General features: G+C 49.5%; 3 protein-coding genes and 3 pseudogenes across 7 annotated transcripts; 4 read left to right on the top strand and 2 right to left on the bottom strand.

The window, feature by feature from the left end:
* Positions 1–1,950: 1,950 nt before the first annotated feature.
* LOC308260560 lies at positions 1,951–8,452 on the top strand (annotated as a pseudogene). The gene is made up of 2 exons: positions 1,951–2,104; positions 8,200–8,452. The product of its transcript is annotated as an uncharacterized misc_RNA (transcript).
* An 8,177-nt stretch (positions 8,453–16,629) lies between these two features.
* Positions 16,630–23,018, bottom strand: LOC308260561 (annotated as a pseudogene). The gene is made up of 2 exons: positions 22,865–23,018; positions 16,630–16,882 (listed from the first exon to the last, which is right to left on the bottom strand). The product of its transcript is annotated as an uncharacterized misc_RNA (transcript).
* A 3,959-nt stretch (positions 23,019–26,977) lies between these two features.
* On the bottom strand, positions 26,978–33,222 carry LOC308260558 (annotated as a pseudogene). The gene is made up of 2 exons: positions 33,057–33,222; positions 26,978–27,230 (listed from the first exon to the last, which is right to left on the bottom strand). The product of its transcript is annotated as an uncharacterized misc_RNA (transcript).
* A 3,296-nt stretch (positions 33,223–36,518) lies between these two features.
* LOC308260566 (uncharacterized protein) lies at positions 36,519–36,896 on the top strand (the record flags this gene model as incomplete). Its single annotated transcript, XM_080691953.1, has 1 exon — positions 36,519–36,896. The coding sequence occupies one exon, from the start codon at positions 36,519–36,521 to the stop codon at positions 36,894–36,896; it is 378 nt and encodes a 125-aa protein (XP_080548079.1).
* A 7,294-nt stretch (positions 36,897–44,190) lies between these two features.
* Positions 44,191–50,009, top strand: LOC308260556 (uncharacterized protein; the record flags this gene model as incomplete). 2 transcript variants are annotated; one of them, XM_080691947.1, is made up of 2 exons in its annotated part: positions 44,191–44,356; positions 49,741–50,009. In XM_080691947.1, 2 exons carry the CDS (start codon positions 44,191–44,193, stop codon positions 50,007–50,009), a joined length of 435 nt encoding a protein of 144 aa, XP_080548073.1. The 2 variants fall into 2 exon arrangements, with proteins under 2 accessions (XP_080548073.1, XP_080548072.1); XM_080691946.1 differs by having other exon boundaries at positions 44,191–44,399; positions 49,757–50,009.
* A 12,992-nt stretch (positions 50,010–63,001) lies between these two features.
* On the top strand, positions 63,002–68,844 carry KPRP (keratinocyte proline rich protein; the record flags this gene model as incomplete). The annotated part of the gene is made up of 3 exons (XM_080691594.1): positions 63,002–64,967; positions 67,273–67,353; positions 68,690–68,844. The coding sequence occupies 3 exons, from the start codon at positions 63,002–63,004 to the stop codon at positions 68,842–68,844; spliced, it is 2,202 nt and encodes a 733-aa protein (XP_080547720.1).
* Between the last annotated feature and the right edge of the window lie 1,756 nt (positions 68,845–70,600).

The raw sequence follows: 70,600 nt of genomic DNA, 5'->3' as shown, positions 1-70,600 counted from the left end.
TTTCTTTTCCTTTCTTTTATTTCCTTTCCCTTTCTTTCCCTCCTCCTCCTCCTCCTCCTCCTCCTCCTCCTCCTCCCCTCCTCCTCCTCCTCCTCCTCCTCCTCCTCCTCCTCCTCCTCCTCCTCCTCCTCCTTCTTCTTCTTCTTCTTCTTCTTCTTCTTCTTCTTCTCCTCCTTCTTCATACTGGAGATGGATCCAGAGGCATTCTACCTCTAAGAAACATCCCCAGCCCTGTTTTTTTTATTTGAAACAGGGTCTCACTGAGTTGAAAAGGGCCTCACTAAGTAGCTGAGGCTGGCCACGAACCGTGATCCTTTTGTCTCAACCTCCCAAATGCCAGGATTACAAGCATGGCTAGTAGTTTTCTATTGACACCACCGATATGTTGGTTTTACACATTGATTTTGTACTTCTCCAACACTCCCTGAGTGTCTGACAATTCAATGAGACACTGACTCTCAGAGTGATCGTGGGCCTTCAGGTTAGGGCTCAGTCTCCCAAGAGTCCCTGTCACTTGAGCTGCCGGCTGTACCTGGGGCTCCCACAGCACCCATATTTCCACCTTGATGACAACAAATTCAGAAGTTCTCATGAGCCCAAACATAGTTCAGATTGATTAGGATGATTCACAGGACTCAGTCGAGTGCTTTACCTATGATGACAGGTCTGTTAGAAAGATAGTGCAGTCACAGCCAAATGGACACACAGTATGCAGGGCAGAATCCCATCCCTGCAAAAATCCTGGGGAAGAATGCCAACCTCTAAGGAGGAAGGTTCACTGGCTCACCATTGGGAAGCTCCCTGCTGTTCAGGGCAGGGGGCAGGAGGCCTCTGAGAAGGCACAGACTGCTCAGCTCTCTGCTGCCCAGACCTGCTGCCAGCCAGACATTCCACCTCCATGCCTTCACTCACACATTAATTCACTAACTATGCAGCTTCTGATATGGTCCCGGGCTTTGGAGGATGCTTTCGTCATCAGGATGAGCCACAGTGACGGCAGATCCTGCAGCACGAGGCTCGAGGTGTGAGCAGTGGCCACACGAGTGGGCGTGAGGACAGCTGTTGTTCACACACAGGCCCGCCTCACTTCCAAGGACTGCAGCTGGATAAAAGGGCTCCTGCGCTGGGCCCTTCAGTGCTCAGCCTTGCCAGTGGCACCCTGACTCCTGACCAGGTGAGTGATCATGGGGCTGAGGGCTGCTGGGCTGCGGGAGGGAGGCAGAGGGAGGCTGGACAGAGGACAGAAGCCCCTGGAGGGAGCCAGTGCGAGGGGCCTTCAACCCGCCCTAAATGGAGGCCTGGCTTGTCTTTGGGAGTCCTGCTAGTAGCATCCTCTCCTGACCTGGTGTGCTAAGTGTCTGGAGAGAAGCAGGACCAGGGCTGGATGTGCTGATTGGAAGGGGGAGTGCACTGTGAGCAGCGGGCAGAGGAGCCAATGGAGGCCAAGCTCACAGCGGGAAGAGGAGCCAATGGAGGCCAAGCTCACAGCGGGAAGAGGAGCCAATGGAGGCCAAGCTCACAGCAGGGCCTGCGATGCGCTTCTTTCTCATCTGCTTCCATTAAAGAACTTCCCACCTGATATATATGTTTAAGAATTTGGAGCTATCGAAGGAAGTTTCCCGAGCTTGGGGCTAGCCATATTCCCAGATCCTGGGAAGTTGAATATTAGACTGATACTAGAGCCCGTGTAGCAAGATGGTCAGCATCGTTCACTGGAGAAGGGAGGAGAAATGTAAGAGGTAGATAGATAGTTGATAGATAGAGACAGCGCACTATGATTGCACTTAATCTTATTTCATATCAGTTCAAAATTCCAGACAGAGATCTTGTTCCCCAAGCAGCTTTCTTTGGAGTAAGGATGCAGGGGGTCCAGAGGAGAGGGCGCACTGCCTGACCCTTCGCTCATGGCTGTTCAATTCTCTCCTTAGGTCTGCTGACGTCCTCTCCAAAATGTCCTGCCAGCAGAGCCAGCAGCAGTGCCAGCCCCCTCCCAAGTGCACCCCCAAGTGCCCTCCCAAGTGCCCCGCCCCCAAGTGTCCCCCCAAGTGTCCCCCGGTCTCCTCCTGCTGTGGCTCCAGCTCCGGGGGCTGCTGCAGCTCTGGGGGTGGAGGTGGCGGCTGCTGCCTGAGCCACCACCGGCCCCGCAGGTCCCTTCGCCGCAGACACCAGAGCTCGGGCTGCTGCAGCAGCGGTGGTGGCGGTGGCTGCTGTGGGAGCAGCGGTGGCAGTGGTGGATGCTGTGGCAGCAGTGGAGGAAGCAGTGGCTGCTGTGGTGGCAGCGGTGGCGGCAGCAGCTGTGGCGGGGGCCAGCAGTCTGGGGGCTGCTGCTGAGCTGGGCCCTGAATACCTTGGATGCTCAGTGCTGCAGGGACCCAGTGCTCAAGCCCTGCCCAGCCTCAGGGCTCCTCCTTCCCGCCCTGCTCTCCTCTCCTGGGCTCTGAGAGGCTGACATCCCCCTGGGGAAGATTCTTAGCCCGATGTCCAGGCCCCTCGTCTTCTGTTTCACAATCAATAAAGTGCAGTTTTCAAGCCTTTACTAAATTCCATTGGTTTTTTTCCTCCCTCCTCCCTATCAGCCAGTATGGGCACCTGGGCTCAGCACTGCCCTGGCTGGACATGGTCAGACGCTGGAATGTGGGGCAGGAAGCACCTGCTCAGATGTGGACAGGAGCCAGCACTGGTTCTTTCCTGCACACAGGCTGTCCTGCCAGTTGGCAGAGGGGACGAGGTCCTCTTGTTTGTGTGTATGATTTTTTTCTGATTTCAGACCTATAACTTTTCTTATTATAGAATTATACTATACTTTCCTCATTATAGAATGACTATCGCATTTCTAACAGCCAATAACATGTGAAAACGCAGAATAGCTGGGGCCTCTCACAACAGTACTGACCGTAGTGGAATCTGGGGACAAATCACATGCCCAGAACATGGAAGGTGGTGATTCCTTACCCCACTGTCCACTCATGAACTATGAATCCACGTACAACATGAAAGAGCTACATCAGACAGAGTCATTATGTAGAAACAGGAAAAAGTGATTTCCAAAAGATTATGTGACCCATAATCATTCACACACTTAAAATAGCAAATATATCCTTTTCCTATGGCTATACATACATTAAAAACAAACTTCCTGGAAAGCAAACAAGGCATGAATGAAAGCTTGTGTTAGAATACACGTTTTATGGCAGGACACTCTAAAAATAAAGTGTGTAACAACAAAAACAAAATCAAGATAAGAATGGCCAGTTTTACAGTGAGTCCTTTTGGTGGCAGGCGCGTGTGTGTCCGGTGGGCTGGCCCCGTGGTTGTGGTGAGTGTTCTCAGTATCTTAGACCTGCAGTTTAGTGGGTTTCCATTCTTTTCAGCTAAAACAATGAATGAACGAAGGGAGGGATGGACTAGCTAAACATTAGGGGGCAGGTGAGCACGAGCGCTGGGGACGGCGGGCATGACCAACGAGTCCAGGTCTCTAACTCTAAAGGCTTTAAAAGTGGGCTCTGCGCATCCTCAAAAGGTATGTTCCAGCCAGGCGTGGCGGCGCACCTTTGTAATCCCAGCATTGGGAGACTGAGACAGGAGGATCACTGCTCGAGGACAGCCTCAGCTAATACTTAGTGAGACCCTCTGCAACTCAGTGAGACCCAGTTTCGAAATAGAGAATAATAAAAATATAGGGCTGGGGTGTATCTTGGAGATAGAATGGCCAAGGGTTCCATAACCAGACCCGCAACAAAAAAAAAAAAACAAAAAACCACCTGTGTCTGTGCTTTATATATTTAATACTCTTTACTAGTGCCGACAACACTTAAATCCAGTATACACTTAATTAGTATTAGTTTTATGCATGAGTAACCTGAGGTTCACTGTTCTATAACTGTCCCTCGCTCCCCCAGGAAGATCCAGGTCGTCCCTCCTGGGCACCAGGCCGTCCTGCTGCTTCTCCAGCCCTCAGCCCTCCTCACCCTCATGGACATTCTCTTCTGCTCTGTGGCATCACTGAATCTCCTCTTGCTGATGGCTACGGAGCTGCTTCCTGGAGAGGCCTGGAGACCCTGGACTCTAAGACAAGCCTTCACTCCCAGTCACGTCACTGTTTATAGTTTTTCATTTTTATTGCAGACATTTCCTTTGTCCATCTCCCCCCTGGTACTGTGCACTTCACGGCAGCAGGGCCCTGCTGTCTTGCCCGCACCATCTGTCCAGTACCCAGAAAGGGCCGCTCTGAGCTGGCAAAGCCGCGTTAGACAGGATGGCCTCCAAGGCCACAGAGTAAATGCTGTCTGGTTCCTGGACTCCTGATTGACGGTCTGGCTGCCCATTGGCCCTCAGCGGCCAGTGGTTTCACTGAACGTATCCAAGTTTACAAAGTGAACCTCTGCATCATGCTCCTCCTTGAGCAATCGCTCTTCTGTTGAGGGCCAGCTCAGTAAACAACCTTGTCTTGGACAGCTGAGCAGTTTTCTTTTCAAAATGCAGACGTGGTAGTTTTTAAAGTTGATTTTGTAATTCTCCAACACTCATTGAGCGTCCAACAATTAAAATAGAACCAAATTTCAGAGTGAGTATAGACCTTCCAGATTAGGGCTGTGTCCCTCAGTAAAGCCTACCACTTAAGCTGCCAGCTGCGCATGGAATTCCCACACCACCCTTATGTCCACCATGATGACGTCACACGCAGAAGTCCCGATGAGCACAAACATATTTTAAATTCATCAGAGTGACTCACAGGACTCAGGAAAGTGCTTTACCCATGATTACAGGTCTGTTATAAAGACACAGCATGTCACAGCCACATAGAAGACACACTATTTGGGCAGCTTCCCATCAAAAACACTTGGGAAAAATACCAATTTCAAAGGAGGAAGGTTCACTGTGGCTCACCATTGGGAATCTCCAGTGAGGCCCTTTGCAACTCAGTGAGACCCTGTTTCAAAATAAGGAATAAAAAATCGGGGTGGAGGTTAAGCTAGGACGTAGAATGCCCCCGGGTTTAATCCCCAGTACTATAAAAATAAATAAATAAAAATAAGCTATATGAATTGGGCATGGTGGAACACCCATGTAATCCCAGCTTCCAAGAGGTGGAGACCAGAGGATCACAGTTCGCAGACTGCCTCAGCTACCTAGCGAGGCCCTCTGCAACTTGGTGAGACCCTGCATAGAAAATAAAAAAGACTAAAAAATAGGGCTGGGGGTGTAGCTTGGAGGTACAATGCCCCTGGGTTCCATCTCTGGTACTACAAAATAAATAAACACATACATACACACATGCATGCATACATGCATACGTGCATACATACACTACGTGAACAACAACAACAACAAATCCAGGGCATGAATGAAAAGTTTTAGGATACATCCTTTTGGCGGGAGGCTCAGGGTGTGGCTGGTGCCTGGGCCCCGTGGTTATGGTGTGTCGGTCATTCTCAAAGGTTAGATTTTTTATTTGAGTGTTTCCCGTCATTTTCAGTGGGAAGAATGAATGAACCAATGGAAGGGCTGACTTGCTCAAAATCAGGAGACAGTGGGTGAAGAGTGCTGAGGGCTGGTGGGCAGGACCCAAGGAATCCAGCCCCTCTAATTCCACGTCCAAGGTCCTATGTTTGCAGACACTGCGTTCTCTGCATTAAATATATCGTACTCTCCACTAACTCCTGAAAATTCAAAGATAGTAATTGGATCATTTATTAGTTTTATACATAAGGAAATTGAGATTCAGCAGTTGTACAGGGGGCCAGGTTCCCACAGACAGGTTGAGTTCTGTCCCACATGGTTCCAGCCCTTCAGTGGTGGCTCTCCTGATCTGAGCCTGCCTCTTGTCTCCTGAACACTGTCTCCTACTCCATGGCATCAGTGAGGCGAGCCGGGGGCTAGGACAGCGCCTCGTCACTCCAATCTCGGCACTCTTCTTTATCTTCTTTCTTTATTATCACAGATAAATGGTTCATTATTCATTTATTTTCTTGTGTCCATACCCAACGCTGTATCATGAACTTCATGAGAGGAGGGACCCTGCTCTCTTGCCCTCCGGTACACAGAACGGCCTCTCTGGGATGGCAAACCCCTTAGACTGGACGCTTCCAAGTCCACAGATGAAGTCCCACCTGTGTCCCACCTGCGTGAGGCGTTTGGCTGCCTGCTGGGCCTCAGCTGTCTGTGGTTTCATTTTAAACCCCAAATCCAAGTTTAGAAATGGAACCTTTACACCAGGTTCTCTCCCTAGAAAAAGCCCTCCTCTGTTGACGGCCAGCTTAGCGGACAGCATCATCTTTGGGAGAGATGAGTAGTTGTCTTTTCACACCACAGACATGTTAGTTTTCTACATTGATGCTACGATTTCCACCACTCCCTTGGTGTCCAACAATTCAGTATGAGAAGCCTTCCAGATTAGTGCTCAGTCCCTTAAGACTGCCTTTCCCTTGAGCTGCCAGCTACACTCGGGGCTCCCACTCCACCCATATTTCCACACTGATGGCAACAAATTCAGAAGATGAGCCTCAAAATAGGAATGACTCACAGGACTCAGGAGAATGATTTATTTATGAATACAGGTCCGTTATCATGATGATGATGATTGTTATTTTGCAGTACTGGGGATGGAACCCAGGGGCATTATACCTCCAAGCTATACTCCTAGTCCAATTTTTTATTCTTTATTTTGAAACAGGATCTCACTGAGTCCCAAGGTACTCACTAAGTTACTGAGGCTTTTCACGAACGACGGTCCTCCTGTCTCAGTCTCCCAAATGCTGGGATTGCAAGTGTGCGCCACCACACCCAGCTCACAGGTCTGTTATAAAGACACAGGGAAGTCATAGCCAAATAGAAGACACAATGTGTAAGGCAGCTTCCCATCCCTGAGAAAAATACCAAGTTCAAAGGAGGGAGGTTCACTGGCTCACCATTGGGAAGCTCCCTGCTGTTCAGGGCAGGGGACAGGAGGCCTCTGAGAAGGCACAGACCGCTCAGCTCTCTGCTGCCCAGACCTGCTGCCGGCCACACATTCCCCCTTCACGCCTTCACTCACTCACTAATACACTAACTATGCAGCGTCTGATCTGGTCCTGGGCTTTGGAAGATGCTTTCGTCATCAGGATGAGCCACAGTGACGGCAGATCCTGCAGCACGAGGCTCGAGGTGTGAGCAGTGGCCACACGAGTGGGCGTGAGGACAGCTGTTGCTCACACACAGGCCCGCCTCACTTCCAAGGACTGCAGCTGGATAAAAGGGCTCCTGCGCTGGGCCCTTCAGTGCTCAGCCTCGCCAGTGGCACCCTGACTCCTGACCAGGTGAGTGATCATGGGGCTGAGGGCTGCTGGGCTGCGGGAGGGAGGCAGAGGGAGGCTGGACAGAGGACAGAAGCCCCTGGAGGGAGCCAGTGCGAGGGGCCTTCAACCCGCCCTAAATGGAGGCCTGGCTTGTCTTTGGGAGTCCTGCTAGTAGCATCCTCTCCTGACCTGGTGTGCTAAGTGTCTGGAGAGAAGCAGGACCAGGGCTGGATGTGCTGTTTGGAAGGGGGAGTGCACTGTGAGCAGCGGGCAGAGGAGCCAATGGAGGCCAAGCTCACAGCGGGAAGAGGAGCCAATGGAGGCCAAGCTCACAGCGGGAAGAGGAGCCAATGGAGGCCAAGCTCACAGCAGGGCCTGCGATGCGCTTCTTTCTCATCTGCTTCCATTAAAGAACTTCCCACCTGATATATATGTTTAAGAATTTGGAGCTATTGAAGGAAGTTTCCCGAGCTTGGGGCTAGCCATATTCCCAGATCCTGGGAAGTTGAATATTAGACTGATACTAGAGCCCATGTAGCAAGATGGTCAGCATCGTTCACTGGAGAAGGGAGGAGAAATGTAAGAGGTAGATAGATAGTTGATAGATAGAGACAGCGCACTATGATTGCACTTAATCTTATTTCATATCAGTTCAAAATTCCAGACAGAGATCTTGTTCCCCAAGCAGCTTTCTTTGGAGTAAGGATGCAGGGGGTCCAGAGGAGAGGGCGCACTGCCTGACCCTTCGCTCATGGCTGTTCAATTCTCTCCTTAGGTCTGCTGACGTCCTCTCCAAAATGTCCTGCCAGCAGAGCCAGCAGCAGTGCCAGCCCCCTCCCAAGTGCACCCCCAAGTGCCCTCCCAAGTGCCCCGCCCCCAAGTGTCCCCCCAAGTGTCCCCAGGTCTCCTCCTGCTGCGGCTCCAGCTCCGGGGGCTGCTGCAGCTCTGGGGGTGGAGGTGGCGGCTGCTGCCTGAGCCACCACCGGCCCCGCAGGTCCCTTCGCCGCAGACACCAGAGCTCGGGCTGCTGCAGCAGTGGTGGTGGTGGCGGCTGCTGTGGGAGCAGCGGTGGTGGTGGCGGATGCTGCGGCAGCAGTGGAGGAAGCAGTGGCTGCTGTGGGGGCAGCGGTGGCGGCAGCAGCTGTGGCGGGGGCCAGCAGTCTGGGGGCTGCTGCTGAGCTGGGACCTGAAGACCTTGGATGCTCAGTGCTGCAGGGACCAGTGCACAAGCCCCGCTCAGCATCAGTGTCTCCTCCTCCTTCCCTGTTCTCCTGTTCTGGGCTCTGAGAGGCTGACATCCTCCTGGGGAAGCTTCTGAGCCCAGAATCCCAGGCCCCTAGTCTCCTGTGTCACAAGGAATAAATTCTCTTGCACTCCTCACTAGCCTCTGGCTGATTTTTCCTACCTCCTCCCACAGGCCAGTGTTGAAGTCCATGCTCAGGGCTGTTTAGACAGAAACCAGGTGCTTGAGTGTGGGGTGGGCGCCAGCCCCAGAAGGTGTGGTCATCAGGCTCGGCTCTGCTCTTTTCTGCAGACATTTAGGCCAGTTGGCAATTGGAGGCCATGTCCTCTTCTCCATGCACAGAAATTTTGTCTCATTTTCAGACTTAACTTTTGTTTTCTTAGTATTATGATGACCGTTGTGTTTGTAACAATCAAGGGGAGGTGAAAATGTAGAAACTGCTGGCGCTCCCCTGACATTAATATTGTAGGATAAACCAAAGGTCCAGTATATGGGAGGCACGTGCTTCCTTACAGCTATGCACCCAATGAGCCATGAGTCCACATTCAAAATGATGGAACTGGCCTGGCGTGGTGGCACACGCTTGTCATCCCCGCGATTGGGAGGCGGAGACAGGAGGATTGTGCAGGTTCGAAGCCAGCCACGCTGGCGTAAGAGACCCTGTTTCAAAAATATAAAATAGGTCTGGGAGTGTAGCCTGGAGGTAGAAGGGCTTCCAGGAACCCCAGTACCACCAAAAAAAAAAAAAAACTAAAACAAAATGATGGAACTGAATCAAGACAGAGCCATCATGTGAGAATGTGAAAAGCGAAAAATGTAAATTTCAAAGATTATATGAATCATAATGGCATATTCACACATCTAAAACCAGAGAAGTATATCCTTTTCCTGTGGGTCTACATACATTTATGATAAACTGCATGAAAGGCAAACAACACACACACACACACACAAAAAAAAAAAACACGTGTTTTAGAATCTATGCTTTAGAGCCGGGCATGGTGGTGCACACTTGTAATCCCAGCATTTGGGAGGCTGAGACAAGAGGATCGCAGTTTGCAGACAGTCTCAGCTACTTAGTGAGGCCCTTTGCAACTCAGTGAGACCCTGTTTTTTTTAAAAAAAAAAAAAGAATAAGCCAGGCCTGGTGGCACACGCATAATCCCAGCATTTAGGAGGCTGATACAGGAAAATTTCAGATTGCGGCCAGCCTCAGCTATTTTGTGAGGGTCTATGCAACTTAGTGAGACCCTGTTTCAAAATAAAGAATAAAAAATAGGGCTGCAGATATAGCTTGGAAGTACAGTGCCCCTAGGTTCCATCCCTAGTACCACACACAAGAAAAGAATAATAAAAAATAGGGCTGGAGGTATAACTCAGAGGTACAATGCCTCTGGGTTCCATCATCCTCAGTACTACACACACACACACACACACAAAAAAAAAATAGGGCTGGGGGTATAGATCAGAGGTAGAATGCCCTAGGTTCAATCCCCAGTAACACACACACACACACACACACACACACACACACACACACACAGAATCTATGCTTTAGGACAGAGGCCGGTAGTATCCAATGAACCTCAGGCCCCAGGGAGACCATAGTCCAGGCAGGTGGATCACCGTACCAGGCACCAGCACCTGGTTGGACCTCAGTCCCCCATAGTGGGTGCAGGGGCAGCGAACAGTAGTGTGTGCAGATCCACACTCTTGGCCAGCTCCTTCCCTGTCTCTTGGGCTTGTGCTCCCAGGTAAGGAGCACAGCAGGAGGCAGTCCAGAAGGACCCCAACGTGCTCCAGTGAACAGGGAGGACAGAGCTGGGAGGACCAGCTGCTCTGAAGATGTAAAGTGTGGGTACTGGCCCTGCCCCTCAGGGACAGCAGTCCCGGAGCCTGCAGGCAGCTGCGACGCTGGTCCTCTACTGCCAGGAGGGAGGCCTCGGGTGGCACCATCGCCTTCAGGGAGCGATGGGTACCCAGCTGTGTGGTAGTCCCTCCTAAGGGCAGAGCCGGGCTTCATGTCCTCAGCACTATATCCCAGAATGCCCAGCCACACGTGCTGGGGTGAGCGGGATTCTTGGACCAGGACTTAGAAGCCTGCCCTCTTCCTAGGGGTGTCAGGTAGGAGGGGGCACCTAATTCTGGTCAAGTCAGAATCTTACCATAAGAAACATGCTAGGTCTGCTTGTCAGAGGCAAAGGCCCTGAAGTGTTATTGAGGGTCAGGGCACCAGAGGACATAGCAGGATTTGACCTGGTCACAAGGAAGAGTATTAGCTGGTGAGGGCCTCAAGGCACACAGGGTCTGGACTGAATGATATGAAAATACTTATGGAAAGCCTTTGTTGGAACAAAGATATGAACACCGATGTTCTTTTTTATTTTTGTGGTTCTGGGGATGGAATCCAGGGGCTTTTCTACCTCCGGGCTATACTCCCAGACCTATTTTATACTTTATTTGGAAACAGGGTCTCACTAAGTTGCTGAGAGCCACACTCAGTAGCTGAGGCTGGCTTCGAACCTGTGGGATCCTCCTGTCTCAGCCTCCCAAGCGCGGGGATTACAAGCATGCGCCACCACCTCCGGCTCCCCGATGTTCTGTTTCTGTGGGTTGAAAGACTGTGCCTGTTTAGACTGACCTATATGCAATTCTGATAAATAACACATCAAAAATGAATCTATGCTTTAGGCGGGAAGGAGGAGGGTGGGGTGCTGAGGGGCCCATGTGGTTAGGGTGGGTTATGCTCAAGGTCTTCCATCTTCTTTTTAATTATTGCCTATTTTTTTCAACTGAAAGAATGAATGAACAAATGAAGGACTGACTAGCCAGAAAGCCAAGGAGACTGTAGAAGAATAAAGGAGAACGATGGGGCACATCTTAGAAATAGAGCTTAGATGTCTGTAATTCTGAAGGTCTTGTGTTCTCAAAAAGCCTGTTCTATCAACTTATACAACACTCACCACTAATTCTCATGACATGTATATGTGTGTGTGTGTGTGTGTGTAACATATATTATATATAGACTTCACATATATTATATGTATATTACATATATAGTATATATATGTCACATGTATACTAAGTATATTATATATATTACATATATAATATATATTACACATGATATATATGGTATATGATATATTATGTAATTTTAATCTTCCATTAATTTAAAAAAAATGTTGGGGGTGGTACTGGAGTTCCTGGAAACTCTTCTACCTCTGGGCTACAATCCCAGACCTATTTTTAATATTTTTTGTATTTGGAAACAGGGTCTCTTAAGCCAGCAAGGCTGGCTTCGAACCTGCGCGATCCTCCTGTCTCCGCCTCCCGAGTTCAGGGATTACAAGCGTGCGCCACCACGCCCAGCTAATCTTCCATTAATTTTATAGATAAGGAAATTGGGATTCAAAAGCTACATAATTTTCCCAAGTTCAAGGCTTGATTCCCATGGGCACCAGCCTGTCACTGCCTGCTCCCTGGTACCCCGCTGCTCTCCTGGACCTTCTCCTCTACTCCTGGGCATCTATGAACCTCACCTTGCTGATTAAGAGCTGTCTCAAGGGTCCAGGTGACCCTGCACTCCAAGGTAGACCCTTCCTACTCTCTTGATATCATATCCTTATTTTTATCACAGATGAATGATTTCTCATTCCTTAATTTTCCTTTCTTCATCTTCATCCTCTGTATTGGGAACTTCATGAGAGCAGGATCTCTGCCATCTGCCCCATGGTGTCTCCACCATACAAAATGGGCTTCTCTAGAATGGCAAAGCCACTTGAGACTGATCGGCTTCCAAGTCCACAGGTAAAGTCCTACCTGTATCCTGAGCTCCTGGTGGAGGGATTTGGCTGCCTGTTAGACCTTAGCATCAGTGGTTTCATGGAAAGCTCAAAATTCAAGTTGAATGATGAACCTCACAAAATGAAAAATGGACCTCAAAAATGAAGCCGGGCGTGGTGGCGCACGCTTGTAATCCCAGCATTTGGGAGGCTGAGACTGGAGGATCATGGATCAAGGGCAGCCTCAGGTACTTAGTGAGGCCCTCTGCAACTCAGTGAGACCCTGTTTCAAAATAATTTAAAAAACAGGGCTGGAGGTAGAATGCCCCTGGGTTCCATCCCTAGTGCCTCAAAAAAAAAATGAACCTTAAATTCCAGGCTCTCCCTTCAAAGGTACCCCTCTGTTGATGGCCAGCTCAGTGAATAACCTCATTACTTTGGACAGATGAGTAGTTTTTATTCACACCGCTGATGTGTTCATTTTACACATTGATTTTGTAATTCTCCAACACTCCCAGGGTATCCAACAATTCAATCCGACACTGACTTAGAGTATGCGTGGACCTTCCAGGTTAGGGCTCAGTCCCTCAGGAGTGCCCGCCACTTGAGCACCCGGGGATCCCACAGCACCCATATATCCACCCTGAAGACAACAAATTCAGAAGTTCCTGAGAGCACAAACATAGTCCAGATTCATTAGGATGACTCACAGGACTCAGGCGAGTGCTTTACCTATGATGACAGGTCTGTTATAAAGATAGAGCAGTCATGGCCAAATAGAAGACATGCTCTGGATGGTGGCTTCCCATCCCTGCAAAAATACCAGGGGAAAATACCAACATCTCTGGCGGAAGGTTCACTGCGGCTCAGTTTTAGGAAGCTTTAGGATGCTCCCGGGCAGGGCACAAGAGCATCTCAGAAGGCAGAGCTGCTCAGCTTTCTGCTGCCCAGGCCTGCTGCAGGCCAGACATTCCAGGTGTCCACACGGTCATTAGTTCACTAAATATGAAGCATCTGATCTGGTTCTGGGTTTTGAAAGATGCTTTTGTGATTAAGATGAGCCCAGTTTCCTTGAGGATATACCTGTAAACAATGTACAGTAAGACATTCTACCCCGTGGCATAAGCAGGCACCCTGACTCAGCTGTGAACACCTCATCAGCTCTTACATCAGGACAATGGCAGTCCCATTTGTAGGTCTGTCCGCTGCTCCAGGTGAAAGACCTAGCGAGGACAGAATTTACACCAATCCCTACTCATTGTCGTACCCCCAGGGAACATTGAGGAATGAACGGGTAGATGATGGATCCATTGGAAAATGGAATAAACAATTTGTGGCTTGAGATACCAGCCTCAGTAACATGGGCTGAGGCTGATATCTCAGGGGCCATTCTTTGGGCTTCAGAAGTTCCTGAGGGAAGCACACACTAGGTCAAATTTGACACGCTCCTTGGATGTCACCATGTAGCAATACCGCATAATATGAAATCACCTCAGCAAATGCCTGAGGACCTAACATTCCCATGGAGGGCGGAGAACATAGCCGGCCAGGAATAGGGATGAAGCTCAGGTCCGCGACACACAAGATCCAAGGAGGGCCAGGAGAGGCCGAGGATGGTAGGGCTGAACCAGAGTCAGTGCTCCGTGGGGTTGTAGGAGCTCAGAAGGGAGGCGACGGTGACAAAGGTCACTTGGTCACGAGAGTTTCTGTTGGGCTTGTTTTAAGGCAAGTTGCAAAGATACAGATAGGGAAGGAAGAAACAACCCCAATTCTTGCCTGAATGATGCATCTGAAATTAGAGAAAGGGGGATGGGGTTGATGAATCCCATAAACAATTTGTACTACTTTAGAATAAACATTCTACTAAGTACTCAAAATACAAGAAAAAGTCTTTGTTGTAGGGACAAAGGGGCAGTGTGGAAGACAAATGAATATGTGTGGAAATTCTGAGTTAGAGAAACCCCAGTCATCCGGTGTGGGCTCGAGGGGAGCGGGCACACGGCTCAGAGGGCAGGGGAACACGGGACCTCGCTGACGCTGTGAGCACGGAGGAGGCCATCCTGGTCACCAGGATCAAAGACACCTGGGGACGCCAGGCCCCTGTGTGGGCAGCAGATGAGGAAGGACAGCTTGCATGGAGGGGTCAGCATCAGCCCGAGAGAAGGCGAAAGAGCAAGAAAAAATAATCAAGAAAAAGAAAATTTGCATTAGCATTGAAAGATAAAATTATAAAGAAAATAATTCTAAGAGAATAAGTATTTTAAGAGAAAAATCTAAAGAAAATAAATCCAGCAGCCTCTGGATCACTGAACAATCCTTGCAGAATGTTCAGTGAGCACTCTGCCTCTGGCTATTGGGACATTAACTGTGACCTCAGAGGGTCCAAATTCAGAGGAGAAACAAAAGCAGGAGTCATTAATTAATCCCTGTCCACACATGATCTTAATGAAGTGATAAAAAGGTGAAAGAAAACTTTGTAAAAAAAAGGAATAAAAAACAGTAGATGAGAGGCACCATCACTTGAGAGTCACAAAAAGAATCTTTATCAAAATCCAAATCAGTCTCCAACTGAGTATCAAAAATGCTGGTCAGCAGGTGGTCACCAGGTCTAGAGGGATTAAAATTTTCATCCTTATCAGTGATTCTATAAAATTTGTTTTAAGAACTGACTGCAGAAATTGAGATAAACTGGGCACTGAGGGTGGTGAGCTAAGGGAAGTTTGCTCAGAGTTCAAGGTCATGGGTGGGAGTTCAAGGTCATGGCCATGACCTTGGTGATGATGCTCTGATGAGAGAGAAGGAGCTTTGGCTGTGGTGAGGAGGGCAGAACAACCGGACTCTGTGGAAGGAATATTCCCGAGGGCTTTGCGTTCCAGGGATGGAGAGAAGCCACCCTGTTGTGGTATCACAGTGAATGTGTGCTTGGCAGTTATCCCTGGCCCCTGGCACAGAGCTCCAAAGACTGATGGGAGTATCTTTGATCATTCATGGCAAGTCTCTGTAGAGCACGATTGATTTTATGCCAACAACTGGCTCAGAATGGGAGCCGAGGTAACTTCAAGATTGGGGTGGTCATCGGGTCTAGAGGACTTGGAAGGTTCATCCTTACCAGTGCTTAGATTTAATCCATCACACCTACTGAGAGAAAGCTCCTTAAACATCCTAAAGCCTAGTGTTCAGCAGCCTCTGGGCTGGTGAGCATTTAAGTTGCCGTGAGATTGGAGAGCTGGAAGAGGCTTGGAAGTTCTAAGCATCGTCTCTCCCCAAATTCCGGGCCTTGTCCATCTGCTGTGTTTTGAAAAAAAGTGACCGCCAGGAGCTCATGTATGGAAGTCTTTGGTCCCAGCACTGGGTGCTGTGGGACTTGGTGAAGCTGTTGGGAGATGGGGTCCAGTGGTGGGAGGTGATTGGTGGTGGGCTCTTGGTGGGAATATTGAGCCCATCCCATCCTCTTCGTCTCTTTCTTCACTCTGGTAATGGTGAGGGCTTCCTGTGCCAGGCGCCCCACCCTGCTGTGCTGACTGCCACAGACCCAAATGCAGTGTCCCAGTGGGCACGGGCTGGGAGCTTCCTAGAGGCGAGCCCCAACAATCCTTTCTCCTTAGGAGTGGAAGATCTTGTGCATTTCTGCTCGGGTGGAGACCTGACCAGCTCAGCATCTCTTGTGTTTGGCAGTGACTGAATTGCGTCTTTCAAGTTGTAAGTTGACTCATGGTCCATGCAGTGGAAGCTGCTAGAAATTGCCTTCCTTTCATGTGCGGGGCATTGGGTGTATCCTCAGATTTTACTGTGTATGGACTTCCAGCAGTTTCTGCTTTTAGACATCATTTTGACTGTTAGAAATATAGTTAGTGTTATAATAAGAAAAGTATAGCAGAGTTATAGATCTGAAATTAGAGAAAACACATACGCACACACAAGAGGATCTTAACCTCAGCTGCCAACTGGCAGGACAGCCTGGCTCTGTGTGCAGGAAAGAGCCAGTGCGGGCTTCTGCCCACAGCTGAGCAGGTGCCACCCACCCCAAACTCCAGTGTTGGATCCTGTCCAGCCAGGGCAGCACTGAGCCCAGGTGCCCACACTGACTAATGGGGAGGAGGGAGGAAAAAAAATCAGTGGAGTTTAGTAAAGGCTTAAAAACTGAACTTTATTGATTGTGACAGAGAAGATGAGGAGCCAGACATCTGGCCTCAGAACCTTCCCCAGGGGGATGTCAGCCTCTCAGAGCCCAGGAGAGCAGGGCAGGAGGAAGGAGCCCCTGAGTCTGGGCAGGGCTTGTTCACCAGGTGCCTGCAGCGCTGAGCATCCAAGGTATTCAGGGCCCAGCTCAGCAGCAGCCCCCAGACTGCTGGCCCCCGCCACAGCTGCTGCCGCCACCGCTGCCCCCACAGCAGCCGCTGCTTCCTCCACTGCTGCTGCAGCATCCACCACCGCCACTGCTGCTCCCACAGCAGCCACCGCCACCACCACTGCTGCAGCAGCCCGAGCTCTGGTGTCTGCGGCGAAGGGACCTGCGGGGCCGGTGGTGGCTCAGGCAGCAGCCGCCACCTCCACCCCCAGAGCTGCAGCAGCCCCCGGAGCTGGAGCCGCAGCAGGAGGAGACCTGGGGACACTTGGGGGGACACTTGGGGGCGGGGCACTTGGGAGGGCACTTGGGGGTGCACTTGGGAGGGGGCTGGCACTGCTGCTGGCTCTGCTGGCAGGACATTTTGGAGAGGACGTCAGCAGACCTAAGGAGAGATTCGAGAAGCCGTGAGCAAAAGAATCAATTTTGGAAAGCCATCAGCACAGAGTAAACCATGGAGCAGATGCATCATTTACTGTGGGTTTTATTGCATTTTTTTCTAAACAAGCTGCTTTGTGTGCAAGATCTAGGCCTCACATTTGAAAAGGGATATGAAATAGTGTTCTGTGCAATTACAGCGCTCCATTCCATTTCTCCTGCACCACTGAATGATACTGTTTTCCTACACGGGCTCTAATCTCAGGCCCCTCTTAGACTTCCCAGTGTCTGGGAACACGGCTAGTCCTTTGATGAATCGAACCTCCTTATACCTCTCTAGTGGGAAGGTGTCATGTTCTAGAATACTGATTGGAAGAAGATTAGCTGGAAAGATACTGAAGGCCCAGATGTAAGCAGTTGAATTCCTATCCGTTTCTTCCTTTCCCAGGACTCACAACGCGTTTCTTGAACTTACTGTCCCATCCTGAGCAGAGAAATTACCTGCCCAAGATCCTGCTTCTCTCCAGACACTTATGAGACCAAGAGAGGCAAGAGAGGATGCTACTCACAGGACTCCTAAAGATAACCCGAGCCTCCATCAAGGGCGGGTTGAAGAATCCCCCATGCTGGCTCCCTCCCAGGGGCCTCTGTCCTCTGTCCAGCCTCCCTCCCGCAGCCCATTGCCTTCAGCCCCAGGATCACTCACCTGGTCGGGAGGAGTCAGGGCGCCACTGGCGAGGCTGAGCACTGAAGGGCCCAGCGCGGGAGCCCTTTTATCCAGCCACAGTCCCTGGGAGTGAGGCGGGCCTGTGTGCATGACAGCTGTCCTCACGCCCACTCGTGTGGCCACTGCTCACACCTCGAGCCTCGTGCTGCAGGATCTGCCGTCACCGTGGCTCATCCTGACGACGAAAGTATCCTCCAAAGCCCAGGACCAGATCAGACGCTGCATAGTTAGTGTATTAGTGAGTGAGTGAAGGCGTGAGGTGGAATGTCTGGGTGGCAGCGGGTCTGGGCAGCAGAGAGCTGAGCGGTCTGTGCCTTCTCAGAGGCCTCCTGTCCCCTGAACAGCGGGAGCTCGCCAATGGTGAGCCAGTGAACCTACCTCCTTTGAAGTTGGTATTTTCCTAGGTGTTTTTCAAAGGGATTGGAAGCTGTCCTACATAACATGTCTTCTATTTGGCTTCAACTACACTGTGTCTTTATAAAAGACCTGTAATCTTAGATAACGTACTCTCCTGAGTCCCACAAGATTTCTATTTTGGGGTTTCCAATTTGTTGCCATTAATATGGACATATGAGTGGGGTGGGAGCTCCGGGGGCAGCTGGCAGCACAAGGGACAGGCAGTCTTAAGGGACTGAGCCCCAACCTGGAAGGTCCTGCTTCTCTCTGAGATGTGGTGTCACACTGAATTGTTGGACACCCAGGGAGTGGTGGAAATCGTAGCATCAATGAAGAAAACTAACATGTCTGTGGTGTGAAAAGACAACTGCTCATCTCTCCCAAAGATGATGCTGTCCGCTAAGCTGGCTGTCAGAGGAGGGCTTTTTCTAGGGAGAGAACCTGGTGTAAAGGTTCCATTTCTAAACTTGGATTTGGGGTTTAAAATGAAACCACAGACAGCTGAGGCCCAGCAGGCAGCCAAACGCCTCACCAGGGACGCAGGTGGGACTTCATCTGTGGACTTGGAAGCGTCCAGTCTAAGGGGTTTGCCATCCCAGAGAGGCCATTCTGGGTACCGGAGGGCAAGAGAGCAGGGTCCCTCCTCTCATGAAGTTCATGATACAGCGTTGGGTATGGACACAAGAAAATAAATGAATAATGAACCATTTATCTGTGATAATAAAGGAAGAAGATAAAGCAGAGTCCCGAGATTGGAGTGACGAGGCGCTGTCCTAGCACCTGGCTCACCTCGCTGATGCCATGGAGTAGGAGACAGTGTTCAGGAGACAAAAGGCAGGCTCAGATCAGGAGAGCCGCCACTGAAGGGCTGGGACCACGGGGGACAGAACTCAACCTGTCTGTGGGAACCTGGCCACCTATACAACTGCTGAATCTCAATTTCCTTATGTATAAAACTAATAAATGATCCAATTACTATCTTTGAATTTTCAGGAGTTAGTGGAGAGTACGATATATTTAATGCAGAGAACGCAGTGTCTGCAAACATAGGACCTTGGACGTGGAATTAGAGGGGCTGGATTCCTTGGGTCCTGCCCACCAGCCCTCAGCACTCTTCACCCACTGTCTCCTGATTTTGAGCAAGTCAGCCCTTCCATTGGTTCATTCATTCTTCCCACTGAAAATGACGGGAAACACTCAAATAAAAAATCTAACCTTTGAGAATGACCGACACACCATAACCACGGGGCCCAGGCACCAGCCACACCCTGAGCCTCCTGCCAAAAGGATGTATTCTTAAAATTCTGATTCATTTCTTGGATTTGTTGTTGTTGTTCTGTACTTTATTTATTTATTATTTTTGTGGTACTAGGGATTAACCCAGCGGCATTAAACCTTTAAGCTATACTCCCAGACTTATTTTTATTCTTTATTTCGAAACAGTGTCTCACTAAATTGCAGAGGGCCTCCCTAAGTAGCTGAGGCTGGCAATGAACCTGTGATCCTCCTATCTCAGCCTCACAAGTACTGGGATTACAAGTGTGTGCTGCCACGCCCGGCTTCATGTAGTTTTCTTTTAATGCATGTCAATCCACAGAGAAAGGTTATATTTACCTGGTTTTATATGTGTGAATAAATTATTATGCATCACATAATCTTTTGCAATTGACTTTTTTCACTTTCTTACATATTGGCTTTGTTTTGACTTAGCTCTTTATTTTTTTATGTTGACTTGCAATGCAATGACTGGACATCCAGGAAGTAATCATGAGTCTTCTGTTTACAGGGCATTTGGTTTGTCTTGAGATTACACTGTTGTGAGGAGTGCCCACATGTTCTGAGGTTTCCCTTCACCTGGGCTTTTAGAAATACTACAATCATCATTATGTCAGAAAAATAGAGTCGAGTAATAGGTCTGAAATCAGAGAAGAGGCATATGCACCCAGAAAAGAAGAATATCCCCACCTGCCAACCAGAAGGACGGATTGGGCTCTGTCTACAGGAAGGAGTAATCCAGGGCTTCAGCCCACACCCTGCGCAGGTGCCAGCCCGCCCCAGGGCCTGCACAGTCCCACCTTGTGCTCTAGAATCTCCCTGTCAAACGTGGCTCTCTTAATCACAAAAGCGAAACCCAGGATCAGATCACACGCTGCATATTTAATAAATTAATGAGTGCCTGAATGTGTGGACTGGCATGCCTGGCCTGCAGCAGGTCTGGGCAGCAGATATCCCAGCGGTCTCTGTCTTCTGAGACGCCTCCTGTCCCTGCCCAGGAAGATCCTGGAGCTTCCTAACAGCGATCTGTAGTAGACCTTCCTCTGTGAGCCCCAGTGGACCTTCCTCTTTGGGAAGTTGCCCTATGGCACGTCTTCTATTCGGCTATGACCATGCTGTGTCTTTATAACAGGCCTAGAATCATAGGTAAAGCACTCTCCTGAGTCCTGTGGGTCATCCCAATGAATCTGAGCTATGGTTGGCTCACAGGAACTTCTGCGTGTGTCGTCATCAGGGTGGACATTTGTTGTGTGGGAAGGAATCCCAGGTAGAGGTGGCAGATCAAGTCTCTTGAGGGACTGAGCCCTTAACCTGGAGCGCCCAGGCTCACTCTGAGAGCCAGTGTGAGATTGAGTTGTTTGACATCCAAGGAGTGTTGGAGAACTGCAGAATCCAGGTAGAAAAGCAATACATCTGCGATGTGAATAGAAAGGACTCATCTGTCCACAATACTGAGGTTATTCACTGAGCTGGGACTGGACAGAGGTATCCTGTGGAAGAGAGACCCTGATGTTGAGGTTCACGTAGTCAACTGGGATTTTGAATTTCCAACAAAACCAGCGATGGTTGAGGTCCAACAGGCAGCCACGTCTCTAACCAGGAGCTCAGGAAACAGGTGGGCCTTCATCTGTGGGCGTGGAAGCCGTCCTGTCTAAAGTGGTTTTGTCATCCCAGAGAAGCCCATTCTGTGCGATGGAGACCATGGAAGGCAACATAGCCAGGTCCCTATTCTCCTGAAGCTCACAAGGCAGTCCAGAGAGATGGACAAAATAAAATACATGCATCAATTACCATTTATCTGTAATTTTAAAACAAAGAAAGAATACAGGGCCGAGTGCCTGGATTGGGAGTGACGAGGCGCTGTCCTAAGTCCAGGGTCAGCAGCCCCTCTAGGCAGGGCTCCTTGGCCATCAGCAAGGTGAGAATCATGGGTGTTGTGGAGCAGAAGAGAATGTCCAGGAGAGGTGAGGGGTGAATAGGGAGGGAGAGTCGGCAGCAAAAGGCTGGTACCCGGGGGGAACACACCTTGATCTTCCTGCGTGGACCTGGGCAAATTAGAGAACTTCTGAATCTGTTTCCTCATATATAAAATTGAGAATGATCAAAATACCATATTCCTATGTTGTCAGAACTTTGGAGGACATCGTATAGTCAATGCAGAGAACATAGCTTTGAAAGCCTAGGACCCTGGTCCTTTAGAATGAGAGAACTTAGATTTCTTACATCTTGCCCCTTGTCCTTCATCGCTTTTCCCCAACATGGTCCCCTAGAATTTTAGCTAATCCAACCATCCAATTATTCATTCATTCTTTCTACTGTAAGAGAAAGGAAACCAGTAAAATGAACAAGTAAACTGGGGAAGAATACACCGTAATCACGAAAACAGCCCACTGCCCACACTCCAGACTTCCCATTAGAAGGACCTGCTCAAAAACTTTTTGTTCACATCTTGCTTTTGGTAGTTGTTGAACATGAGGTTTATTGTTAATGTTTGTAGACACATAGAGAAAAAGAAGTATTTTTCTCGTTGTAGGTGTGTGATTAAGTTGTCATGTTTCACAGAATCTTTTAGAAATCACTCTGACCCAGGTTTGGCTTTGTCTTGATTCAGGTTATACCTTCTGTATGTTGACTCACGGTCCACCTGCCTTCTATTAAGGGGACATTTGGTTTGTCTTCAGATTTTACTGTTGAGAGGAGGGCCAGCTGCTCTGTGTTTTCACTTCATCATGACTTTTATAAATATAATGGCCATTGTTATAATAAGAAAAGTTATAGTAGAGCAATAAGTCTAAAATTAGAGGAAATTTATAAGAACCCAGAAGAGGACAATATGCCCCTGGCCAACTGGCAGGACAGCCTGACCTCTGTCTGCAGGACTGACTGGCTTCCTGTCCACACCTTGACCAAGCGCTGGCCCCAGGCCCAACTCCGGGGCCCTGCTATAGTCCCAGGCAGGGCAGGCCAGAGCCCTGGTGCCAACACTGGCCTGAGGGGAGAGGTGAAAAAATCAGTGAGAGCCTAGTAGGGCTTGAAAATGAGATTTTATTCATCTTGACACAAAAGACTAGGTGCTCAGAACCTTCCCCAGGAGGATGTCAGCCTCTCAGAGCCTAGGAGAGCAGGGCAGGAGGGAGGAGCCCTGAGTCTGGGCAGGGCTTGTGCACTGAGTCCCTGCAGCGCTGCACATCCGAGGTCCTCAGGTCCCAGCTCAGCAGCAGCCCCCAGACTGCTGGCCCCCGCCACAGCTGCTGCCACCACCGCTGCCGCCACAGCAGCCGCTGCTTCCTCCACTGCTGCCGCAGCATCCACCACCGCCACCGCTGCTGCTCCCACAGCAGCCGCCGCCACCACCGCTGCTGCAGCAGCCCGAGCTCTGGTGTCTGCGGCGAAGGGACCTGCGGGGCCGGTGGTGGCTCAGGCAGCAGCCGCCACCTCCACCCCCAGAGCTGCAGCAGCCCCCGGAGCTGGAGCCGCAGCAGGAGGAGACCGGGGGACACTTGGGGGGGCACTTGGGGGCGGGGCACTTGGGAGGGCACTTGGGGGTGCACTTGGGAGGGGGCTGGCACTGCTGCTGGCTCTGCTGGCAGGACATTTTGGAGAGGACGTCAGGAGACCTAAGGAGAGGATTGAACAGCCATGAGCGAAGGGTCAGGCAGGTGCGCCCTCTCCTCTGGACCCCCCGCATCCTTACTCCAAAGCAAGCTGCTTGGGGAACAAGATCTATGCCTGGAATTTTGATACTGATATGAAATAAGATTTAGTGCAATCATAGTGCCCTCTCTCTATCATCTGTCTATCTCTACATTTCTCCTCCCTTCTCCAGTGAACGATGCTGACCGTCTTGCTACACGGGCTCTAATATCAGTCTAATATTCAACTTCCCAGGATCTGGGAATATGACTAGCCCCAAGCTCGGGAAACTTCCTTCAATAGCTCCAAACTCTTAAACATATATATCAGGTAGGAAGTTCTTAATGGAAGCAGATGAGAAAGAAGCACATCGCAGACCCCGCTGTGAGCTTGGCCTCCATTGGCTCCTCTGTCCACTGCTCACAGTGCACTCCCTCTACCTGTTGGCACATCCAGCCCTGGTCCTGCTTCTCTCCAGACACTTAGCACACCAGGTCAGGAGAGGATGCTACTAGCAGGACTCCCAAAGACAAGCCAGGCCTCCATCAAGGGCGGGTTGAAGGCCCCTCGCGCTGGCTCCCTCCAGGGGCCTCTGTCCTCTGTCCAGCCTCCCTCTGCCTCCCTCCTGCAGCCCAGCCGCCCTCAGCCCCAGGATCACTCACCTGGTCAGGAGGAGTCAGGGCGCCACTGGCAAGGCTGGGGACTGAAGGGCCCAGCGCAGGAGCCCTTTTATCCAGCTGCCGTACTCAGGATGAGGCCCAGGATGTGTGCATGACAGCTGTCCTCACGCCCACACGGGAGGGAGGCCACTGCTCACACCTCGAGCCTCGTGCTGCAGGATCTGCCGTCACTGTGGCTCATCCTGATGACGAAAGCATCCTCCAAAGCCCAGGACTAGATCACACGCTGCATAGTTAGTGAATTAATAGTGAGTGAAGGGGTGAGGTGGAATGTCTGGCTGGCAGCAGGTCTGGGCAGCAGATAGCGCAGCGGTCTCTGCCTTCTGAGAGGCCTCCTGTCTCCTGCCCTGAACAGTGGGAGCTTCCCAATGGTGAGCCAGTGAACCTTCCTTAGAAGTTATCATTTTTCCCAGGTGTTTATTTTGCAGGAATGGGAAGCTGCCCTACATAGCGCGTCTTCTATTCTGCTGTGACATGCTGTGTCTTTATAACAGACCTATAATCATGGGTAAAGCACTTTCCCAAGTCCTGTGAGTCATTCTGATGAATTTGAACTATGTTTGGGCTCATCAGGACTACATGTGACATCATCATTGTTGACATAAGGGGACCTGTAGGAATTCCATGAGCAGGTGGCAGCTTAAATGACAGGCTTTATTGAGGAACAAAGCCCTAACCTGCAAGCTCCATGCTCACTCTGAAATTAGATTCGTTTTTTTCCTTTTCTTTCTCTGTTTCTTTCTTTCTTTCTTTCTCTGTTTCTTTCTTTCTTTCTTTCTTTCTTTCTTTCTTTCTTTCTTTCTTTCTTTCTTTCTTTCTTTCTTTCTTTCTTTCTTTCTTTTTCTTCAGTACTGGGGATGGAACCCAGGGGCATTCTACTCCTGAGCTTCACCTCCAGCCCTACATTTTATTCTTTATTTTTAAACAGGGTCTCACTGAGTTGCAAAGGACATCACTAAGTAGCTGAGGCTGTCTGCGAATCACACATTTTCTGTCTCAGCCTCCCAAATTCTGGGATTTCAAGTGTGTGATACCATACCTGGCTGGTTCAGTATTGACTGCTGGACACCCAGTGATTGTTAGGTAATTACAGAATCATTGTAGAAAATTACCATGTCTGGGGTATGAAAATAAAAGTGCTCAGCTGTCCAAGACAAGGTTGTTTAATAAGCTGGCCCTCAACAGAAGAGGGATTGCTCAAGGAGGAGCATGATGCAGAGGTTCACTGTGTAAACTTGGGTTTTGAACGTTCAGTGAAACCACTGGCCGCTGAGGGCCAATGGGCAGCCAGACCATCAATCAGGGGTCCAGGAACCAGACAGCATTTACTCTGTGGCTTTGGCGGCCATCCTGTCTAACGTGGCTTTGCCAGCTCAGAGTGGCCCTTTCTGGGTACTGGACAGACGGTGCGGGCAAGACAGCAGGGCCCTGCTGCCGTGAAGTGCACAGTACCAGGGAGGGAGATGGACAAAGGAAATGTCTGCAATAAAAATGAAAAGCTATAAACAGCGACGCGACTGGGAGTGAAGGCTTGTCTTAGAGTCCAGGGTCTCCAGGCTTCTCCAGGAAGCAGCTCCGTAGCCATCAGCAAGAGGAGATTCAGTGATGCCACAGAGCAGAAGAGAATGTCATGAGGGTGAGGAGGGCTGAGGGCTGGAGAAGCAGCAGGACGGCCTGGTGCCCAGGAGGGACGACCCGGATCTTCCTGGGGGAGCGAGGGACAGTTATAGAACAGTGAACCTCAGGATACTCATGCATAAAACTAATACTGATCAAAATACTAGACTTAAATATTGTCAGCACCAGGGGAGAGTATTAAATATTTAATGCATAGAACACACTTTTTTGTGTGTGATACTGGGTACAGAACCCAGGGGCTTCTACCTCTGAGATACACCCCACCCCTATTTTTTTATTCTCTATTTTGAAACTGGGTCTCACTGAGTTGCAGAGGGCCTCACTAAGTATTAGCTGAGGCTGTCCTCGAACGGCGGTCCTCCTGTCTCAGTCTCCCAATGCTGGGATTACAAAGGTGCACCGCCACGCCTGGCTGGAACACACCTTTTGAGGATGCACAGAGCCCACTTTTGAGCCTTTAGAGTTAGAGACCTGGACTCGTTGGTCATGCCCGCCGTCCCCAGCGCTCGCGCTCACCTGCCCCCTAATGTTTAGCTAGTCCATCCTTCCCTTTGTTCATTCATTGTTTTAGCTGAAAAGAATGGGAACCCACTAAACTGTAGGTCTAAGATACTGAGAACACTCACCACAACCACGGGGCCAGCCCACCGGACACACACGCGCCTGCCACCAAAAGGACTCACTGTAAAACTGGCCATTCTTATCTTGATTTTGTTTTTGTTGTTACACACTTTATTTTTAGAGTGCCCTGCCATAAAACGTGTATTCTAACACAAGCTTTCATTAATGCCTTGTTTGCTTTCCAGGAAGTTTGTTTTTAATGTATGTATAGCCATAGGAAAAGGATATATTTGCTATTTTAAGTGTGTGAATGATTATGGGTCACATAATCTTTTGGAAATCACTTTTTCCTGTTTCTACATAATGACTGTCTGATGTAGCTCTTTCATGTTGTACGTGGATTCATAGTTCATGAGTGGACAGTGGGGTAAGGAATCGCCGCCTTCCACGTTCTGGGCATGTGATTTGTCCCCAGATTCCACTACGGTCAGTACTGTTGTGAGAGGCACCAGCCATTCTGCGTTTTCACATGTAATTGGTTGTTAGAAATGGGATAGTTGTTCTATAATAAGAAAAGTATAGTATAATTCTATAATAAAAAAGTTATAGGTCTGAAATCAGAAAAAATTCTTACGCACACATAAGAGGACCTCGTCCCCTCTGCCAACTGGCCAGACAGCCTGGCTCTGTGTGCAGGAAAGAGCTAGCTTGGGATCCTGTCCATACCTGAGCAGGTGCCGCCCGCCCCACACTCACGTCCAGCCAGGGCAGCGCTGAGCCCAGGTACCCACACTGGCTGATGGGGAGGAGGGAGGAAAAAAACCAATGGAGTTTAGTAAAGGCTTGAAAACTGCACTTTATTGATTGCGAAACAGAAGACGAGGGGCCTGGACATCGGGCTCAGAAACTTCCCCAGGAGGATGTCAACCTCTCAGAGCCCAGGACAGGAGAGCAGGGCGGTAGGGAGGAGCCCCTGAGTCTGGGCAGGGCTTGAGCACTGGGTCCCTGCAGCGCTGAGCATCCAAGGTCCTCAGGGCCCAGCTCAGCAGCAGCCCCCAGACTGCTGGCCCCCGCCACAGCTGCTGCCGCCACCACTGCTGCCACAGCAGCCGCTGCTTCCTCCACTGCTGCCGCAGCATCCACCACCGCCACCGCTGCTCCCACAGCAGCCGCCGCCACCACCGCTGCTGCAGCAGCCCGAGCTCTGGTGTCTGCGGCGAAGGGACCTGCGGGGCCGGTGGTGGCTCAGGCAGCAGCCGCCACCTCCACCCCCAGAGCTGCAGCAGCCCCCGGAGCTGGAGCCGCAGCAGGAGGAGGCCGGGGGACACTTAGGGGGACACTTGGGGGCGGGGCACTTGGGGGGACACTTGGGGGTGCACTTGGGAGGGGGCTGGCACTGCTGCTGGCTCTGCTGGCAGGACATTTTGGAGAGGATGTCAGGAGACCTAAGGAGAGAATTGAACAGCCATGAGCACAAGGGTCAGGCAGGTGCACCCTCTCCTCTGGATGTCCTCCGGTCCTTATTCCATGTCTGAAATTTGGATATTCATATAAAATAAGATTCAGTTTAATCATCCATCTCTCTCTCTCTCTCTCTCTCTCTCTCTCTCTCTCTCTCTCTCTCTCTCTCTCTCTCTCTCTCTCTGTTTCTCTCTGTCTCTGTTACATTTCTCCCCCTGCTCCAGTTAACAATGCTATCCATCTTCCTACATGAGTCTAAAATCAGCTCCATTTTCCCTTCCCAGGATGTGGGAACATGGCTAGATCTCGGCTCTGAAACTTTTGATGGCTCTAACATTCTTGCTCTCCTCAGTTGGGAAGTTGTTGATCAGAGAGCATTTATTGGAAGAAATCTAGAAGAAAAGAGAATGTGGGTCCAATTGTGAGCCTTTGAATTCCTCTTGGTTTCCATGCTGTTCACAATACACTTCTTTACGTCCTGGGACTCAAGCCCGGGTCCTGCTTCTCTGCACACCACGAGAGTCAGGGCAGGATGCTACTCGCAGGATTCCTAAAGTCAACCTGGGCCTCCACCAAGGGCAGCTTGAAGGCCCCTCACGCTGGCTCCCTCCAGGGGTCCTCTGTCCTCTGTCCAGCCTCCCTCTGCCTCCCTCCTGCAGCCCAGCTCTCCTCAGCCCCAGGATCACTCACCTGGTCAGGAGGAGTCAGGGCGCCACTGGCGAGGTGAAGACTGAAGGGCCCAGCGCGGGAGCACTTTTATCCAGCCGCCGTCCTCGGGATGAGGCCCAGGATGTGTGTGAGCACAGCGGTCCTCATGCCCACACGGGAGGGAGGCCACTGCTCACACCTCGAGCCTCGTGCTGCAGGATCCTCCTGGGCAGGGAACAGGAAGCCAGAGTGCTCAGCTGTCTGCTCCTCAGGCCGCTGCAGGCCAGCCATTCCACCCTCATTCATTCACTCATTCATTCATTCATTCAATGAATATGTAGCGCCTGAGTAGGTCTGGGTGTGGCCAGGGATTCTGTCCTCCAGTTGAGCTGAGTTTCCTTGAGGACATACTTGTGCACGATGCACACTGAACAGTGCTCTAGGAAGGCGCCGTGACTCAGGGTGAGCTCCTGACCAGCTCTCACATCCCACGACCTCGTGTCTACTTATAGATCTTTCTGCTTCCTCAGAAGGGAAGCCTGGTGAGGGCAGAATTTATGTCAGGCGTTACCCATCTCCATCCCCCTGTGGATACATCAACCCAAAGGGGCCCTGGAAGAGTAAAGAGAAAGAGGGTTGTCTGACCGCACCAGGAAATGAAGGAGTCAGTGCTTTGAGACTCTTGGACACGGGCTGGTGCCTCAGATGCCAGTTTGGGGCTTCAGAAGTTCTTGAGGGGGCACATGTTAGGTCAGATGTGGCATGACCCTGAATGCCACGAGCTCTCGGGCCCCCAATATGAAATCTCCTTAGCACAATTCCAGGGGACTAACGTTCGGATGGAATGTGACTGACATTCAGATGGTGTGTGCTGGCCACAGGGAAGGGGTGGAAGTCAAGTGGCCCACATGCTAAAGACATCAGGAGGCCAGGAGAAGCCAGAGGAATTCCAATGGCAGTGGAGTCAGCGCTGCGAGGAGCTGTTGGAATTCAGAATTAGGGGAGAATGTTAGATGAATTCGGTTCTTATTTCAGATCCCCCCCCCCATAAGCTAAGTGTCCTGAAAGGCCCTGGTCTGACCAATTAAGCTACCATCCCCCTCTGACCAAACCTGGTCACTTTCCTGGGAGACCTACCCCCTCCTGGTGCCCTTGGCCAATCAGTGAAAGGGACATTCCCCGCTGACCCCAAGCCAATTACCTGGCCGCACGACCCCCTCCCATGGGACTCTAGCCAATTAGTTCAAAGAGCATTTCTCCTATCCTATTGGCCCCCAATCTGTAACCCCAAGCCCTATATAACCCTGACCCCAGCACATGCTCTCTCTCTTCCCGGATTCTTCTTTCTCTCTCCCCCTCTGTCTGTCTGTCTGTCTGTCTGTCTGTCTGTCTCTCTTTCTCTTTCTCTCTCTCTCTCTTTCTCTCTCTCTCTTCCTTTCATACTGGCCCCTCCAATAAACCTCTTGGCTACAAGGTGGTCTCTGGTGTGATCAAACTTTGTCCTTTCAGAGGAGACAGTGACAAAGTTGGTTTGGCCTGAGACACTCAATCTGGCTTTGGTTTAGAGTGGCTTAGAAAAGCCGGGCTTGCTGTGTAGGCTTATAATCCCAGCATTATGATGCTTAGGCAGGAGGATGACTGTTTGTAGACAGTCTCAGCTACTACTTAGTGAAGCCCTTTGCAACAAATTGAGATCCTATTTCACAATAAAGAATAAAGAAGAGGGCTGAGGTTGTAGCTCAAAGGTAGAATGTCCCTGGGTTTCATCACCCATAATGCAAAGAAACAAAGAATAAATAAATAAATAAATAAATAAATAAATAAATAAAGTGGCTTTGAGGATAAAGAATAATTGGATAGGTTCTAGAAAAGGTGGCTTATGCCCATAATCCCAGTACTTGGAAGGCTAAGAGAGGAGGATCTTCTGATCAAAGCCAGCCTCAGCACTTTAGGAGGCCCTGTGCAGTTTAGAAAGACCCTGTGTCCAAATAAATATTAAAAAGTAGGGTTGGTGGTGTAGCTCAGAGAATTTCCCTGGGATCAATCCCAAGTAACACAAACACAACATACACACACACACACACACACACACACACACACACACACTAATCAGATAGGCCAAAATCTATACTCTTGAATCCTAATTTCAGACAAGGGAACTTAATCCATTTGAATAATTATTTAATTCTACTAAGAAGAAGCATTTTACTAAATGCACAAAATTAAAGGACCACCATTTGTTGAAAGACGGATGGGGCAGGATTGCAGTCAGGTAAGTGTGCGTGGCTTACCTGTTTGATGAGCCCAGGTCTGTGGAGCTGTGGGCAGATCACTGAGAGGTGAGCTTGGAGGAGGCCACGTGGTCATGGGGAACCCAGTTGCATGTGGGGCAGCAAATGAGGAGAGAGACACTGAGTAGAAAGATCTGCGTGAGCCTGAGAGAAATAGAAGATAAAAAAATCCAGAAACAGAAAAGTTGCCTTATTATTCAGAGAATAAGAAACTTCTAAGGACTAGGTGATGATCATCGTGGGATGCTCCATATGCCCACTCCAGTAGAGTTTAGGACACTCACTGTGACCTCAAGAGTGTGATTTCAGAGGACAAACATCTTTAGGGTTATTATTTAATCTCTCCATCCATGAATGGGATTAATGAAGAGAAAAATCATCAAGAGGAGAAAGACAACTTTAAAAGAGATGAGAAAAGACAACTCCAAAGCAAACAAACCTTTCTTAAGAGGTACAAAAACCAAGACATCCCTGGAACACAATAAGCATTCACCTCTGGGGCAAAATGAGGCATCTATTGCAAGAGCTTCAGAAACTGAGAAGGGCAGTGAGCCAGGGCGAGGCGGCTGAAGGAGGGTGGTCAGAGGCTCAAGAGCATGGTGGGCGGGGCCAGGACCTTGGCAGTGATGATCTTATGAATGAGGAAGATGGTTTGACCTGGTGATGAGATCAGAGGAACCACGCTCCTCCATGTGCCTGAAGGCTACGTGTTTCATTGATGGAGAAAAGGCGCCGTGCTGTGGAGGTATCACAGCAAAGGTATGCTTGGTTTTTATCCCAGCCCCTGGCACAGAGCTCCCCAAATCCTTGGATTTCCTTCTTGATGGGAAGAGCTTTGGCTATTCATGGCAAGTCTCTTGACAACATCTCTGGGTTTATACCAATGCAGTGGCTCAGGCCAGGGCTCCAGAGAGCTTCAAGATTGGAGGCTGATCAACAGGACTAGAGGGTTTGGAGATTTCAGCCTCTTCAGGGGCCAATGAAGTCATCCATCAGACCCATTTGAAAAGAGCCCAATACAGACTCCTAAAGAACAGTATTTGCAGGACATGCCGGTCCATGCTTCTAATCTCAATACTTGGGAGGCTGTGAGAGGAGGACCTCATTGGAGGACAGCCTCAGCAATGTAGGGAATCTCGGCAATCTATCCAGACCCTTTCAGGATGAAAATAAAATGGGGCTGGTGGTGAAGCTGGGAAGTAGAAGGTCCCTTCTAGAACCCTAGGAGAAAAGAAGAAAAAAGGAAAGGAAAGAATGGTGTTCACTCAGCTTCAGGCTTCCAGCCTGGTTAACATATGAACTTGCTGTGAGTGTGGAGAGCCGGAGAAGGACTTATAAGCTCAGTAGCTCGTCTCTATCCTATATCGTGGTTTGATACATGTGCTGGAGAGGAAAAATGTTTCCCAAAAATCCATCTGTTAAAGCCTTGGTGCCCAAGCCCAAAGACGAATGGGAGAGTGTGGATCCATTAGGAGGCGGGGTCTAGAGGGAGAAGTTAGGTTGTTGGGGGCGTGCCCTTGAAAGGCATCCTGGGCCCCCACCCTCCTCTTCCTCTCTTTCTTTCACTCTGGCCACAGTGAGGGCTTCCATGCCAGGTGCCCACCACGCTGTGCTGACCACCACAGCCAAATGCGTGGACTGGGAGCTTCCTAACAGGGAGTCTAAACACACCCTCGTCCTTGGAAGCTGAATGCTTTAGACAGTTCTCACAGAGCTGGAAGCATTTCTTCCATTTAACTGTTACTGGGTTGAATCTTTTCCAAAGGTTCAACTTTTCTAAAGATAAACCTGTAGTCACAGTGAAGCGTGTTCACGAGACTTGCAAATAACTGAGGTGAACTATAGGAATAGGAAGGGGTTTGGAGGACGCTGCGTCAGCTGTGAGCCCGCAGGCGGATGCTGGGCCAGCCTGACACTCAGTGTGCATTTGCTTGGTCCCCAGATTTTTCTCTTGGGAGGAATGATATTATTTTTCATTGGGAGGAGTGATATCATTGTCTAAGTTTCTTTTCATGTCAGCTGTTGAAAACAGTATGTTGTTGTCATTATAAGGAAAGTAGCATAATAGGGTAAAATCAGAAAAAATTCCTATGAACTCAGAAGAGGCTAATATCCTCACCTACCAACTGCCTGTCAGTCTGCAGGGAAGATCAGGCCCTGGCTCCTGTCCACACCCTGAGCAGGTGCCGCCCTGCCCACAGTCCTGTGCCTGCCTTCTGTCTAGTCAGGGTAGCGCTGAGCCCCAGTGCCCACAATGGCCAGTAGGAGGAGGAAGGAAAAATCAGCCAGAGTCTGGTGAGGCTTGAAGGGGGGACTTTATTGATTGTGACACAGAAGACGAGGGGCCTGGACATCTGGGCTCAGAACCTTCCCCAGGAGGATGTCAGCCTCTCAGAGCCCAGGTGAGCAGGGCAGGAGGGAGGAGCCCCTGAGTCTGGGCAGGGCTTGTTCACCAGATCCCTGCAGCCCTGAGCATCCGAGGTCCTCAGGGCCCAGCTCAGCAGCAGCCCCCAGACTGCTGGCCCCCGCCACAACTGCTGCCGCCACCGCTGCCCCCACAGCAGCCGCTGCTTCCTCCACTGCTGCCGCAGCATCCACCGCCGCCACCGCTGCTCCCACAGCAGCCTCCACCACCGCTGCTGCAGCAGCCCGAGCTCTGGTGTCTGCGGCGAAGGGACCTGCGGGGCCGGTGGTGGCTCAGGCAGCAGCCGCCACCTCCACCCCCAGAGCTGCAGCAGCCCCCGGAGCTGGAGCCACAGCAGGAGGAGACCGGGGGACACTTAGGGGGACACTTGGGGGGACATTTGGGGGCAGGGCACTTGGGAGGGCACTTGGGTGGACACTTGGGAGGGGGCTGGCACTGCTGCTGGCTCTGCTGGCAGGACATTTTGGAGAGGACGTCAGGAGACCTAAGGAGAGATTTGAGAAGCCATGAGCACAAGGTCAGGCAGGTGCACCCTCCTCTGGACTTCCTTGAGTCTTTATTCCAAAACAAACTGCTTTGGGAACAAGGTCTATGTCCAGAATTTTGAAACTAGTATGAAGTGAAATTAATGACAATCTCTCTTTCCCTTCCTCCCTCCCTCTCTATCTCTCTCTAGAGTTTCTACCTGCTCCAGTGATGGATGCTGACCATCTTCCTCATTGGGCTTTAATACCAGCCCCATATCCAGCTTATCAATATCTGGGGACATGACTAGCCCCATGCTCAGAAACCTTCTTCTCTTGAATCCCAAAGGCACGCTACTTCCTATCTATGACCCAAAGCCTTCGTTTTTGTTTAATTATTCATTTTAATTTGAAGCAGGGTCTCAGGAAGTTGCCATGGGTCTCGCTAAGTTGCTGAGGCTGGCCTGGACCTGCGATCCTCCTGCTCCTCGGGGTCAGAGGGAACTTGTCTGAGCATACTCTCTGGCCAAGGCTGGAGGGAAAGACCTCGGGTGCCTGAGCTCAGCAGCTCAGCTCCCCCTGGTTTCTTCCTTTCCCAGTCCTCACGATGTGCTTCTTGTACTTCCTGGGACACTCAAGCCCAGGTCCTGCTTCTCTGCACACCACGAGAGTCAGGGCAGGATGCTACTCGCAGGATTCCTAAAGTCAACCTGGGCCTCCACCAAGGGCAGCTTGAAGGCCCCTCACGCTGGCTCCCTTCAGGGGTCCTCTGTCCTCTGTCCAGCCTCCCTCTGCCTCCCTCCTGCAGCCCAGCTCTCCTCAGCCCCAGGATCACTCACCTGGTCAGGAGGAGTCAGGGCGCCACTGGCGAGGTGAGGGCTGAAGGGCCCAGCGCGGGAGCCCTTTTATCCAGCCACCGCCGTCCTTGGGATGAGGCCCAGGATGTGTGTGAGCAACAGTTGACCTCACGCCCACACGGGAGGGAGGCTACTGCTCACACCTCGAGCCTCATGCTGCAGGGTCCTCCTGGGCAGGGAACAGGAAGCATCCAGGAAGCCAGAGTGCTCAGCTGTCTGCTTCTCAGGCCGCTGCAGGCCAGCCATTCCACCCTCATTCATTCACTCATTCATTCATTCACTAAGTATGCAGTGTCTGATCTGGTCCTGGATTTTAGAAGATGCTTTTGTCATTAAGATGAGCCACATGGCCATCTCTGGGATGGCAAAGTCACGTTAGACTGGATGGTTTCCAAGTCCACAGATGAAGTCCCACCTGGTTTCCAAGCTCCTGCTGTAGGGATTTGGCTGCCTGCTGGGCCTCAGTATTCAATGGTTTCATTTTAAACCCCAAATTCAAATTTACAAAGTGAACCTTTATACCAGGCTCCCCCTTGAGAAAGCCTCCTCTGTTGATGGCAGGCTTAGAAACAACCTCATTCTTTGAAAGAGAGGACTTTTTTTATTTTCACACCACAGCCATGATATGTTTTCTACACTGATGTTGGAATCTGCAACACTCCCTGGGTGTCTAACAATTCAATACGACCCCTCATCTCAGAGAGACCCTGGCCCTTCCAGGTTAGGGCTCAGTCCATCAACACTGCCTGTCCCTTGAGCTGACAGCTGCCCCTGAGCTCCCATACCACCCATATACCTGCCCCGATGACAAGAAATTCAGAAGATGAGCCCCAAAATAAACAGAGGAGAGTGCTTTACGTATGATTATAGGTCTGTTATAAAGATACAGGGAAGCCGGGCGTGGTGGCGCACGCTTGTAATCTTAGCGCTTGGGAGGTAGAGACAGGAGGATCGTGCAGGTTTGAAGCCAGCCGCGCTGGTTTAAGAGACCCTGTCTCCAAATAAAAATATAAAATAGGTCTGGGAGTATAGCCTGGTAGCCCGGAGGTAAAGGGCTTCCAGGAATCCAGTACCACCAAAAAAAAAAAAAAAAAAAAAAAAAATATATATATATATATATATATATATATACATACATATATATATGTATATATGTATGTATGTATATGTATATATGTATGTATATACATATACATACATACACACACACATACAGGGAAGAACCAGCCATAGAAGACACGCTGTGTAGGGTGGCTTCTAATGCCTACAAAAATCCCAGGGAAGAATGCCAAACTCTAAGGAGGGAGGTTCACTGTGGCCTACTGTTAGGAAACTCCATGCTGTTCAGGGCAGGGGACAGGAGGCCTCTGAGAAGGTACAGACCGCTCAGCTCTCTGCTGCCCAGACCTGCTGCCACCCAGACATTCCACCTCACGCCTTCACTCACTCACTAATACACTAACTATGCAGCGTCTGATCTGGTCCTGGATGCTTTCGTCATCAGGATGAGCCACAGTGACGGCAGATCCTGCAGCATGAGGCTCGAGGTGTGAGCAGTGGCCCCACGAGTGGGCGTGAGGACAGCTGTCATCCACACAGGCCCGCCTCACTCCCAGGGACTGCAGCTGGATAAAAGGGCTCCCGCGCTGGGCCCTTCAGTGCTCAGCCTCGCCAGTGGCGCCCTGACTCCTCCCGACCAGGTGAGTGATCCTGGGGCTGAAGGCAATGGGCTGCGGGAGGGAGGCTGGACAGAGGACAGAGGCCCCTGGGAGGGAGCCAGCATGGGGGATTCTTCAACCCGCCCTTGATGGAGGCTCGGGTTATCTTTAGGAGTCCTGTGAGTAGCATCCTCTCTTGCCTCTCTTGGTCTCATAAGTGTCTGGAGAGAAGCAGGATCTTGGGCAGGTAATTTCTCTGCTCAGGATGGGACAGTAAGTTCAAGAAACGCATTGTGAGCCCTGGGAAAGGAAGAAACGGATAGGAATTCAACTGCTTACGTCTGGGCCTTCAGTATCTTTCCAGCTAATCTTCATCCAATCAATATTCTAGAACATGACACCTTCCCACTAGAGAGGTATAAGGAGGTTCTATTCATCAAAGGATTGTTGGGAGCCGAGAATTAGCTGTGTTCTCAGACACTGGGAAGTCTAAGAGGGGCCTGAGATTAGAGCCCGTGTAGGAAAACAGTATCATTCAGTGTTGCAGGAGAAATGGAAGGGAGCGCTGTAATAGCACACAACACTATTTCATATTCCTTTTCAAATTTCAAGCATAGATCTTGCTCACAAAGCAGCTGGTTTAGAAAAAAATGCAATAAAACCCACAGTAAATGATCATCTGCTCCATGATTTACTCTGTGCTGATGGCTTTCCAAAATTGATTATTTTGCTCATGGCTTCTCGAATCTCTCCTTAGGTCTCCTGAAGTCCTCTCCAAAATGTCCTGCCAGCAGAGCCAGCAGCAGTGCCAGCCCCCTCCCAAGTGCACCCCCAAGTGCCCTCCCAAGTGCCCCGCCCCCAAGTGTCCCCCTAAGTGTCCCCCGGTCTCCTCCTGCTGCGGCTCCAGCTCTGGGGGCTGCTGCAGCTCTGGGGGTGGAGGTGGCGGCTGCTGCCTGAGCCACCACCGGCCCCGCAGGTCCCTTCGCCGCAGACACCAGAGCTCGGGCTGCTGCAGCAGCGGTGGCGGCGGCTGCTGTGGGAGCAGCGGTGGCGGTGGTGGATGCTGCGGCAGCAGTGGAGGAAGCAGCGGCTGCTGTGGCAGCAGTGGTGGCGGCAGCAGCTGTGGCGGGGGCCAGCAGTCTGGGGGCTGCTGCTGAGCTGGGCTCTGAGGACCTCGGATGCTCAGTGCTGCAGGGACCCAGTGCTCAATCCTCAGGGACTCCTCTCCCCTTTTCTGTTCTCCTGTCCTGGGCTCTGAGAGGCTGACATCCTTCCCCAGGATGATGGGCTGTAAGGGAATGAGACTTGGGATATAAAGACTGGGGAAGGTTCTGAGTCCAGATGTCCTGGCTCTTCATGTTCTGTGTCACAATCAATAAAGTTCAGTTTTTAAGCCTTTACTAAACTCCAATGATTTTTTCCTCCCTCCTCCCCATTAGTCAGTGTGGGCACCTGGGCTCATCGCTACCCTGGCTGGGAGCTAAAGTGTGGGGTGGGCGGCACCTGCTCAGCTGTGGATAGGAGCTCACACTGGCTCTTTCCTGCACACAGAGCCAGGCTGTCCTGCCAGTTGGCAGCTGGAAACAAGGTCCTCGTATGGGTATGTATGTGTTTTCTCTAACTTCAGACCTATAACTACTATACTTTTCTTATTATAACACTGACTGTAACATTTCTAACAGTCAGGATGATGTCTAAAAGCAGAAACTGTTGGAAGTCCATACACAGTAAAATCTGAGGACACACCCAATGCCCCATCCATGAAAGGAAGGCAATTTCTAGCAGCTTCCACTGCATGGACCATGAGTCAACTTACAACCTGAAAGACGCAACTCAGTCACTGCCAAACACAAGAGATGCTGAGCTGGTCAGGTCTCCACCCGAGCAGAAATGCACAAGATCTTCCACTCCTAAGGAGAAAGGATTGTTGGGGCTCGCCTCTAGGAAGCTCCCAGCCCGTGCCCACTGGGACACTGCATTTGGGTCTGTGGCAGTCAGCACAGCAGGGTGGGGCGCCTGGCACAGGAAGCCCTCACCATTACCAGAGTGAAGAAAGAGACAAAGAGGATGGGATGGGCTCAATATTCCCACCAAGAGCACACCACCAATCACCTCCCACCACTGGACCCCATCTCCCAACCGCTCCACCAAGTCCCACGGCAACCAGGGCCCTGATCTCCTGGCATCCACCGGTCTATCACCTCCCTGCAAATCCTTACAGAGGATATATATATATATATATATATATATATATATATATATATATATTCCTTTTTTTGGTGTTTATTGGGGATGGAACCCTTCTACCTCCGGGCTACACTCCCAGACCTATTTTATAATTTTTTTTTTATTTGGAAACAGGGTCTCTTAAGCCAGCAAGGCTGGCTCCAAACCAGTGCAATCCTCCTGTCTCCGCATCCCAAGCATGGGGATTACAAGCATGCGCCACCATGCCTGGCAGAAAGCCATTTCTAACTTAGGTAGTTAAGTGGCTTGCAACTTAGGTGGCTTGCAAAAAAAAAAAAATGTATGGCTGTAGCAGTATGATGTGTGTGTGTGTGTGTGTGTGTGTGTGTGTGTGTGTGGTATTAGGGATAGAACCCAGGAGTTTTCTTGCCTGAGTGACATCCTCAGCCCTATTTTTTTTTTTATTCTTTATTTTGAAACAGGGTCTCACTGAGTTGCCAAGGGCCTCACTAAGTAGCTGAGGCTGGCCACGAACCTTTAAGCTCAGCTTATCTTGCATAGAGAACTAATCTGAGGAAAAGAGCCGCTGATTGGTCCACTGGGACTCTAAACATTTTGAATAGCTATCATTGGCCAGTTTGGACCATGATGTGTATGTATGTATGGGGTGGGATTTCAAATTCTACCACACATGACGTAGCAGGAAAGAAATCAAACGTGCTCTGCATCACTCTTGTGTCCTATCTGTTGATGTTTTTTGTTGAGCTATATGTATAATGTGAGTCTTTATGTTGTCTCTATAGTATCAAACATTGGCATAATAAATGAGTGCTCATAACATTTTAAAACTATGTCTCTTAGTTTGTGTGACTTGAAGGAATCTAATAGCTGAGTGAATATTCATGAGATTAAAGTAAAAATGTCCTTAAAGTTACTAACACATGCCTTTTTTTCTAGGTAAATAGTCAATCAAGATTATGTTCACCTCAGTAGGATATTTTCAAATACAAAGTATTTTCTTTGGCAGAAAAAAATGTTTTAAGATACTAATGATATTTATCTGATGCCTTGATTTTCTGGGGTAATCTATAATTTAATTTTTAAATTAAATTTGGAGCTGGACGTGGTGGCGCATGCTTGTAATCCCAGCATTTGGGAGCTCAGACCAGAGGATCATGATTCACGGACAACCTCAGCTACTTAGTGAGGCCCTCGGCAACTCAGTGAGACCCGGTTTCAAAATAAAGAATAAAAAACTAGGGTTAGAGGTATAGCTTGGAGGTAGAATGCCCCTGGCTTCCATCCTCAGTACGGCAAACAACAACAACAAAAACTACATATAAATTAAATTAGGTAAATTCAAAATGTAATTAATGCTTTAAAATGATCTTGGCTTCTTAGGATCTAGAAAAACATTTGAATATATTGAATGGATTTCTAAATTGTTGGTATATAGGAAAACAAGCTTGTGAACTGGCTTTATTTTGGGATCTTTACTAAAAGACAACAAATGTTGCTGGAAATCAGGCTTCAGATCAATGTGTAATATTGTATACATTCCTTTGATGGGAACAACTATCCCTTCTTTTACCAGAGCAACATAAATTTTGAAAATAGTGATCAGAGTACTTGAACACTCCTTAATAATCTTTAGCTGATAGAGGTACATGGAGATTTCCAAACTCTCTATAGAAAGAGGCCAAATTTTATTGGTCCAGATGCTGCAAATAGAATGATGCTAAAAGCTTGGCTTTATATCCCAAGTCTCATTCCCTTACAGCCCATCATCCTAAAAAAAAAAAACAAAAAAAAAAAACAAACAAAAAAAACTGTACACAGATAGACTGAGGACCTTTCCCTTGGACAACAATAGGAAGTCAAAGGCAGGCAGCAATACTTTCTGCAGTTACCGCTGGTTTATAAATGAATGGCAGTCAGAAACAGGTGCCGGCTCTACGTCTTGATGAACTACCAGAAAAGTATATACAAGAATTCAACAGTCATAAAAAAGTGCCAGCTGCATGTCTCTGGCAGCCATCACAGATGCATGTGCAGGCATCTGGCAGTCATAGCTAGGTACCAGCAATATGTTTCACTGGTAAGCATAGATAAATTCAGTAGATGTATCCTGCCCATAGCCACGAATGGATGGGAATCAGGTTCAGAACAGCGCTCTATGGGGCAATCATACAGGGAGAGAAATAAAAGGACACTTTTTTTTTTCCTTCTCTGTCTTTCAGATGGGAAAGTCTCCATCTTCCAAGGCTACTAGCACCTTCTTAGATTATATCTTATGGAACTGGGGATCTGTTGACCCCTAGACACTAAAGATAAATGCCTACTCTTTTTCTGTGTCTGAATTTGGTAATAGAGATTAAAAGACAGAGAAGATGGCCATGAGAGGAAAATGTAAACCATGACACTATCTTGCAGATGAATCTGTTTTGTAGAAGGAAAGTAAAGGGTGTCAAGTTTCTGTTAAGGAAGAATCCGAAGCTATGCCAGCAAGTTAAGTCAAATGTAGCCCTTCTGGCCACACTGACAGATAAATGTGTCATACCACCAAGAAACTCCAAAAGACAAAAGAAAACCCAATAAATAAAAGGAGATATTTTTAGGACCCGGGGGAAGATCTCTCTAAGGCCCCCGCAACTCTGGTGGGTCATCTGACCTCACCAAACAGGGAGACCATGAAGGTCCCAGGGGCTGGGATCCATCATCACATACTCTGAAAAAAAATGAGGATCATCAAAAAAGGAAATATTGCATATGTTTCAAGAGAAGCCAGATGGTCGGCAGACCATGACCCATGCTGGCAGATGGTGCAGCTGGTGGAGGTAAAATCTCAAGGAGACATGAGTCAACTTAAGAGCAAAACTAGTTAGAAAAACTTGTTTTCCCACATAGGGCTACCTGCTTGGTCTTAAATACCCAATATAACAGTATAAACAGAGGTAAATGTGCTATTTCAAGGGTAACAGAAAAGGAGTTATATATTAAAGTCATTTTTATAATACATCTACCTTTAAACTGACAGAAAAAAATAAGATATGACACTAATGCCCATAACTTCCCTCCAATTGGGTTCTTAAAAGATTCTGTAAAGTTAAACCTGTTCTTTTTGAGGTTTTATAGGTCCAGGGCCATCCGACACTACAAAAAGTAGAGATTTCTATTTATGTAAAATCCTGGAGGAGCTGAGTCTCGTTCAAAATCCTACAGACAAAACAAAAACATGTTTACACTAAGTTAAAAAACAACACACTTGAAATTTTTTCAGGCTGTGTGCCACAGACATTTCTTACAATGGTATATTTTATTCATGGTCTAGTACAAGTGAGTTGGGTACCTGGCCTCCCATTTAAAATGCTAACAGGTATATGGCCCAAGGTAAAGGATTATGGAACAAAAATCATAGTCAAGATATCTAGGCTATTATCTAATGTACTACCATATCAGTTTCTCATGTAGATGCCCACTGAACCACTGTGAAAAACTTTGAACCAAGATAATCAGGTTTCCTCAGCCCTCCAGGTACAGATCATTCTAACAACAAAAGCTTCTATGAAGGATTCCTTTTTCCACCGTCTCGTAGGTCATCCACCCCGAGACCCCGACTGCAACGTTCCAACAGCGCCAACTGCCAGCTTAAAGCAGTTAGAGCGGCTATCACCCCATTTCCCAAACAGCGGTTAGGGTCACTTCATCAGAGGGGGAGCACGTGGCAGGCAGGGGCCCTGGGAACAGGAGATATTAACAAGGCCATCGTGAGGTGGGGGAGGCGAGTAGGGAGGAGAGAGACCAGTGAGCAGGAGATCAGGACCCACCAGCCCCCAAGACAACAGTTCAGATCGAAGACTGAAATTGGACAAACAGCATCGGTTCCCCAAACCCAATTTTGGTCAATCGTAAAAAAGTAGATGGGGACCCTCCGTAAGATTTAAAAGCCCCTCTCTTTGGGGGGTGAGGAGCTGGTTTGTCTTTTACCTTTCCTGAGTTAAAATAAACTACCACATTTCTGTACCCTTCCACTAGCCCTTGGACTTCTTTCGTCGAAATCAATAAGACGAGAATCCTGTAAGAAGAAACACCTCCGTTACACTTGTCTCTAATTTCAGATGCATTATTGAGGCAAGATTTTCGGTTTTGTTTATTTGTACTTTTGCAAACTGCCTTTAAACCAGCTCCACAGAAACTTTCATGACAAAGTAATGTTTGTCAGTATCTCCTCTCCTTCCAAGCGCCTACAATTCCAGAGAGCATGACTCTGCTCAACACTGTAATTCCCCAGGCTTCTCTGGGCCTTCCTTGGGTCTTCTTCTTGTGCTGCTAACCTGAGCTTTACCCCTTTCCTTGGCCTAAGACACACCCACCCTTAATCGGAATATTAGGCCCTTAAGTTCCTGGTAATGTAATTTCATATTATGGAGGTATAAATGGCAGCATCCAAGGATCATATTCTCTTTTATCTAGTGTGTGCCCTCCATTTGGAACTACCAAATCCCAAAGAATGGCCTCCTAAGACACTAACCTTGGCTCATGTGTTTAGCAAACATCACATCCCATTGTTCATTCCATTATTCAATTTACCCATTCATTCTTCAACGTTTTCTGAGAGTGTGTCCATGAATATGGACTACCATAAATTCCGTCCTCGCCAGGTTTTCCATTTGGAGGCGCAGACTTATGAATCCGCATGACATTGTCCTGACGTAAGAGCTGGTCAGGAGCTCACCCCTGAGTCATGGCGCCTTCTTATAGCACAGAGTAGAATATTTCACTGTGCATTGTTTACACCTGTGTCCTCAAGGAAACTCGGCTCATCTTAATGACAAAAGCATCTTCAAAAACCCAGGACCACATCAGACACTACATATTTAGTGAATTAATGAATGTGTGAATGAATGAAGGTGGAATGGCTGGCCTGCAGAGGCCTGAGAAGCAGACAGATGAGCACTCTGGCTCCCTAGATGCTTCCTGTTCCCTGCCCAGGAAGATCCTGCAGCACGAGGCTCGAGGTGTGAGCAATCACATCCCGTGTGGGCGTGAGGTCAACTGTTGCTCACACACATCCTGGGCCTCATCCCGAGGATGGTGGCTGAATAAAAGGGCTCCCGCGCTGGGCCCTTCAGCCCTCACCTCGCCAGTGGCGCCCTGACTCCTCCTGACCAGGTGAGTGATCCTGGGGCTGAGCAGCTGGGCTGCAGGAGGGAGGCAGAGGGAGGCTGGACAGAGGACAGAGGCCCTGGGAGGAGCCAGCGTGAGGGGCCTTCAACCTGCCCTTGGTGGAGGCCCAGGTTGACTTTAGGAATCCTGCGAGTAGCATCCTGCCCTGACTCTCGTGGTGTGCAGAGAAGCAGGACCTGGGCTTGAGTGTCCCAGGAAGTACAAGAAGCACATCGTGAGGACTGGGAAAGGAAGAAACCAGGGGGAGCTGAGCTGTTGAGCTCAGGCACCCGAGGTCTTTCCCTCCAGCCTCGGCCAGCAAGTGTGCTCAGACAAGTTCCCTCTGACCCCGAGGAGCAGAAGGATCGCAGGTCCAGGCCAGCCTCAGCAACTTAGCGAGACCCATGGCAACTTCCTGAGACCCTGCTTCAAATTAAAATGAATAATTAAGCAAAAACGAAGGTTTTGGGTCATAGATAGGAAGTAGCGTGCCTTTGGGGTTCAAGAGAAGGTTTCTGAGCATGGGGCTAGTCATGTTCCCAGATCTTTTGTGTGTGTGTGTGTGTGTGTGTGTGTGTGTGTGTGTGTGTGTGTGTGGTTTTGGGGGTGGAACCCAGGGGCTTTTCTACCTCCGGGCTATACTCCCAGACCTATTTTATTCTTTATTTGGAAACAGGGTCTCACTAAGTTGCTGAGAGCCTCACTAAGTAGCTGAGGCTGGCTTCAATCCTTTGCGATCCTCCGAAGCTCTGGGATTACAAGCGTGCGCCACCACGCCCGGCTATGTTCCCAGAAATAGAGAAGCCAGATATGGGGCTGGTATTAGAGCCCATTGATGAAGATGGTCAGCATCCATCACTGGGAAGTGGGAAGAGGGGGTAGAAATATGAGAGAGAGAGAGAGAGAGAGAGAGAGAGAGAGATTGACATTAATTTCACTTCATATAGATTTCAAAATTCCAGACATAGATCTTGTTCCCAAAGCAGTTTGTTTTGGAATAAAGACTCAAGGAAGTCCAGAGGAGAAGGTGCACCTGCCTGACCCTTGCACTCATGGCTTCTCAAATCTCTCCTTAGGTCTGCTGACGTCCTCTCCAAAATGTCCTGCCAGCAGAGCCAGCAGCAGTGCCAGCCCCCTCCCAAGTGTCCACCCAAGTGCCCTCCCAAGTGCCCTGCCCCCAAGTGTTCCCCCAAGTGTCCCCCTAAGTGTCCCCCGGTCTCCTCCTGCTGCGGCTCCAGCTCCGGGGGCTGCTGCAGCTCTGGGGGTGGAGGTGGAGGCTGCTGCCTGAGCCACCACCGGCCCCGCAGGTCCCTTCGCCGCAGACACCAGAGCTCGGGCTGCTGCAGCAGCGGTGGCGGCGGCTGCTGTGGGAGCAGCGGTGGCGGTGGTGGATGCTGCGGCAGCAGTGGAGGAAGCAGCGGCTGCTGTGGGGGCAGCGGTGGCGGCAGCAGCTGTGGCGGGGGCCAGCAGTCTGGGGGCTGCTGCTGAGCTGGGCCCTGAGGACCTCGGATGCTCAGGGCTGCAGGGATCTGGTGAACAAGCCCTGCCCAGACTCAGGGGCTCCTCCCTCCTGCCCTGCTCACCTGGGCTCTGAGAGGCTGACATCCTCCTGGGGAAGGTTCTGAGCCCAGATGTCCAGGCCCCTCGTCTTCTGTGTCACAATCAATAAAGTCCCCCCTTCAAGCCTCACCAGACTCTGGCTGATTTTTCCTTCCTCCTCCTACTGGCCATTGTGGGCACTGGGGCTCAGCGCTACCCTGACTAGACAGAAGGCAGGCACAGGACTGTGGGCAGGGTGGCACCTGCTCAGGGTGTGGACAGGAGCCAGGGCCTGATCTTCCCTGCAGACTGACAGGCAGTTGGTAGGTGAGGATATTAGCCTCTTCTGAGTTCATAGGAATTTTTTCTGATTTTACCCTATTATGCTACTTTCCTTATAATGACAACAACATACTGTTTTCAACAGCTGACATGAAAAGAAACTTAGACAATGATATCACTCCTCCCAATAGCGAAATCTGGGGAACAAGGAAATGCATGTTGAGTGTCAGGCTGGCCCAGCATCCGCCTGCGGGATCACAGTAAACGCAGGGTCCCCGAACCCTTTGTAGTCCTAGAGTTCACCTCAGCGACTTGCAAGACTCAGGAAAGTGCTTCACCGTGACTACAGGTTTATCTTTAGAAAAGATTCAACTCAGTAACAGTTAAACGGAAGAGATGCTTCCAGCTCTGTGAGAACTGTCTAAAGCATCCAGCTTCCAAGGACGAGGGTATGTTTAGACTCCCTGATAAGAAGCTCCCAATCCATGCCCGGTGAGACACGCATTTGGCTGTGGCGGTCAGCACAGCGTGGTGGGTGCCTGGCATGGAAGCCCTCACTGTGGCCAGAGTGAAAGAAAGAGAGGAAGAGGAGGGCAGGAGGCCCAGGATGCCTTTCAAGGGCACACCCCCAACAACCTAACTTCTCCCTCTAGACCCTGCCTCCTAATGAATCCACACTCTCCCATTGGTCTTTGGGCTTGGGCACCAAGGCTTTAACAGATGGATTGGGGGAACATTTTTTCACTACAGCACATGTATCAAACCACGATCATAGGATAGAGATGAGCTACAGAGCTTATAACCCTCCTCTGGCTCTAAACACTCACAGCTGGTTTATATGTTAACCAGCCTGAAAGCCTGAAGCTGAGTGAACACTATTCTTTCCTTTATTTTTTCTTTTGTCCTAGGGTTCTAGAGATTGAACCCAGGGGCCTTCTACTTCCCAGCTTCACCACCAGCCCCATTTTATTTTCATCCTGAAATGGTCTGGATAGATTGCCGAGATTCCCTACATTGCTGAGGCTGTCCTCCAATGAGGTCCTCCTCTCACAGCCTCCCAAGTATTGAGATTAGAAGCATGGACCACCATGTCCTGCGAATACTGTTCTTTAGGAGTCTGTATTGGGCTCTTTTTAAATGGGTCTGATGGAGGACTTCATTGGCCCCTGAAGAGGCTGAAATCTCCAAACCCTCTAGTCTTGTTGATCAGCCTCCAATCTTGAAGTTCTCTGGAGCCCCCGCCTGAGCCACTGCATTGGTATAAACCCAGAGATGTTGTCAAGAGACTTGCCATGAATAGCCAAAGCTCTTCCCATCAAGAAGGAAATCCAAGGATTTGGGGAGCTCTGTGCCAGGGGCTGGGATAAATACCAAGCACACCTTTGCTGTGATACCTCCACAGCACGGCGGCTTTTCTCCATGATTTGAGCATGTAGCCTTCAGGCACATGGAGGAGCGTGGTTCCTCTGACCTCATCACCGGGTCAAACCATCTTCCTCATTCATAAGATCATTACGGCCAACGTCCTGGCCCCGCCCACCATGCTCTTGAGCCTCTGACCACCCTCCTTCAGCCGCCTCCCCTGGCTCACTGCCCTTCTCAGTTTCTGAAGTTCTTGCAATAGATGCCTCATTTTGCCCCAGAGTTGAATGCTTATTGTATTCCAATGAAGTCTTGGTTTTTGTACCTCTTAAGAAAGGTTTGTTTCATAGTTGCCTTTTCTCATCTCTTTTAAAGTTATCTTTCTCCTCTTGATGATTTTTCTCTTCATTAATCCCATTCATGGATGGAGAGATTAAATAATAACCCTAAAGATGTTTGTCCTCTGAAATCACACTCTTGAGGTCACAGTGAGTGTCCTAAACTCTATTGGAGTGGGCATATGGAGCATCCCACGATGATCATCACCTAGTCCTTAGAAGTTTCTTATTCTCTGAATAATAAGGCAACTTTTCTGTTTCTGGATTTTTTATCTTCTATTTCTCTCAGGCTCACGCAGACCTTTCTACCCAGTGTCCCTCTCCTCATTTGCTGCCCCACATGCAACTGGGGTCCCCAGAGTCTGAGCCTGATGACCACGTGGCCTCCCCCAAGCTCCCCTCTCAGTGATCTGCTCACAGCTCCACAGACCTGGGCTCATCAAACAGGTAAGCCACACACACTTACCTGACTGCAATCCTGCCCCATCCGTCTTTCAACAAATGGTGGTCCTTTAATTTTGCACATTTAGTAAAATGCTTCTTCTTAGTAGAATTAAATAATTATTCAAATGGATTAAGTTTCCTTGTCTGAAATTAGGATGCATTAATGGGCAGGGATGTAGATTTTGGCCTATCTGATTATTGTGTGTGTGTGTGTGTGTGTGTGTGTGTGTGTGTGTGTACGTGTGTGTGTGTGTGTGTGTGTGTGCGCGCGCGCGCGTGCGCGTTACTTCGGATTGATCCCAGGGAAATTCTCTGAGCTACACCACCAACCCTACACTTTAATATTTATTTGGAAACAGGGTCTTGCTAAACTGCAGAGGGCCTGCTAATGTACTGAGGCTGGCTTTGATAATAAGATCCTCCTCTCTTAGCCTTCCAAGTACTGGGATTATGGACATAAGCCACCATTTCTAGAACCTATCCAATTATTCTTTATCCTCAAAGCCACTTTATTTATTTATTTATTTATTTATTTATTTATTTACGTTTGAGGGATGAGACCCATGGACATTCTACCTTTGAGCTACACCCTCAGCCCTATTTTTTATTATTTATTTTGAAACAGGATTCAATTTGTTGCAAAGGACCTCACTAAGTAGAAGCTGAGACTGTTTGCAAACCATAATCCTCCTGTTTCAGCATCCCAAATGCTGGGATTACAAGTCTGCACAGCAAGCCCCGCTTTTTTAAGCCACTTTCAAGCAAAGCTAGATAGAGTGTCTCAGGCCAAACCAACTTTGTCACTGTCTCCTCCCCTAATTCTGAATTCCAACAGCTCCTCGCAGCGCTGACTCCACTGCCATTGGATAATTCCTCTGGCTTCTCCTGGCCTCCTGATGTCTTTAGCATGTGGGCCACTTGACTTCCACCCCTTCCCTGTGGCCAGCACACACCATCTGAATGTCAGTCACATTCCATCCGAATGTTAGTCCCCTGGAATTGTGCTAAGGAGATTTCATATTAGGGGCCCGAGAGCTCGTGGCATTCAGGGTCATGCCACATCTGACCTAACATGTGCCCCCCTCAAGAACTTCTGAAGCCCCAAACTGGCATCTGAGGCACCAGCCCGTGTCCAAGAGTCTCAAAGCACTGACTCCTTCATTTCCTGGTGCGGTCAGACAACCCTCTTTCTCTTTACTCTTCCAGGTCCCCTTTTGGTTGATGTATCCACAGGGGGATGGAGATGGATAACGCCTGACATAAATTCTGCCCTCACCAGGCTTCCCTTCTGGGGAAGCAGAAAGACCTATAAATAGACACGAGGTCGTGGGATGTGAGAGCTGTCAGGAGCTCACCCTGAGTCACGGCGCCTTCCTAGAGCACTGTTCTGTGTGCATCGTGCACAAGTATGTCCTCAAGGAAACTCAGCTCAACTGGAGGACAGAATCCCTGGCCACACCCAGACCTACTCAGGTGCTGCATATTCATTGAATGAATGAATGAATGAATGAGTGAATGAATGAGGGTGGAACGGCTGGCCTGCAGCGGCCTGAGGAGCAGACAGCTGAGCACTCTGGCTTTCTGGATTCTTCCTTCCCTGCCCAGGAGGATCCTGCAGCACGAGGCTCGAGGTGTGAGCATGAGGACAGCTGTGCTCACACACATCCTGGGCCTCATCCCAAGGACGGCGGCTGGATAAAAGGGCTCCCGCGCTGGGCCCTTCAGTCCTCACCTCGCCAGTGGTGCCCTGACTCCTCCTGACCAGGTGAGTGATCCTGGGGCTGAGCAGCTGGGCTGCGGGAGGAGGCAGAGGGAGGCAGGACAGAGGACAGAGGCCCTGGGAGGAGCCAGCGTGAGGGGCCTTCAACCTGCCCTTGGTGGAGGCCCAGGTTGACTTTAGGAATCCTGCGAGTAGCATCCTGCCCTGACTCTCGTGGTGTGCAGAGAAGCAGGACCCGGGCTTGAGTGTCCCAGGAAGTACAAGAAGCACATCGTGAGGACTGGGAAAGGAAGAAACCAGGGGGAGCTGAGCTGCTGAGCTCAGGCACCCGAGGTCTTTCCCTCCAGCCTCGGCCAGAGAGTGTGCTCAGACAAGTTCCCTCTGACCCCGAGGAGCAGGAGGATCGCAGGTCCAGGAAACTTAGCAAGACCCGTAGTAACTTGAAGAGACCTTGCTTCCAAATACAAATGAATGAATAAATAAAAATGCTGGTGTTTTAGCTTTGACATAGATTGCCCTCGGGATTCAGCCAAGAAGGTTTCTAAGCACTGGGCTAGTCTTGTTCCTTCATCTTGGGAAGTCTGATATGGAGCTGGTTTTCCAGACCTTTTTTGAAAATGGTCTGCATTGTTTACTGGGAAGTGGGTAGAAGAGAGAGAGAGAGAGAGAGAGATGACTGAAATGAATCTTATTTTATATGAGTTTCCAAATTACAGACATGGATCTTGTTCTCAAAGCATTTCTCTTTGGAATAAGAACACAGGAATTCCAGAGGAGAGGATGCACCTGCCTGACCCTTGTACTCATGGCTGTTCAAATCTCTCCTTAGGTCTCCTGACGTCCTCTCCAAAATGTCCTGCCAGCAGAGCCAGCAGCAGTGCCAGCCCCCTCCCAAGTGCTCCCCCAAGTGTACCCCCAAGTGCCCTGCCCCCAACTGTCCCCCTAAGTGTCCCCCGGTCTCCTCCTGCTGTGGTTCCAGCTCCGGGGGCTGCTGCAGCTCTGGGGGTGGAGGTGGCGGCTGCTGCCTGAGCCACCACCGGCCCCGCAGGTCCCTTCGCCGCAGACACCAGAGCTCAGGCTGCTGCAGCAGTGGTGGTGGTGGTGGTTGCTGTGGGAGCAGCGGTGGCGGTGGCGGATGCTGTGGCAGTAGTGGAGGAAGCAGCGGTTGCTGTGGGGGCAGCGGTGGCGGCAGCAGCTGTGGAGGGAGCCAGCAGTCTGGGGGCTGCTGCTGAGCTGGGCCCTGAGGACCTTGGATGCTCAGCGCTGCAGGAACCCAGTGCTCAAGCCCTGCCCAGCCTCAGGGGCTCCTCCCTCCTGCCCTCCAATCCTGTCCTGCGCTCTGAGAGGCTGACATCCTCTTGGAGAAGGTTCTGAGCCCAGATGTCCAGGCCTCTTGCCTTCTGTGTTACAATCAATAAAGTTCCCCCTTCAAACCTCACCAGACTCTGGCTGATTTTTCCTTCCTCCTCTCCCAGGCCAGCATGGGCACAGCCGTGTGGGGCAGGCACCACTGCCCGACTTGTGCAAAGGAATCTTGGGTTTGCTTCCCTTCACACAGAGAGGCCAGTGGCAATTGGGGATGACATTTTCTTCAGGGTAAATATAAATTCTCTCCGATTTTAAGCCTGCTAGTCTACTATTTTTTTTTATTATTATAACTGCTAGTCTTCTTTTTTTTTTTTTTTTTTTTTTTTTTTGCGGTCTGGGGATGGAACCCAAGGGCATTCGACCTCCGAGCGACACCCCCTGCCCTATTTTTATTCTTTATTTGAAACCAGGTCTCACTGAGTTGCAGAGGGCCTCACTAAGTAGCTGAGGCTGTCCACGAACCGTGATCCTCCAGTCTCAGCCTCGTGAATGCTGGGATTACAAGCATGAGCCACCATGCCCGGCTTATAACAATACTATTTTTAACAGCTCCTATGAAGGGAAGATTTATAAACTGTTTGCACTCCTCTCAATAGGAAGATTTATAACTGTTTGCACTCCTCTTAATATGGGATTAAGCAAATGCACATTGAGTGTCAGGCTGGCCCAGCATCCGCCTGCGGGATCACAGCAAACACAGGGCCCCCCGAACCCCTTCGTAGTCCTATAGTTCACCTCAGCGACTAGCAAGACTCAAGAAAGTGCTTCACCATGACCAAAAGTTTATGAGAAAAGAAAGATTCAACTCAGTAACAGTTAAATGGAAGAGATGCTTCCAGCTCTGATAACTACCTAAAGCAAGCAGCTTCTAAGGACTAGGGTGTGTTTGGACTCCCTGTTAGGAAGCTCCCAGCCCATGCCTGGTGGGACACGCATTTCTGTGTGGCAATAAGGTGGGGGGGGGGCTGGCATGGAAGCCTTCACTGTGGCCAGAGTGAAAGAGAGGAAGAGGAGGGCGGGGCCCAGGATGCCTTTCAAGGGCACGCCCGCAATGACCTAACTTCTCCCTCTAGATCCCGCCTCCTAATGGATGCACAATCTCCCATTAGCCACTGGGCTTGGGCACCAAGCCTTTAACAGATGGGACTTTAGGCACAGAACTTAGAAGCTCTCTCCTCCCTCACTGCAAGTTAATATATTCACCAATCTGAAGCTGAGGAGGCTCTGTGATGGTCTTTCTGTTTTTGGCTTAGGGTACTAGGGATTGAACCCAGGGATCTTATACTTCCCAGCTCTACCCAAAGCCCCATTTAATTTTTTGTTTTACAACAAGCTATCACCAGTTTGCTGAGACTGTCCTTGCATTGCTGAGGCTGTCTTCGAACTTCCTAGCTCAGCCTCCAAAGTCCTGGAACTCGAGGCTTGGGCCACCGTGCTCTGCTGAATACTATTCCTTAGGAGTTTTTATGGGGCCTTCTTTAAGTGTGATGGATGCATCATTTTCTTTTTTATACTTGGGTACCAAGAATTGAACCCAGGGATATTTTACTTTGTGGCTACACTCCCAGCCCAGCCCCATTTTATTTTTTGTTTAGAAACAAGGTCTCGCCAGGTCTCCCCATGCTTGAATTCAAGTACTTGGGAGACTAAGATAGGAGGGTTGTGGGTTCGTGGCCAGTCTCAGCTACTTAGTGAGGCTCTTTGCACCTTATAGTGAGACCCTATTTCAAAATAAAAAATAAAATATAGGACAGGGATGTAGCTCAGAATCCCCAGTAACAAAGGAATGAACAACAATGTCTTATTATATTTCTGAGAGTCTCGCTACATTGTTGAAGCTACCCTCAAACCTCCTTTCTCACCTTCCAAGTACTGGGATCAGAGGTATGTGCCACCACACCTTGCTCTGAATATATTATTTTTTAAGTTATTCTTTATTTTGAAACAGTCTCATTGAGTTGTAAATGGCCTCACTAAGCAGTAGCTGAGGCTGTCTGTGAACCTGTAATCCTCCCATCTCAGCCTCCCAAATGCTGGGATTACAAGCGTGGGCCACCACGCCCAGCTTGAATACTATTCTTTAGGAGTTTGTATTGGGATTTCCTTAACTGGGTGTGATGGATGACATCATTGGACACTGATAAGGCTGAAATTACCGAACCCCGAAGTCCAGTTGATCAAGCCCCAAATCTTGAAGCTACCTGAAGCCCCAGCCTAAGCCACCACATTGGCATAAACCTAGGTGTGTTGTCAAGAGACTTGCCATGAAGACCAAAAACTATTCCTATCAAAAAGAAAATCCAAGGGTTTGGGGGGTTCTGTGCCAGGGGCCTAAGATACATACAAAGGACACACTTGCTGTGATACCAACGCAACATAGTAACTTTTCTCCATCATTGAAAAACGCAGCCCTCAGGAATAAATATTTATTCCACCGAGTAAATATTTATTCCACCGAGTCCAGTTCCTCTAGTCTTATACCAGGTCAAATCGTCTTCATCTTTCATAAAGAGCATCATCGTCAAGGTCATGGCCAGGCCCATTCTTGACCTTGAGCCTCTGACAACCCTCCCTTAGCTCCCCCCTCTCGTGGCTCACTTCCCTTCTCGATTTTTGAAGTTCCTGCCATAAATGCCACATTCGGTCACTCCGTTGGATACTTATTTGTACTCCAATGAAGTCTTGGTTTTTGTAACTTTCAAGAAACGGTCGTGATCTTCAGAGCTGTCCTTTTTCATCTCTTATGAAGTTTTCTTTCTCCTCATGACTCTTTAGCACTTCATTAAACCCATTCATCGGCAGAGCAATTAAATACTAAATCCTCCAGTGTTTCTCCTCTGCAATCAGACCCTCTGCGGTCACAGCATCCCAACAGCCAAATGGAGCATCCTTACTGGAGTGTCCACAATCGCGATAGTCTAGTCCTTAGGAGTTTCTCATTCTCTGAATAACAAGGCAGTTTTTCTGTTTCTGGATTTTTCCTCATCTTCTATCTCTCTCAGACTCATGCCGACCTTTCTACTCAGTGTCCCCCCATCTTCTGCCCCCACATGTGACTAGACTCCCCCCGAGTTTGACCTGATGACCACGTGGCCCCCTTTCTGCTCACAACCTCGGCAAGTTCCCAGGATCCCTCCCCTCTGAGCGATCTGCCCCCCAGCTCCACAGGCCTGGGCTCATCAAACAGGAATCCCAGGGACACCCATCTGATCCCCACACTGCCCCATCAGTCCTTCAAGAAAGGATATTCCTTAGATTTTGAGCACTTAGTAGAGTGCTTCTCCTAATGTAGAACAAAATAATTATCCAATACCTTATGTCCCTTTGTCCCGTCCCAAATAAGGATGGATTAATGGACAAGAATAGGGATTTTGGCCTATCTGATTATTCTGTGTGTGTGTGTGTGTGTGTGTGTGTGTGTGTGTGTGTGTGTGTGTGTGTGTTGTGGTTCTGGGGATTAAGCCCAGTAAAATTTTTACCTCCAAGCTCTCTTGTGGCATGGGTGCAACATCTACCGTGCATCCTTGGCTCATCTGAATAACAAAGGCATCTTGCCAAACCCAGGACCTTATCAGACTTTATGCATCTGTGGTACGGATGAACTAGCAAATGGCTAGCCTGCGGCAGACCTGTGGAGCAGATGATGAAGCAATCTCTGGTTTCCTGGCTTCCTCTTGTCCTCTGTCCAGGAAGATCCTGGAGCCCCAGGGTGGGAGCGTCACCCCAAAGCTGGGGTATGAAAGCGACAGGTCTGCACAGCCCGGCGGTACCTCTCTCCCAGGAAGTCGGCAGCCCTGGACAAAGGCTCCATTGTGGCACTCCAGGGTCCTCGGCTCTATTGCTTGGCAGCGGTGGCTTCTGATTCTCCCACGGAGCCCGGAGAGCATATGCCAGAGAAGATCCAAGGAAATATAACTTCATGGGAAGAGGGGCCAGGGGGAAGTAAAGGATGCTGTAGCCTGGGGTGGCCTTGTTTTTAATACCACTGCTTTCCAGTTTACCAATGAGAAAATTAATGTTTTCATATATTTCATACCTGTATGGGCAGCTTTGAGACTGGGGGTTCAAAGATAACAAAACTATCTGTTTTCTTTGGGCATAACAAGGCTAATGGAGGACTAAATCTGGAGCATGTAGGGAGAAGTGCAGAATACCTCGGTGGAAGCCGGGCATGGTGGGCACCCTTGTAATCCCAGCATTTGGGAGGCTGAGATAGGAGGATCGCAGTTCAAAGACAGCCTCAGCTACTTAGTGAGGCCTTTTGCAACTCAGTGAGGCTCTGTTTTAAAATAAAAAAATAATAAAATAGGGCAGGGGGTGTAGCCCAGAGATAGAATGCCCCTGGCTTCCGTCCCCAGTACCACAAAAAAGGAAGAAAGAAAGAAAGAAAGAAAGAAAGAAAGAAAGAAAGAAAGAAGAGAGAGAGAAAGAAGAGTGAGAGAAAAAGAAAGAAAAAAGAGAGAAAGAGAAAGAAAGAAGAAAGAGGAAGGAAGGAAGGAAGGAAGGAAGGAAGGAAGGGAGAAAGAAAAAGAAAGAAAGAAAGAAAGAAAGAAAGAAAGAAAGAAAGAAAGAAAGAGAGAGAGAGAGAGAGAGAGAGAAAGGAAGGAAGGAAGGAAGGAAGGAAGGAAGGAAGGAAGGAAGGAAGGAAGGAAGGCAGCCATTTGAAAGGCTACCTGGCAGGTGCACAAGAACCTGGGGCACCAGCATGACTCTGTCACCTCTTCCTCCTCTCATGACACCTGCTGTCACATGACCAGCCTCTGATTTCATCCCCCAAATACTTTTGGCTCACTGTGAATTGCTTGGGAAATGATTATTTTTAATTAGGTGAATCATAGTGTCCTAAAACTGCTATCATGTTAAGTAACAATAATAATATAATGATGCTCATAAAACAATGACCTTTATTGAGGCCTATTCATGGCTTAACTCTTCGTGTGCCTTCCATTAGCCTTTGCAGCAACCTGTGCAGCTGGTAGTACCTTGGAGGTGTGACGAAACGAAGCACGGCTTAGACAGAGAGACAGAGAGAGTGACGGACACCGCTGATTGGCAGATCAGCCCCGATGCGCCTGGTCCAGAGACCTCGCGGTGTCCCTGGCCGCTCAGCCTCCTCTGTGGTTTCCACTTCTTGACAGCAGCTAAGGGAGTTAATTGTGTCTGTCACGGTGCCTGTGACGGTGCCTGTCCCCAGCACGGGCCAGTGATCCATTTCCTGGGAATGACAATGGTCTCCACCCCACATCATCCCTCCCAGGGCACAGGGAGTTCTGTCCGAGAATATCACATCTCCACTTAATCTAAAACCCACATCTTTAATATGACCTTTTTATATCACCATGCATTTACTTATTATATTTTAATTTTTAGTTAATTAATTTGTGGTACTGGAAATGGAACCCTGGGGCATTCTGCCTCCAAGCTACACCCCCAGCCCTATTTTTATTCTTTATTTGGAAACAGGGTCTCACTGAGTTGCAGAGGGCCTCACTAAGTAGTAGCTGAGGCTGGTTGCAAACTCTGATCCTCCTGTTTCAGCCTCCCAAATGCTGGGATTACAAGAGTGCACCACCACACCCGGCTTCAATTTATAATGAAAAAAAATCAATCAATAAACTGCAATATAAGACAAACATACGCTAGCACATATGTGTGTGTGTACATTTGTATCAATGAGGATGAAGTGATTTAATAAGCAAGATGAGAACCCCAGGCGCTGAACCAGCATCTGTCTCTGGGATATAAGGTTTTCTACAGAGCAGCTGTGCTTCCTTGAGAGAGTCACAGTTAGTGAGGAAGACGGGACTGTAAACAATCAGGGCCCATGATGACCTCCAGGACAGGTGTGTCCACAGGGCTGCCGCAGCAGAGAGTGAATTATGGCTCTGGGAGTCAGGGAGCACCACCGAGGATGCAGAGGATGGGGAGGATACGGAGGATGCGGAGGATGCGGAAGATACAGAAGATGCGGAGGATACGGAGGATGCAGAGGATGTGGAGTATGTGGAGGATGCGGAGGATATGGAGGATGAGGAGGATATGGAGGATGCGGAGGATGGGGAGGATACGAAGGATGTGGAGGATACAGAGGATGCGGAGGATGTGGAGGATATGGAGGATGCTGAGGAATGGTAGGATGGGGAGGATGCGGAGGATGCGGAGGATACGGAGGATGCGGAGTTGCGGAGGAATGGGAGGATGGGGAAGGTGTGCCATCAGGGCTCGCGGGTAGCATGAAGACCAGTTGATGGTGCGGAGTTCTCAGTGATGGTGATAGGAGAAACAGAAGTCAGAAGCCTAGCGTGATCCTGTTTAAAAAGGGATTTGAACACCTCGCTGAGGAGTATGGGAAGGTTTGTTTCTTTTATGGGAAGGAATAATGGAGTCAGCTTTATGTTTCAAGGATGTTCATTCTTGTGTGTGTGTGTGTGTGTGTGTGTGTGTGGTATTGGGGATGGAACTCAGGGGCTTTCTACCTCCAGACTATACCCCTAGCCCTCTCTTTTATTTTATTTGGAAACAGAGTCTCACTATGTTGCTGAGAGTCTTACTAAGTACCTGAGGCTGGCTTCGAACCTGTGGTCCTTCTTTCTCAGCCTCCCAGTACTGGGATTACAAGCGTGCGCCACTGTCCCCTGCTTTAAGGATGTTCATTCTTGCAGCTCCTGAAAGGATGGAGTGGAAGAAAGAGAGAAGCTCTAAAAGCAAAGAAAATGGCGAGGAGACCATTGTGGCGATCTTGAAAGCCTGAGACACGGCAGAAACCACGGGGATGGACGTCCGGGGGAATGCTTGAGAGAATCCACGGAGCAGAGTGTGTGGGGCCGTGTGATGGAGCAAGCTGGAGGGAGAATCGAGAGTGACTTTCTGTGTAAAACTGGACCTTGGGAGGAAGGACTTTCTAGGGGGAGACAGTGTAACTGAGTTTGTTGATCCCCAAAACAAGCAATCTAAAACACAGAGACTAGGAAGCCACACTGAAGCGATCTAATAAAACAATTTAATTTGAAGACACCATCAACTAAGGAATACCCACTGGAAGAATTCTGTACCTTATTAGAGAATAAAAATGTACCACAATTAGCTAGGTGTGGTGGCACACAGCTGTAAGCTTACAACCTGGGAGGCTGAAGCAAGAGGGTCACAGGTTCGCAGCCAGCCTCAACTACTTAGCGAGACTCTGCTTCAAAATAGATAATAAAAAGAAAATCAGGAGGATCGTGGTTCGCTGATAGCCTCAGCTACTTAGTGAGGCCCTTTGTGACTCAGTGAGACGCTGTTTCAAAATAAAGAATAAAAATATAGGGCTGAGGGTGTAACTCAGAGGTAGAATGTCCCTGGGTTCCATCCCCAGTACCGAAAATAATAATAATAATTAATAATAATATAAAAGAGTTGGGAGTGTAGCTCAGAGTTAGAATGCCCTTGCGTTCATTCCCCAGGAATAACACACACACACACACACACACACACACACACACACACACACACATGCCACATTTAGCCCAGCCTTTAGAGAATCTCAGTACTAACTCTAGTTCTTTAACCAACGAGAACTTTTTAGTTCTAGAGCCTTCTACCTCAGAAAGCGAGAATTTCAGTAGTGAAGTTTTTTGCTTTTAGCCTAACAACTAGCCTCTGAGATCATGTTGTTGAAAATTCTGAGCTGGGTGTGGTGGCTCATGCCAGCAATCCCAGTACTTGGGAGACTGAGATAGGAGGATCAGAGGTTCGAGGCCAGCCTCAGCAACTTAGTGAGACCATCTGCAACGTAAGTGAGATCCTGTTTCAAAATAAAAAATAAAATAGGGCCGAGGCTGAGGCTCCAAAATAGAATGTTGACAGAGAGAGAGAGAGAGAGAGAGAGAGAGAGAGAGAGAGAGAGAATAGTCTAACAGCTTTCAGGTTCCTTCTACTCTTCTCCTCGCCTGCTAATCCTATCTTTGTTAGAAGTAGCCAGGGTCACAGCGCTGCTCTGGTCCATCAACTCACCGCACAATGAGTTACCACATGTGGACCAAGCCCAGTTCCAGGCCCATCCTTCCACTTACCCATCATCCATCCGTCAACACACTCGTGCTGTGTCAGGATTCAGCGATGCAAACAGGACTAACACAGGTGTCTTCCCTTCCAAGACTACGAATCCCATCAAAAGCTGAGTGGGAGAGCCTGGGCCCTCGGGATTCCTGAGTTCCCACTTGGGTGGGGCCGGCTGGTCTGTATCTTCAGTTTTCTCTGTTCATTGATTTCCAAAAGAATCTCTCTGTGAACAGCAGAGCCCAGGACCATCCAACTTCAGAGGCCCTTGGCCAAGGTGTGTGCCGGAGTCCTGGTCTGGGTCGAGGGTTGCCTGGGCAGCCATTAGTTTTGGGGGCCCCAGAGAGGTCTAGTTCTCTGGCTATTAGAATCTTCACCTGCAGAATGGCAGGAAAGGACCAGGTCACCTCCGGGGCTCTTGTTGCTGTGACATCCTCAAGGTCTGGGACCCTACCCAGGTCTGAAATGAGATCTGGAGACGCTGCTGGGATGAAGGTGAGACCAGGACTCTGAAGTCGCAGTGAACTGGGCAGACTTCTCCCCACGAGAGACTTTACACACTCCACGGACACGACCAGCAGGTCACAGAGCACTTTCAAGCCATCATCTGATTTTATCTTCCTGAGAACCTGGAGAACTAAGTACTATCACTTCCATTTTCAGAGAAGGCTGAGCGCCAAATGGCTAAGTACTGAGTACTTCAGACCAGCTTTCTCATATAACCCACAACAATTCTATAACTTTTTCTAGTTCTTCCTCCTCCATCTCTTTCTCTTTTCTACTCCTCCTTGTCTGTTTTCCATTTTACAAATAACAAATCTCCTGGAGGCTAAGTAACTTTCACCCCATTCGTAAGTACTAGGGCTCAAAATCTATTTAGATTTCTGCTAAATCTGCTAAGATCTCTGCTCACAAGCTTGGACTTATGTTAAATTCTTACAAAGGCTGAAAGGCGACAGAAATGAGTGAGGAAGTCCTTTAAGTGGATTATTAGTTTTTAAATTTATTTATATTTATATAATCCAGCCAATTTTATTTAATTAATTAATTTATTTTTTTGTGTGTGATACTGGGGATGGAACCCAGGGGCATTCTACCTCCAAGATACACCCTCAGCCCTATTTTTAGTCTTTATTTTGAAACAAGGTCTCACTGAGTTGCAGAGGGCCTCACTAAGTAGCTGAGTCTGTCCTTGAACCACAATCCTCCTGACTCAGCCTCCCAAATGCTAGGATTACAAGCACACACTATCAGGCCCAGCTTCGATTATTAATTTTTAACTTCACCAAAGAAAAACAAGAGTACACAAATCAATAAACACAAGGGAACTTTTTAACGTTGAATAACACTGTTGATGTAATAGACAATGATTGAGCTTTGCAGAAATGGAAAAGTACACACCCTTTCAAAAGAAGAGCAGCTGCTAATTGGATTCATGGAGAGCAGGTGTGTGTGTGTGTGTGTGTGTGTGTGTGTGTGTGTTGCTGGAGATTGGCCCAGGAACATTCTAACTCTGAGCCACACCCCAGCCTTACTTTATTTTTTATTCAGAAACAGGGCCTTGCTAAGTTGCAGAGGCTGTCCTCGAACCTGCGATCCTCCTGTCTCAGCCCCCTAAGTACGAGGATTACAGGCATGCGGCACCACGCCCAGCCAGACCTTTCGATTTCAGAAGAAAAACTGGATGGTTGCAAGCAAAATCTCTACTTATAAATATTCATGCTTTAATATAAGGCAGGAAAAACAGGAGAAGATGTCCATCTTGTCTGTAGTATCTGGGTCACAGGGGGCCAGTTTCTTGCTTCTGTTCTGCACTGTGCTGTTTGCAGGGACTGGTCCCCAGGATCGGCTGCCTGGGGCTGCCTGTGGGTACCACTCCATCACATCTGCATCGGCTGCCTGGGGCTGCCTGTGGGTACCACTCTGTCACATCTGCATTGGCTGCCTGGGGCTGCCTGTGGGTACCACTCTGTCACATCTGCATTGGCTGCCTGGGGCTGCCTGTGGGTACCACTCTGTCACGTCTGTTCATCGCCTGCCCTCAGCCATCCATTTGCTAAGCTCAGGACCAGGATGTCCACCAATCTCGCTGCGTCTGTTGTTTATGGTGTGTACTTATGCTGCATGGATACTGGACATGCTGAATATTATCATTGGCTGGATAGTTCTGTATAAAATAATTGTCTTCATCTTTGCGACAATCATGTAAAAGAAGATTTAATTGTCTCCATTTTTCCAGAAGAGTAAGCTGATGCCTGACTTGGTTATAAAAGTCACCTAGGTAACAAACCACTTTTTTTTTTTCAATATGGGGGATGGAGCCCAGGGACATTCTACCTCCACACCCCCAGGCCTACTTTTTATTTTTTATTTTGAAACAAGGTCTCACTAAGTTGCAGAGGGCCTCACCAAGTAGCTGAGGCTGTCTGCCAACCGAGATCCTTCTGTCTCAGCCTCCTAAATGCTGGGATTACAAGCCTGTGCTACTATGCCCGGCTCATAACAGGGCACATTTTGAGTAGCTAGCTCCCAAGATTGGGAGTACAAGTGTGTGCCCGGATCTCTTTACGCTATGGGGCTGGCTCTATCGTTGAGGCCATTTTAGTTGCTATAAGTCAGAAAGTAATTCCTCCTTTACCTCTGTCTCGGGAGAATCTGAGACAAGAAAGAAGGTAAAGGATAGAATCATCTTTCAGAAGGGAAAGAAAGGATCGGTCGCCGCTCCTCCTCATCCCCACCTCCCTGGGCCTTTGAGGAATGGAGAAGAAACTGACAGGGTAAAGAAGGAAGAAAACAAAACCCTGCTCCTTCTTAGTCTGGAAGTTTTGACTGTGGAGCAGGACACTCCCAGCTCTGTGGGTGACTGAGAAGACAGGCATACAGGGAGGGGACCGGTTGCCGCAATGTCACCCTGGCTGATGAGCCAGGCGCATGCCAACCAGTTGCTTCATGTCCTAAGCCAGACCCAGGGCCCTTTATATAAATACAGTGCTCTGTCCAGAAACCTTAGCCTGAATGACCGCGCGCCTGCTGAGGACGGTGAGTCCCGGAGGTGGGCCCTGGGGTTGGGGTGGGCGCGACTGACGTGCGGGGGCCATCCACACTCACAAAGGGACGCAGGTGAAGGGAGAGGCTGCCTGCAGAGGATGTTCATCAGCCTGGGGAGAACACTGGTGAAGTTTAGCAAATATCAGAAGAGTATTGTGGAGCTCATGAGAAGAGAGAGGGCTGAGAAATCTGTCTTTTTATTTGATGACCCTGGCTTAATAATCCTTGGGTACCATTTTCCTCATCAGAACCTGCTTTACCTGGAAAAGACACAGTCATCATTTATATCTTGTGGGCAGAGTCCCGTGAGGGAGGGTTATCTTCCTGGAAGGTGGACCTCTTAGAAGCACTTGGATATTCTCTACAAATGGAAAATGTAGCTTTGTCCTTCATTATAAGCATTATTTATTTATTTATTTATTTATTTATTTATTTATTTATGGTACTGGGGATGGGACCCAGGGGCATTCTACCTCCAAGCTACACCCTCAGCCCGATTTTAATCTTTTTATTTTATTTATTTACGGTACTGGGGATGGAACCCTGGTCATTCTACCTCCGAGCCGCACCCCCAGCCCTATGTTTTATTCTTTATTTTGAAACAGGGTCGCACTGAGTTGCAAAGGGCCTCACTAAGTAGCTGAGGCTGCCTGTGAACTGTGATCTTTTTGTCTGTCTCCCAATGCTGGGATGACAAGCGTGCGCCACCACCCCCCGGCTAGCATTTTTAGTGTTTGGTGTTTGCTGGATGGTCAGGTGTCAAAGTTGTCTTGCTGGCTGTCCCACGCTAAGCCGGTCCTGGGCGGCCCATACCTGGACAGGTAGATGTGGGGAGGCTCTACGTGCTACTCCAACAGTTCCCTGCTTCTGTGTCTCAGGCTTACGGCTCGGCTGTGTACATCTTCAAACATGGCTAAACATCAGTCTTATGATTAAGAATCTGGCACTTTCTAGCTTACTCCATCTTAGGTAACTCTATCCTGCCTCTCTGAAGGGCTGGGGAAAATTTATTTTGAAACAGGGCCTCGCTGAGTTGCAGAGGGCCTCACTAAGCAGCTGAGGCGCTCCTCCTGTCTCAGCCTCCCAAACGCTGGGATTGCAAGCGTGTGCCGCCACGCAGGGCTGTGGCCTTGTTTTATATATATTGCGTGTGTATATTTTTGTACATTTCCACGAGGGTCTGTTTAAATAAATTCACCTAGATTTTTTTTTTTTTTACTAGAGAGACAGAAATGCTCAAGGCTGGGTATGAATTTCCCAATAATTGTGGGGACCCCTTACTCCCGGATGGAGGCTTTGAGGTCACGTGAATGTAGGCAGTGCCTAAGTACTTGTTCGGTGTGTTCATGTTTGAATATGTTAATATGCGCGTGGGAGGAAATCCAAACAGCCATGGGTGTAGAGTCCTCGTTTAGGGATGCAGCTTGGGTAGCAAGGTAAACACCTTCAGCCTCCAGGGCTGTCGACACTGCGGGCCTTGAGGAAGTGTGCAGAATCCTCTAGTTATCAGCGCCCTCTGGTGGTGAGTAGTGGTATGTTCGCCTTCCAGGGGGGAATTCTGGACACCTTTAACCATTCTGGGGCGGGTCTCTTGGACGATGGTGATTAATCCTGGATCCAGCTAAGTCAATAAGGATTCTTGGGTAAAGGTCGAGGGTAGAGGAAGAAATCTGAGTGCAAGACACGTGGTGTCTCTTGGCCCCTCCTCCCCGATGCTCGCACACCTGACGCTGCTATCTCTTCCTTCAGGTCCCCCACTTGCATCAGGACCATGTGCGACCAGCAAATTCAGTGTTGCGTGCCCATGCCCCAGTGCTGCGTCAAGGGATCCCTCGGCCCCTCCCAGATCCCCTATGCCAATGGCCAGGTGGTGGTCCAAGCCCCCTGTGAGGTGCAGGTGTTGGAATGTCCCTCGGTGTGTCCGGTTCAAGTTTCCCAGGCTCCCTGCCAATCTAAGACCACCCAGGTGAAGGGCCAAGCTGCCTCCCAATCGAAGACCACCAAGGGGTCGAAGACCAGCAAGGGGAAGTGCCAGGTTCCCTGCCAGACGCAAGCCTCCTGCGTTCCATGCCAGGCCCCGTGCCAGCCTGAGGTTACCTACGTGCAGTACCAAGTCCCGTGCCCTGGCCCTGTTCAGTACGTAGAATGCGCTCCGGTCTGTTACACCGAAACGAGTTATGTGGAATACCCAGTCCAGACCTACCTGCCGGCTCCAGCCCCTAGGCCCGCCCCTATTTATGTGCAATCTCGCCCGGGGGGCCAGGCTCTGGGGGGCTTCTCCAGCCAGTGCCAATACCAGGGCTCCTACGGCAGCTACCCCCAGCAGCGACAGCCCGGCGCATCCTACAGCAGCTTCGCCCCCCAGCGTCAGACCCAGGCATCTTACAATGGCTCCGCCTCCCAATTCCAGTCCGGTGCATCCTACAGCAGCTGCGCCCCCCAGCGACAGTCGCAGGCTCCGTTTAGCTCGTGTGCGCCCCAGTGCCAAACCCAGGGCTCCTACGGGGGCTTCTCCGGGCAGCGTCGGTCCCAGAGCGCGGGCAGATGCCTCCCTTCGCGGGGGCTGCAACCCCCATACCGCAGCTGCTCCCCACCTCGGCGCTCCCAGCCCTACTACGGCAGCAGCTGCTCCCCACCTCGGCGATCTCAGCCCTACTACGGCGGCAGCTGCTCCCCACCTCGGCGATCTCAGCCCTACTACAGCGGCAGCTGCTCCCCACCTCGGCGATCTCAGCCCTACTACGGCGGCAGCTGCTCCCCACCTCGACGATCTCAGCCCTACTACGGCGGCAGCTGCTCCCCACCTCGACGATCTCAGCCCTACTATGGCAGCAGCTTCCAGCCACCGTCCAGATGCGATTCGGGTTCCTACAACTACTGCACCCCACCCCGCCGCTCTGAACCCATCTACGGCAGCCACTGCTCGCGGGGGCGCACCTCAGCTTGCTCCCCCAGAACCGGACCCAAGTGCCGAATTGAGATCTCCTCCCCCTGCTGCCCCAGGCAGGTCCCCCCACAGAGGTGCCCGGTCCAGATCCCTCCCATCAGGGGCCGCTCCCGGAGCTGCGCCCCACAGCCCTCCTGGGGGGGCTCCTGCCCGGAGCTGAGGCCCCCGCGCCCACTCCCCAGGTCCTGTTCGCCACCACTGCGTTTCGATCCGTGCCCAGAGCCACCCAGGCAGCGCCGCCCCCTCCCCGCTCCGCGCCCCCGTCCGCGCCCAGAGCCCTGCTCCATCGCGGAACCCCGCCCGTGCCCCCCGATGCGCCGGTTTTCCGAGCCTTGTTTAGCTCCGGAGCCATATCCAGCACCCTGTCCAGCTCCGCGCCCAGCGCCGCGTCTGGCTTCAAGACCTCGCCCAGTGCAGTGTGAGAACCCAGGGCCACACCCGTACCCGCAGCCCTGCGAGCGCCCCGAGCTCTGTGCACGTCCGGAGCCCATTCCCCTGCCCGCGCCCTGCCCCAGCCCGGAGCCGCGCGGGCAGCCTGGCCGCTGCCCCAGCCCCTGCTTCCGCCCCAACCCAGCCCCTTACTCACAAGACCTGGGCTGTCACGAATCCAATCCGTGCCACCTGGACACCGAGTGCCCCAGCTACCAGTTCGCTGGCACCCAAGGCCCAGAGGGCGGCGCTGGCTGCGGATCCGGTGGTGGGTTCCCGGAACCACATAGTCTAGGAGGCTGTGAAGACCAAGGAAACATCTATGCTAGCGTGAAAGGCGGGGCTTATGCTGGAGCCAAGGGTGCCTATTTTTAAAAGGAAATCGGGCTGAAGCACTCCTGCCCCTCCTGCTGGGAAAAAAATCCTGCTCTTCCTCTCACAGTAACCACGGTTTCTGATATGTTCTTTGCATCTCTCCAAAGACATTTAGAGGCCCCGTGCTTTAAAGCCGGTGTCCAAGCCCCTTGGCACATCAGCTCAGCTGTAGAAACTTGGCACATCATCTCAGGTTGCACACCCCAGGAGTGGCAGACATCCCTCCCGCAGCGCATCCCATGGCTTCCCCAAAGGCAGCTTCAATCACGGTGCTCGGGACATCCCTTTCTGTCTTTGCTTCCAAGATGCTGGTTTACTCCTTCTCCCTCTGAGGGACCATTTCTCTTCTATTCCTTGGCATCCGGACACTCACCACCTCTGGGTGCCTCTTCTTGGAATCTTCTCTGCCTGTCCCCATAAGAGTCACAGGAGACTGTGCCAACAACTTCCCAGAATCCATTGCTTCTGCCACCCTATCATCTGGCAACAGCTTCTGGTGGCTTGGATGGTTTTCCTTTTCAGGTGTGCCTAATAGGCTGCAAACGCCCATCCAGGTGGAGTCAGAATCTCCCTAAATGTCTGTGTCTACCTTGGGGCAGGAAACCATTCCCCGGGCTTGTGGGTGGGCTGCATGTGCTAGATTCTGTCCTGATGGGCGGCTGCAGAAAATGGGGCAAGAGGAGGCCACGGGATAATAAAGACCATGCCAGCACACAGCCTGAGTCTGAGTCTTGAGTGTTGTGTTTAATTCCTTCCTGACCTACAGAGATTTTTTTTTTAGTTGTGATACAAGTAACATAATATTGATCATGGTAACCATTTTCAAGTGTGTGATTCAGTGGAATTAAGTACCCATTAAATAATAACTTCTTATCCTGCACTTCCCTCTGCCCCACCAACTCTACTTTCTTTACTTTTCTTCCCTTTCTTTCTTTCTTTATACTGGGGATGGAACCCAGGGACAGTCTACCTCCAAGCTACACCCCAAGCCCTATTTTTTAGTCTTTATTTATTTATTTTATTTATTTATTTTTATTTTTATTTATTTATTTTTTGTGGTACTGGAGTTCCTGGAAACCCTTCTACCTCCGGGCTACACTCCCAGACACCTATTTTTAAAATATTTTATTAGTGAATTCCTCCACAACTTAGTGAGACCCTGTTTCAAAATAAAGGATAAAGCCGGGCGTGGTGCCACACACTTGTAATTCCCGAGCTTGGGAGGCAGAGACAGGAAAATCACGCAGGCTCGAAGCCAGCCTCGCTGGCTTAAGAGACCCTGTTTCCAAATAAAGAATAAAAAAATAAGGCAGGAAGGGTAGCTCGGATGTTGAATGTCCCCGGGTTCCATCCCCAGACCTGCAAAATAAAAATAAAATAAAAAATCCTTTCTTTCTTTGTTTGTTTCTATTTATTTTGCAGTACTAGGGGTGGAACCCAGGGGCATTCTACCTATGAGCTACACCCCCAGCCCTATTGTTTTTATTCTTTTTATTTTGAAACAGGGTCTCCCTGAGTTGCAAAGGGCTTCACTAAGTGGCTGAGTCTATCCTTGAACTGTGATCCTCCTGTCTCAGCCTCCCAAATGCTGGGATTACAAGCGGGCGCCACCATGCCGGGCTAAATATACTCTTATTGGTGCATTATAATCATCTGTCATAGAAGGCCGGGCATGGTGGCGCACGCTTGTAATCCCCGCGCTTGGGAGGCAGAGACAGGAGGATCGCGCAGGTTGGAAGCCAGCCGCGCGTGCTGGTTTAGGAGACCCTGTTTCCAAATAAAAATGTAAAAATAGGTCTGGGAGTGTAGCCCGGAGGTATATATATACATACATCATAGAGAGGTTTGTGCACACAGCATTTGGTGTATTTCCTCCTGCATCCCTTCCACTCCCTCCAGCTCCCTTCCCAAACATTATTAGTGAGATTGATGGTGATATCTGCCTCCAAATCCCTCTCCTGGATATACCAATGGAACAGGGGTGGTCACCCTTACCTTCCAAGCTAGGAGTAAAGGGCTCCCGGCCTGGGCGTGGCAGGCTGTCCAGCCCTAGGGCCAGAGTCAGAGCAGTGTCACTCTGAAATGGAGATGGAATCACCTGGGAGCTCCCTGGGGATTCACTCTTCTTTTTTTTCCGGAACTAAATTATCTTTTTTGTTCTGAGGTTATAGGAAAGGAGGGATGCCAGCTGGACCCTGCAGTCCTCAGTGGCTCCCTTCCTCGCCCCTCGCCAGGCAGGGTGAAGTAGGAGCTGGAGGACTGGCAGGGATGGCTTCCTCTTGCTCCTGCAGGGGACGCTGGAGGACGCACACCCTGGAGGCAGGTCTTCCTCATGGCGGGTGCTGCCCTGAAGCCCCAGTGGTCTGCAGAGGGTGGGAGCCTGGGTTCCGGGAGGTCTGGTCCAGTGCCCCTTCCTCAGAGGCCACAACCCCACTCGACCTCACAGCTACAGGACCAGAGTCAGGAAGCACAGTCCTGGCTCGGGTGTGTCCCAGGTGTTGGTGGTAGAGAGCCTGGAGACCACCTAGCAAAATCTGGCATGCTATAAAGGAAAACGGAGGCTCTTGTGTGAAATCCGCTCGCCATGCATTTACTGACAAAGACTTATTGCTTACCTGCGGAGAGGACCTGGTGGAAGGGACAGACATAACCCTTGTTCATCCTCAGCGTACACTGGTTCCCAAAGGCTACTACTACCTGGACCAGCAGCATCAATATTACCCAGGACCTCATTGGACAGGCCGATGCATCTCGCCAAACCTACTGCAACAGAGATTCTGGGCAAGCTGTCTCCTAACCAGACCTCTGGCAGTTTCTGATGTCCAGCAGCATTTGGTCACTACTGGTTTAGTGAAATGCCTTATGCAGATAGGATCTGAGTCTATAAATAGGTCTTTATAGTGTATGTATGTCTATACATATGGTATATGTATACATGTGCACATATGTATGTATGTATGCATACACACACACACACACTGTATTTATGTAGTATATATTTGTGGGTGTATTAAACGCAGGTGTGTATCTACCTATCTTTCTACACACATGTCTGTCTTTCTGCTTCTCTTCTAATTTCCACAACAACCGACTAGGTAAGCATTATTATCTATTATCTAGGTTTTCCCAAACATTAAGAGGAAGAAATTCCACATGCCAGTTTGTTCTACAGACTGACATAGCCTTGGATGCAGAAGAAAATAGGAGTGTGATGTGTCAGAGAAGAATTCAGCCATTGAAATGAGATGGTAGACAATGCAAGCAGTCAGATGACCGGTGGTGCATATAAGGACATTTAGTTGATGTATAGAAGAATAGCTAGGTGGTGAGCTGGACCCGGTTCCTGACTTAGCCGGACATCCCAGAAGAGCCACCTGCTTGTGTCTGAGACTAGTCAGAAAGACAGGGTGATGCTTGATGACCATGAGCTCCCAATATCAGGAAATACCCAGCTCATTCCTCTAGAAGATGTGATTTCCTGATCTGAACGGCAAATCTAGAAGTATCTAGAGGACGAAGAATAACCCAGGCTGTGCCAAACCCACAGGTCACGCTCCTCACCACGTCTTGCCAGGAACCCTAAGCTGGGTCAATATCTCCCCTCTGTTCTTTAGTCTTCTACCCATCAGGGTGCAAAACATTTACCACCGTGTATCACACATCTATTCACTTGACACGTTTATTTATTGGGGCTCTGCTGCTTTCCAGGAACCGTGATTGAGGCCGGGGATGCAACAGTGAGCCAGACAGACTATGGATATGGGGAGAACTTCAACGCAGGAGACACCGATGGCAGAGGAGATAGACAGCTACCAATCAGACACCCGCGAGAGGAGCGGGACTTGCTCTCCACCCTGCTCTAATGAACTTGTTTAGTTTGTTTGTTTTCTTATCTCTTCCTTGGAGAAGAACTTGCAAAGAAAAGTAACCTTCATGTCAGGTGACCTCTGAGTTAGGAGAGCACGTTGGAGTGTGAACTTCTGATTCAACCTGAGTTAGGATCATGCGGTTGATGTGATAAAATAAAATGTGATTAAGTTCAATGTGAAGTTCTGGATTTAAAGTACAGGCCGAGGCCGGGCGTGGTGGCGCACGCTTGTAATCCCCGCGCTTGGGAGGCTGAGACAGGAGAATGGCACGGGTTCAAAGGCGGCCTCAGCTACTTAGTGAGGCTCTCGGCAACTTAGTGAGACCCTGTTTCCAAATAAAATAGAGAATAGGTCTGGGAGTGTTGCACAGAGGTAGAAAGCCTCTGGGTTCCATACCCAGCACCACAATAAATAAGAAAGAAAGAAAGAAAGAAAGAAAGAAAGAAAGAAAGAAAGAAAGAAAGAAAGAAAGAACAGGCCAGCTGAGCTTGTAGAAGATGAGTAGGTGGAGTGACAGCTGCGTGTCTGATTGATTGAAATCTTAGTAAGGGCCGTAAATGAGACCGCCTGTGTCAACCGAGGATGGCTCTCAGTAGCGATGCCTGATGGCACTGTTCTTCTCGGTCCAGATGGTGAACAGCTGGGTACTGTGTCGACTGTACCATACTGTGTTGGACTCTGGTCAGATGTAGTGAGGCTGAGGGATGACACAGTGTCCCAGCTACCACCTGAGGTCAGAAATCTTTCCTCACACTTTCAACAGCTTGAAAAAGTGTTAATCACTAATTTTACTGATGTTGAAGGAAAAAAAAAATCTCAACTTTGGTGGCACATTTACAACTGGATGGTCCTGGAATCCAAGCCAAGGCTTATCTTGCTCCCCAGATCAGTCTTTCTCCATAGAAGGAAGAGTAATAATTAGGTTTTGACCAGAGTAACATGTTTCTCTCTTCGATATTTGAAGTGCTGTCATTCAGAAAAAAGAACCAGCGTTTCAGACACAGAAGAACTTCAAGGCAATAAAGGTGAACCATGAAGATTGGGGTTATGGCTAAAAACAAGAGACAGGAAGAACTGCAGTGAACCAGTGAATCTGCTTAACCACTCATGCAAAAATGATGTATGCAAATATTCTTTAAGTTGTTATTTTTTTAATTTTTAAAAATGTTTTATTGGTGCATTGTAGTCATACATCTTAATGGAGTACAAGATGGTGGAGGCTTACATGCACACATCACCCAATTAGCCCTTCCCCGGTTCCCGTCCCATTCCCTCCCCCTCCCCCTTTCTCATGTTTGGCTTAGTGGCTGACACGGATATGTTTCTTAAAGTACATCACATGCATTAGAGAATTTCCCTCTTCCCCCTCCCATCCCCTCAGTTAGGTCGCCTTATTTGCTCATCTGTACAATCTCCTTCTTCGTCTAGAGTTCCTCCTATGACTCTTTTTCTCCCTAGTTTCTGCATATTAGTGAGAACATCTTATTTCTTATTTTTTGTGCCTAACCAATCTCACTTAGCATAATGTTCTCCAGTTCCATCCATTTCTCTGCAAATGACATGACTGTGTTTTTCTTTATGCTACTGGATGCTCTGGATGCTTGGAATAGATCAGCATATAAGACAAAGGAGTTTGCCCAGGCGTGGTGAGTCACACTTGGAATCCCAGTATGGGGAGGCTGGGACAGGAGGAGCGTGTGTTTGTGGTCAGCTCCAGCAACTTAAGCAAGGGCCTCTACAACTTAGTGAA

This window comes from Muscardinus avellanarius (assembly GCF_963383645.1).
Source record: "Muscardinus avellanarius genome assembly, chromosome: 3".
NCBI lineage: Eukaryota > Metazoa > Chordata > Mammalia > Rodentia > Gliridae > Muscardinus > Muscardinus avellanarius.
This window is presented reverse-complemented; position numbering and strand designations above follow the sequence as displayed.